At 41.4% G+C, this 72089-nt stretch overlaps 3 protein-coding genes and 1 non-coding gene across 10 annotated transcripts; 2 read left to right on the plus strand and 2 right to left on the minus strand.

The window, feature by feature from the left end:
• Positions 1-6296: 6296 nt before the first annotated feature.
• ago2 (argonaute RISC catalytic component 2) lies at positions 6297-24521 on the minus strand. 7 transcript variants are annotated; one of them, XM_021572624.2, is made up of 20 exons: positions 23737-24521; positions 22423-22470; positions 21246-21432; positions 21002-21122; positions 19264-19445; positions 18769-18905; positions 18279-18431; positions 17962-18049; positions 17568-17715; positions 16776-16895; positions 15971-16093; positions 15029-15165; positions 14630-14814; positions 13398-13557; positions 12806-12896; positions 12221-12427; positions 11720-11854; positions 11511-11612; positions 10016-10215; positions 6297-9822 (listed from the first exon to the last, which is right to left on the minus strand). In XM_021572624.2, exons 1-20 carry the CDS (start codon positions 23759-23761, stop codon positions 9714-9716), a joined length of 2658 nt encoding a protein of 885 aa, XP_021428299.1. In that variant the 5' UTR covers positions 23762-24521; the 3' UTR covers positions 6297-9713. The 7 variants fall into 7 exon arrangements, with proteins under 7 accessions (XP_021428299.1, XP_021428303.1, XP_021428302.1 ...); XM_021572628.2 differs by having other exon boundaries at positions 12233-12427; positions 15029-15162; positions 18297-18431; positions 21246-21441; XM_021572627.2 differs by having other exon boundaries at positions 18297-18431; positions 21246-21441.
• On the plus strand, positions 17290-17363 carry trnaa-ugc. Its single transcript has one exon. It is a non-coding gene; the product is annotated as a tRNA-Ala (tRNA).
• A 4644-nt stretch (positions 24522-29165) lies between the features above and the next one.
• On the plus strand, positions 29166-31700 carry dlx5a (distal-less homeobox 5a). The gene is made up of 3 exons (XM_021572630.2): positions 29166-29701; positions 30128-30312; positions 30608-31700. Exons 1-3 carry the CDS (start codon positions 29338-29340, stop codon positions 30917-30919), a joined length of 861 nt encoding a protein of 286 aa, XP_021428305.1. The 5' UTR covers positions 29166-29337; the 3' UTR covers positions 30920-31700.
• Positions 31701-34972: 3272 nt separating this feature from the next.
• Positions 34973-38160, minus strand: dlx6a (distal-less homeobox 6a). Its single transcript, XM_021572631.2, has 3 exons — positions 37551-38160; positions 36696-36889; positions 34973-35978 (listed from the first exon to the last, which is right to left on the minus strand). The coding sequence occupies exons 1-3, from the start codon at positions 37861-37863 to the stop codon at positions 35736-35738; spliced, it is 750 nt and encodes a 249-aa protein (XP_021428306.1). The 5' UTR covers positions 37864-38160; the 3' UTR covers positions 34973-35735.
• Between the last annotated feature and the right edge of the window lie 33929 nt (positions 38161-72089).

Below are 72089 nucleotides of genomic sequence, written 5' to 3' on the forward strand. Positions count from 1 at the left end.
AACTGACACTTTTGACAACGAGGAGCTGCTAGCAGTGGATCGAACCAATAAACCAGCACCAAAAAGATCTCTCCATGATAGATATGACAGCAAATTCAGTTTTAGCATGTGGTAGAGAAAACTCTGAAAATCTAAAATCACACACGAGGGAGGTTTGAGTTCACTGTACTGTGCAGGACTGCCTTTGCAAAAAGCATTTGGTCACTTTGCTCCTCAATGGCTTTACGTTGACATTTAAAGAAAAAAATCCTTGATGGGCTAAAACAGAAATGGATAGTGTTTACTGTGAAAAGTCAAGACATAAGGAAGTGTAGGGCTTTGCAAAAATATTTAAATTGTTAATTCAAGGATGATTGTCATAAAAATATTTTTAAAAAAGAGTAACAGGACAAATTAAAATCAGGTGACTGCATCTTCAGGGCACTTACATTCATAGGAGGTAGATATGTGGCAATGGCGCATGCATGACATGGTTTCTCAAGGTGTGGATTCTAGTGCATCATTTTGTACTTTTAAGGCCAAATATACTAGAAGGTACCCCATTTGAAGTCCTAAGGCCATCTTAAGACAAAGGTGTGGGAGAATAAGATAGGGAGGACAAACAGATACAGCCCTCTCATGGCAATACCGGAGTCAACGGTCACGTCGAACAGTATGGAGTCGCCATAGTTTTGTTGATGGAAAATTACATGAATTCCTGACTGAAACCATTTTTTTGGGGTTCTTTGGACACTCACAGCATCCTAACAAGCAAAACATGGAAAGTATGTGGCTACAATTTAGAATGATGATAAATGTATTTAAGAAAAGTACATACATGACACAATCTCACACAACCATTTATTTTGGCTTCAGGTTCAGAAAATAACATTTAAATGTTTGACAGTGAACTGGTTTTGCATGGCATATGCACAGCCTTGTGACAATCAAACCTCCCAAAGGGGAAATTTACATTTTATTGGACAATATGAAGACAAAATAAAAAATGAGAAAAGTCAATGCAGCATTTGTCAGGCTTATGAGGTACTTTGGGAATATATATATAGTTATATCTTTACCTTTTTAGAAAAGCTCTTCAGTCATATTATTCATGTTGATAGCATAAAATACCTTGTTTTATACATTTTTCTGTCTGCCCAGCCTTAAGCGGGCATTTTTTTAAACTGCTGTGAAAGTGCAAAACACAAATACTGATCACTCTATGCAGCGTCTTCACTCAAGGTTGCATGATAATGTGGAAATTATTTTGTGGTGCTGTAATTCAAATATGGGTGAGCAACTCAAATAGGATTGGTGGAAAATACATCTCTAAAAAGGCACACCATAAAAACATGTGATTTTTCAGATCAGATGACAATGACACGAGAATTGGAATTTAATTTCCATACCTTTGTTGTACCTTTCCATTGGGCTATCAGATTATCTTAAGTGACTGAAATATGCCAGTAGGCAACATCTGTATGTCAATGTACAAAACATTGAGGAAAGTGTAGTTCAAATGTATTCACTTCGTAGAATGTAGCATGCACAAATACATATTAGCCTTATCTAAAACATTACAAATGTGGATAATTAATAGTTTGATAGTTATTTTCCTTTTTCTGGGTGTAAGAACAGAATAAAACTGGTAAAGGGCAACAACAAAATGAAATAAGCCTTGGCGGTTTTATTGCGGTACTGGATAAAATCACTTAAAGATACAGATTGTGTCAGACCCTTAGTAAGCTTTAACTGTGGACCATTTGTTTTCTAAGCTACAAGTACATTCCATTTATCAGACATCCATCTCTTAAAGGCTGAATGAAAGACGCCACCGAGTCTGAGGCCTGCTGTAGTTGACTCTAGATCACAAGGCAGGGTTCATGTAGCTCACTAGGTGAGACTTGCATTACACCTAGTCAAGCAAATCACAACCGTAGCTTGGACTTCAGTAGTTATTGCTCTGCATACATCATCCCATTGACAAGCCTCCATCTGCAGCCCATTATTTAGATGTAATACTACCAAAAACTTATAGCAGGAATAGTAAGTGATTAGATGGACAAATAAATAGCCATTCGATTGGCACGTCAATATATCATCCAGTCATGACTACAGCTTATTGCTACGCGAACTCCTCCCAACTCAGTTTCTGCTAGCTAAGCGTTCATTGGTTATTTTTGTTATCACTACAGTTGTAAAAAAAAAATAAAGAGGACTCGCATGCATATATAATAACATTGAGACTTGAACTGCAATTACAAAATTTGGTCCTTTGAACTTTGTTTTTGTATGTAAAGTTAATCTGTAATACATTTTTGGGATGTAAAATAATGTCTATCTAATACACAGTATTGGCTTATGTTGTTTGGTCACTACAATTGATTTTTGTCTTCGTCATAAATTAGGGATAAACACTAGCACCCGAGACCGTTTTGAGGTAGTTTACTAAGTTGGTATATAAAAAGCCAAGTCATTCTGAAGCCCTCAATTCTTTCAGAAGGATATAACACGTCCATGTCAGTCCTGCATGTTAAATGCACATATATGGCATTAGTTTGGTGAAGCGCTATGAAGGCTCTGTTCTCTTTTTAAATAGGATCATAGGGGGTCAAGCTTGGCATAACGACAATCCTGGCCTAGTGCTTGTAATCAGCTCAACCGAAGAACACTAGAAAACAATCGTGCCGTTTACTCAAGGGGGAGAGAAGACTGAGATATGGGACGCTCATCACAGCAGGACATGCTGAAGCCATGGCACTGAGACAGCATCACATCATGTTAGAGATCATAAGCATCTTAAAAACTTGGACATTTACAGACATTCCAAGGTGTCAACACAAAATTAAAATGTTGGATTAGTTGCCTGAGACAGCATTAGTCATTTTCCATAAAACTATCTAGTGTGTACTGTAGTGGAATATCAGAACCAAGACGAGCATAAGCCAAAAATCACACACACACAGGAAAAAGATTAAACGGACCGATCTTTGCACCAGTGTGACACTATGTAGCAAAACTGTTTTATTTTATAGAAGTCTAAATGTTCCCGTGATAGCTTTCAAATGTAACTCAGAAATCAACTTTTAAATGATAACATTTAGCTTTCTGATGAACAAGATGTATGAGACTATAATCAGTTTCTTACTCATGTCTATTCAATGTGACGACAGAAGGGGAATTCATTATTTGACAATATGTGATGTTAGCCTATGCTAAGGTACTTAGGAAAACAAAGACTGAAGTTGGACTTTATCCCACTTTCAGGAGCCAATCAGTTTAAGGTTTGTGGACTGAAGCTAATGAGCATGCATAAAAAAAAGTTATGATACAAGCATAAATTACAGGTGGATACAACTTAATATTACAAATACACTGGCCATAAGTACATTCATTGTTACATTTGAGTTAAGAAAATAAGTTACTCTACTAAACAGGGATGTTATTTTAAATGTAGACCTTCAAGGGAAGATGGGTAAAGGAGAGCGGCCTTTCTGTACACACATCTGATTTTATATATTTTTTGTTTGCCCACAGTATAAAATAGTTTGAACACAGATAGCACCCGTTTTGTAATTTACGTTGTTTACTTTCACTTTCCTCTGTAATACAGGAGCCATTACCTTAGCTGGATAGGATAGAAAAGCCAGCCTATACTACTACTACTCAGCCCATCTAGACAATGTTTTGCCCAAATCAAAGCTATACAAGTGAAAACTACTACAGGGTAAAGCTAAGCAATGGAGAAGCTAAACCATCTCAAATACCTTTGAAAATGTCACGCAAACACACTCCAACGACTCAAATAAGCATGATAAAGATAAATATTGGATCTATTGTCATTTTATGTATAAGACAGACTATTATTATTATTATTCATAACCTTTAGTTATCGATATTTGTTCTCCACAAATACTCAGACCGACAGTACAAAATCAGGTGGCAAATGCTCAACATCGATTTAATCATAAATATTGATAATACAAAAGACCTTCTGATAGGACTTGGAGTCTCAGCCTTATATGAAGAGCACCTTTTCCTGCAAGGGCTTGGGACTAGAATGTAAAGCTACTGTTCAGTTCCAATGATCTATTAACATGATATGCCTTCTAATACAAGAAAACACCCCCATCAACATAGGTGTTATTCACGGCCCACGATGCATATGCATGTCTTGATTTCATGCACTAATTACTAACTTGAGATAGTCTGTGCATGATTTTAATGTTATTTTGTACAAGACCAAATACACATTCCATCTACGGATGACTTCCCTATGGCAACTGTATCTCACCTGCGTACATTCCTGATTTGACTGACAGACTAAATCGTTTAAAGCTGGGTGGTTCCAGCCCTGAATGCTGATTGGCTGAAAGCCACAGTATATCAGACCGTATACCATGGGTGTGCCAACAATTTATTTTTACTGCTCTAATTATGTTGGTTTTAAATGTAACCTGTAACTAGGCAAGTCAGTTAATGTCAAATTCTTATTAACAATGACGGCCTACTAGGGAACAGTGGGTTAACTGCCTTGTCCAAGGGCAGACAACAGATTTTTACCTTGTCAGCTCGGGGATTCGATCCAGCAACCTTTCGGGTTACTGGCCCAACGCTCTAACCACCTGCCGCCCCTTGGTAACCAGTAGCAATAAGGCACCTCGGGGTTTGTGGTATATGGCCAATATACCTTGGCTAAGAGCTGTGTCCAGGCACTCCGCAATGCATTGCGCCTAAGAACAGCCCTTAGCTGTGGTTTATTGGCCGTATACCACAAACCCCCAAGGTGCCTTTATGCTTAAATATAGCAAGGTGTTCTCCGATCAAAAAAGGTGTGCAGTCAACTCCTACATACGGATATGCTACTAATTCTGCCACATTCTTTGATGCCTCTGACTTCTCTAATTCTGGCAACCACAACAACGCAGGTAATACACATTTAACCAACAACTTGCTGGACCCTTTTTCCACACACACACTACTTTGGCATCAGACTATAGCTACACATTTACACAACCAATAAGATATACAATCAGAACGTTCCAACTACCAGACGTCTACCCATCATCCTAATACATGGTAAGATAAATGTCAGTTGACTATTGTTTTGCATATGGTTTTCCCCTCACAACCTTTTCATGGCCATAGAAATACAAAAGCTCAATAGAATAAATGATGAATAGCGCCCTCTTCTGGGAGGAGATTCAATGACAACCCAGTGGCAGTTATCTGACGATGACGTTAAAAAGGCATTATTTTCAGTGAATCCCCACCACATGCTGGCTGGGAGAAACCCTCTCGACAAACAGGCCTAGGTGTAAACATCTGAATGTCTGGCTTAGTGTGCCATCACTAGCACAGAGGCTTCTGCCTAAATACACAGACTTGAAATCACTGGCCACTTTATTAAAGTTTACATATGTTGCATTACTCATCTCATTTGTGTATACTGTATCATAGTCTATGCCGCTGACATTGCTCGTCTGTATATGTATACATTCTTAACCCCGTTCCTTACTTAGATGTGTGTATTGGGTATACGTTGGGAAATGGTTAGATATTACTGCACTGTTGGAGCTAGAAACAAGCATTTCCTACAACATCAGCTAAACACGTGTATGTGACCAATACAATTTGATTGTGTGTAATCTGGGACCAGTTGTCAATGCAATGACTTGGTATGGTCTCAGACAAACTAGCCTGGTATTGAGACTCATGATGCATCATATCACCAGCTGATCTGGTCTCATTTTCTCTCAGACAATAAACTAGTGACTATACTACAGCTCCAAAAGGGGTTTTATTTTAGTGCAAAATAACATCAAATGTTTTGGATATTTTCAGGAAAAGCAAAGCTGTACAGGTCTGGTATAATCCAAGGTGCTGTGTATAAGTAACTTAAAACACATAAGCCGTAACAAGACCACATCTCCCAAGAAACAAGTTTAGGGTGAACAAAAAGGCGAGGCAGACTTCGGGGAGGGAAAACGGATGAAAAAAGGTAGTATGAAAAGTTGCGCTTTAGCCATTTTGAAAGGAGAATGTTCACAAGTCAATGGACAAGCAAACATGCTGTTTTGACCAGTGCACCCTACAACAAGTCATGCTTGATTAGTTAACACAGCAACAACAACTTATGTTATCAACCATGTCTACTTGAACTGTATTAACTAAAACCTGCCATCTGTTGGGTTGACTGTAGCAAATATGAATCAAATGTGAGACAACAATGAGGGGAGCTAAGACGACGCATTCCAAAAACAACATTTCATTCAATGAACCCAATTAAAGCAACATGGGAGATGCCTTTCTATGTACCCCATGTGTATCTATGGGAGCAGAGCAGTACATGTCTATGTACCCCATGTGTATCTATGGGAGCAGAGCAGTACATGTCTATGTACCCCATGTGTATCTATGGGAGCAGAGCAGTACATGTCTATGTACCCCATGTGTATCTATGGGAGCAGAGCAGTACATGTCTATGTACCCCATGTGTATCTATGGGAGCAGAGCAGTACATGTCTATGTACCCCATGTGTATCTATGGGAGCAGAGCAGTACATGTCTATGTACCCCATGTGTATCTATGGGAGCAGAGCAGTACATGTCTATGTACCCCATGTGTATCTATGGGAACAGTACATGTCTATGTACCCCATGTGTATCTATGGGAGCAGAGCAGTACATGTCTATGTACCCCATGTGTATCTATGGGAGCAGAGCAGTACATGTCTATGTACCCCATGTGTATCTATGGGAGCAGAGCAGTACATGTTTATGTACCCCATGTGTATCTATGGGAGCAGAGCAGTACATGTCTATGTACCCCATGTGTATCTATGGGAGCAGAGCAGTACATGTCTATGTACCCCATGTGTATCTATGGGAACAGTACATGTTGCATATTCAAAAGTATTAAGCAAATAGCTAAAAAGAAAAATGTCAATGAACAATACTAATCATCAAATTGTGGGTGAGCAGCTAAATTGTTAGCCTTGGCTTTACCAACATGTTTACAACGCAGTCTGTTAGGCAACTCCATCTATCTCCAAAGATATGCAATGAGGTGCTAAACATTAATGCATTGGCGCAGAAAACAATTAAAATAAAAAGCTTGTTACGATCAAATAATTTGCTCTCAAATCACTTTGTTTGTTTGTTTTGGAAACATCTTGAACAAGATTTAAGATCCCACACAAGAACTGTGAAACTATGACTACAGAACGCAGGTTCACTGACTGTCATACATGACAACCAGATATAATATCCTGTGTAATTATGAAGAAATGACCATCAGTGTGACGTTACCATAACACTTGAACAGGTAACAAGAGGTAGAACACACAGCCATTTCAACACAATTGCACATAATGTATGTCCGGGTCTCCTGCTTGGCTTGACCAATCAATGGAATCTATGTTCACTACTATCAAAAATGCATTAAATTTACAAAATCACAAGACCAGCAAAGAAAAAGGAAAAAAACCAAGTAAATATCAAGTACTTGATTTCTAAGAATGCTCCACAAACAGTCAGTCGGACTTCGGATGACTTAAGGTAAATGAGAAATGTCATTAAGGTAGAGAGAGAAAAAAAAAGTATTCAAAACCACTTCAGCGTCTATTACCATACTTATGGCAAGTGAAGAGCATCTTGGACAAGTCCATTGAGATTTAAGGTGACATTAGTGAAAGAGAAAGTCGAGCACCTGGAATTAAAAATGGTCTCTTGTGCTTCAGTTTCTTTAGGACATGAATTTTGTATAAAATGTGTAATCTTGTTTGGCTAAGAAGAGTGATGTGTGTTCTACAAAGTATATACCGAATTTTTTGTGCTATCAAATATACAATACAACCCCCCATACCATTACAAAGGTCTAGGGAAGAAGCACTACAAATGCTATTAAAACACACCAAGCAACAAAAAACTACTACTCTACAAATGTCCTAAATTCATATTTGGGAAAGGTCACTGCTAAAATCTCTTGGTTAAAAACAATGCATAGTTAGAAAAGAGCGAGATAAAAGCCAGCCAATCTAAGCTATATGAAAAACCCCTGCTGAAATGTCATTACTAAGGAGAACAGAAAAGGGAAATAAAACATTTTGGAAGGCATTACCATTTCTTCATGCAAGCTCTGCATAAACTTTTTTTTACAAATATTTTTTTGTCGTTTTAATATTCTTTATAACTACATACCGGACAATCGTTTTTAAATTCCTTCTATCATTTTAGCATTCTCTTCTAAAAGCGTATTCAAAATATACCTTATATCCCATGAGGCTATGATACAAAGCCCACAATTAAACTACTTGCCTAAAAAAAAAAAGAGAAAAAAAGTACAACTTTGCTCGACTAGTAGAATAGCATAATTGCTCCCTTTTTTTTAAAGAGGAATAACAAAGAGAAAATATCTAGCAGTCTCAGGAATCTTTTCTCCCCCAATAGAACCCCACCCCATCTTCAGTCCAGTACCTACACGTGTGACATTGACATCACAGGCTTCACTCTACTATACCGATTCATACATCAACTGTACTACAAGATGACAGCATTACAACTACACCCCCCCCCCAGTCAGGAGAAAACCATTTCACTGCCATAAAACCATAAAGAAAACTAGATAGGGTTAACAATATCCAAATGCTTAAACGAACGTGTAAGTGATCTACGCACAAATTCGTAAAATAGATTGCATGAAAATAAGGGGGACACTAAAACGAGACAGATTTCATTTCAAGAGACTTGACCCCCCCAATGTAGATGTCTTCACATGTAATGTGGCTCAGAGAACACAAAAGGTGTCTGTTGGGAACCAGTCCCATTCTATTAGTAAATCTATTCGCTGGCCACACTGGCCATAGATTGAAAAAACAACCCAGTCCAAGTAAAAGGCAAGACAGCAAAAATTGCTGTCGTTACAATTTCATATTATTAATTTGTATAAGTCTTGATAAAAAATAAGTGTTAACAGTTTCAAAGTCTAATGAAAATCTAATACAAAAATTACTTGCTTAACGGTCATCAGATGCAGCATAAAAACGTGTTGGTCACCAGTGTTGGAGGACAAATACTCTTGAGGCTGGTACTGTATCCAAGCCTGTTAAATTCATAGTACATACAAATGAAAAGATAAGATGTTAAGTACTTGTGTACTTAAGTCCTGGTCAGTGCACTTTGCTTTGATTGGCTGATAAATAAAGTTGTGAAGAGTAAGAATGATTATAAACCAATCGGACCGTTCTCGTCTTTGATATCCCCACCTCCTTTCAACCCTGGAGACCCCTTCAGAAAACTGTATAGTGTCTAAACGCCACCAAAGTGTGATGATACCGCCCCTTAGTTTGATACAAGTATTTCCAACTGTCAGTGTAAAGAAAAGTAATACAAATCTCTCCCCCACATTTACAAATACAAACAAATGTACAACATGTAAAATAAAGGAGTCCACTCCACCACAACCCATTTCACATAGTACTCCTAATAACGACCAGGGTTAGGCCAGGAAGGGGGGGAGAAAGAGGTTTTGTATGCATGTTTGAAAATAATTGTGGACATTGGAGAAAAAAAACCTCCCTAATTTGTTTGGTATCATTCCCCCTTACTGGCAGGGAGAGACAAGACGACAAACCCACTTAACGCCCACACCTGATACAGTAAGGGGGTTAGGTGGGAGGAGAGAAGGCTTCTTCCCTGTTGGGTCTGTCTCACCAATGCCCGCCCCCGGTGCTTCAGGCGAAGTACATAGTGCGCAGTGTGTCCTGGTGGATCTGAACTGCCTTGGCCAAAGCCTGCTGGTCACGCCCATTGCTCTGTCCCGACGTGTGACTGCCCTCCGCACTAGAATGATTACAATGGGAAGAGCTTGAATTATTCAGTCCCAATTTTTTTTTTTTTAATTCTCCTTCATCACTTCCTGGTAATCACTAACCTGTCACAGTTTGAATGGTACAGCGATACGATGGAAATAAGGAAGTATTTTGAATAGGTTATCAGAACAGGGCCATGGTCAACATCAGACCTGGTCTCTTACCTGTCATGCTCCTTATCCACCAGGTGGTAACGGGCACGGAATGCCACCAGGTGGGCGTAGTAGGCTGGTGCTGGGATGGACACGGAGCGGGTGCAGCGCACATAGGTGTGGCACAGCTGGTAGGTTAGCACCTGCAGCTCGTCCGAGGTGAAATGGTTGTCGTCCCACAGCACGTGGTAATGGGACGGTCGGCTGGTCCCCTGGGGAAAGGTATTACCATTATTAAATCATGTTTAGTGGTAATGCATGTCATTTAGCTCTACTACAACCAAAGTATAACAGCCTATAAATGTTAAACATCCCAATTCTAAAAACATTTAGAGCAGTGAAACTACATCTAGGTCTCAGAAGCACATAAACTCAGCAAAAAAAAGAAACGTCCTCACTGTCAACTGCGTTTATTTTCAGCAAACTTAATTAACACGTGTAGATATGTGTGAACATAAGATTCAACAACTGAGACAAACTGAACAAGTTCCACAGACATGTGACTAACAGAAATTAAATAGTTTGTCCCTGAAAAAGGGGGGGATCAACAAAAAAAATAACAGATAATGCAGCTGGTGGCCACACCAGATACTAAGTACTGCAGTGCATCTCCTCCTCATGGACTGCACCAGATTTACCAGTTCTTGCTGTAGATGTTACCCCACTCTTCCACCAAAGCACCTGCAAGTTCCCAGACATTTCTGGGGGGAATGGCCCTAGCCCTCACCCTCCAATCCAACAGGTCCCAGACGTGCTTAATGGGATTGAGATCCGGGCTCTTTGCTGGCCAAGGCAGACCACTGAGGATGTCTTCCCTGTAACGCACAGCGTTGAGATTGCCTGCAAGGACAAGCTCAGTCCGATGATGCTGTGACACACTGCCCCAGACCATGACGGACCCTCCACCTTCAAATTAATCCCGCTCCAAAGTACAGGCCTCGGTGTAACGCCCATGCCTTCAACGATAAACACGAATCCAACCATCACCCCTGGTGAGACCAAATCGCAACTCATCAGTGAAGAGCACTTTTCGCCAGGCCTGTCTGGTCCAACGACGGTGGGTTTGTGCTCATACCTCCTTACAGCATGTCTAAGGCACGTTCACGCAGATGAGCAGGGACCCTGGGCATCTTTCTTTGTGTTTTTCCAGAGTCAGTAGAAAGGCCGTTTTAGTGTCCTAAGTTCTTAACTGTGACGTTAATTGCCTACCGTCTATAAGCTGTTAGTGTCTTAACGACCGTTCCACAGGTGCATGTTCATTAATTGTTTATGGTTCATTGAACAAGCATGGTGTTTACAGTGAAGATCTGTGAAGTTAATTTGATTTTTACAAATTATCTTTGAAAGACAGGGTCCTGAAAAAGGGATGTTTCTTTTTTTGCTGAGTTTAGTATTAGTAAAGCTGGAGGTAGGCTCTCTTCCAGAATAGTCCCTTCTCCACTTGCTAGCTCTACGGTGTCCTGGGTTGTGTCAGAAATTGTACCCTAGCCATTTGGCTGGTCCCTACCTGAATGCCAGCGTGGCTACACAGGTAGAAGTCAAACTCCGATGGGTGAGTGATTTTGGTGTCCACTGTGGTGCCTGCAGGGATGTTGCCACTCTTACCAACCTGAACAAAACACATTAGGAATCATATAATATCACAATGTAGGCATTTCATAGAAGTTTCTTTTACAGTAATAATAGTGGCCAGTATGAATTGGAGAGATGTCGAACCCTCTCGTTTCTGTCCATGCAGAACAGTCGAGTGTGGTGTCTCTTCTGCACCACCACGAAGGTGATACCGGGCTGGTAGTCCTTCTCCAGTTTGATGCAGGCCTCACGGATTGCCAGTAACTCATGTTGGAGCACCTGGATAAAACCCAAAACGACAGCTACAGTTTAAAAACAGTAACTCCCACACGTCACAATACAAATCAGGGGGGAAATGATAGAGAGGGCAATTCAGAATTGGAACGGTTACTAATAGAAACAGAAACACAGCTGGGATAAAAAAAAGAAACCTTTTAACTTTCTTTTTGGTTAAAAAGTTTTAAATCTGAAATACCTGATATGATCTCAGTAAAACAAAGACTAGGCATTCAGAAGTAAATTGGAACAGTAACCAATAGAAACAGAGAGAAAAAAAAAAAATAGCAGAAAATCCTTTACTCACAACCAGTACAGTACAATTACAGATCATGCAATTGAATTGAAATCCTATTTCCTCAAGTCTACCTCAAGTCTAACCTGGTTGAACTGGCCCTCAGATATGCCGTCGCGGTAGTAGATGATCCGGGTGGGCTTGAAGCGGGTGGACTTATAGAACTGGATGAGCAGCTCTCTGACCATTGTGGCCAGGTCCTGGATGATGTCCTGGCGATGCTGCTGCACCCGCACCGTGGCACAGTAGCGGCTGGGGTGGGCGTCCATGCTCCCCACCACCTAGAAAAGAGGAACAGGGATGTGATCAGGACAATATACAAACATTCACATCAGGATTTTCACTAGAGGGATAGGTCAGATGGAGATGGATAGGTCAGATGGAGATGGATAGGTCAGATGGAGATGGATAGGTCAGATGGAGTCATGTAGGGATTCATCAGGAGGAAGCGCAGAGCACTTCAGAGCACAGAGCACATTTATTTTTTGGCTGCAGAGCACAGAGCACATTTATTTTTTGGCTGTTTTGAAAGTCATTTCAGATGTTGGACACCACGGTAGACTATTGCACCTGGTTCTGTGGGTAAAATAAACTACTGTAGTCTATTGAGACTACAGTCCCTAGTAGGTCCTGTGGAGCGTCTGCTCTGTCTGACTTACTGCAGCGATGGAGGGTTTCTTCCCATCTCCAGCAGGAGGGTGAGTGACATCAGCACCCAGGAAGATGACTGGCTGCTGGAACACCAGGGGCCTGGGAAGAAAAGATTAACCAGAGCCATCATCACAGAGAAGACGAAGGTCGAAAGCCATGCGCCCTCCGAAACCCAACCAAGCCGCACTGCTTCTTAACAGCGCGCATCCAACCTGGAAGCCAGCCGTACGTACCAATGTGTCGGAGGAAACACTGTGCACCTGGCGACCTGGTTAGCGTGCACTGCGCCCAGGAGTCGCTAGTGCGCGATGAGACATGGATATCCCTACCGGCCAAACCCTCCCTAACCCGGACGACGCTAGGCCAATTGTGCGTCGCCCCACGGACCTCCCGGTCGCGGCCAGCTGTGACAGAGCCTGGGCGCGAACCCAGATTCTCTGGTGGCACAGCTAGCACTGCGATGCAGTGCCCTAGACCACTACACCACCAGGGAGGCCCAGGTTTATACATTTTAACCGAATGCAGAGTACAATACTGTTAGACATTGACAGTAAACCAGCAAGTATTCATAGCGATGACAATGAGAGGTTCTGCACTGACCTGCCCTGTGGGAGGAGGATGTTGTTGACCCCGCCCAGCTTGACGTTGATCTTCAGGCAGAGGTTAGAGAGGGTCTGGGGAGTGGTTTTCTGAACATTCTTGACCTGGACACACTGGGTGGCCATGCCCAGCACCGTGTCACCAACACGCTTCACCTCAGCTAGCCCACAGAGAAGCAGGGGAGGGAGGGAGAAAGGCTATGTCAGCACAACAGGAGAGATATACAGCTAGTTTGTGTTTTGCAATGAATTCTGAATTGGTTTATGAATGCACTAATTGAAGTCACTTTGGATAAGAGTGTCTGCTAAATGACTAAGATGTCAAAGTGTAAGGTAGAAAGATCATGTGAAATTTGCTTTCATACAGTTGAACATATAATCCACTAAATAATCCAGAACAGCATATAGAGCACAGCACTAACTAAACCAATAGGATTTAGAGGCAGAGTTATAAACAGGGACATTCATTAACTTAGGAATATACTGAACAAAAATATACAACACAACATGAGAAGTTTTGGCCCATGTCTCATGAGCTGAAATGATCCAAGAACAAAAAAGCTTGATCCCAGAACAAAAAGCTTATTTATCTCAAATTTTGGCCACAAATATTTTTACATCTCTGTTAATGATAATTTCTCCTTTGCCTAGATAATCCATCCACCTGACAGGTGTGGTATATCAATGTGATTAAACATGATCCTTACACAGGTGCAGCTTGTGCTGGGGACAATAGAATGCCATTAAAATGTGCAGTTGTGTCACGTAACAATGCCAGATGTCTCAAGTTGAGGGAGCATGCCATTGGCATGTTGACTGCAGGAATGTCCACCTGAGCTGTTGCCAGATAACTTCATGTGTATCTCTCTACCATAAGCCACCTCCGTTGTTTTTGAGAATTTGTCAGTACGTCCTCACAACCGCAGACCATGTGTGTGTGGGGGGGGACGACAATGAGCGTTTTGCTGATGTCAACATTGTGAACAAAGTGCCCCATGGTGGTAGTGGGGTTATGGTATGGGCAAGCATTAACTATAGACAATGAACACAATTGCATTTTAGAGATGCATTTTTTTTTTAAGGTATCTGTGACCAACATGTGCAAATCTGTATTCCCAGTCATGTGAAATCCATAGATTAGGGCCTAATTAATTTCAATTGACTGATTTCCTCATATGAACTGTACCGTGAAAATTGTTGCGTTTATATTTTTGTACAGTATAGTTTCCTCACCATAGACGGGTGTCTTTCCAGGCAGGATGACCACCACCAGCTGCAGGCCCTGGTAGGTGTACTTCAGGTGTTTGAACATGGGCTCCACGCTGTCCGCCCCCTGAGCGTACTTACAGAAACAGGGTTGGCCCTGGATGGGCATCCCCGCGTCGCGAGAGATCTTACGCAGCTGGTCTGTGAACGCCCTGAGAGAGAAACAGGTTAGAAGGTACAAAAACACAAGTGTCCTCTAACTCTTTATTGGATTCCAAAAATATTGTGTAGATTGAAATCATTAGCAGGCTAACACAGAAGTTTCAGAAATTGAAAAATACTTTAACTTAAAAAAAACATCCCCCCCCCCCCCCCCCACAATGGTTATTGAGGCTCCTAAGGGCTCCTGGTAGCAGCAGTTCTTACTTAAGCAGGAGTTCAGTACACTGTCTCTGTGGGGCGAAGCAGGCGATGGCCCACACCTTGATCTCTATGCCAGTGTGGAACTGCTTGTTCCTCATGTCCCACACTCCCTGGATGGGAGTTGCTATTGCTTTATTCTGCTTGAGTAAAAGGAAGAAGAGATAAGGGTCAGAGACAAATAGTTGTCTGAATGGGACAAATTAATCCGGGTGTACACTACATGAGTCAAAATCCAAACATTGCTGAGCCTTGCATTAAACAACTGGCATTCCTGTAGTTTTTGTTTGTGTTGCCAACATAGTGGTGCAATACTAAGCGATGTGGCACAGACTGAGGTCACCCTGCAAGACTTCACTTGGTCGGTGAGGATTTGATATCACGCCGTCTCGCCAAAACAATGTGATTAGATTAAACGTGCTGTGGCTCAAAGCAGCCTCAAACTTTTTGAGTCAGACATTCACACTTGCCATACAGAGTTGAAATGTCTCTAGTCATCATTTGAATTTAAATAACATTGCTTGTGCACTTCAGAGCTGTAACTGACACTTTGGCTAAAGGCAAGACTCATACTAGCGGTAGTCACATTAAATATGCGTTGGTGACACACCCTGAGTAGGCAAAGATATGGGGATGTCGTCGCTGGGGCAGCTAAAAATCAGGGCCAAAATTGGGTTGTGTACACCGGGCTTAAATGGGATGTTTCACATTAGAAGGCTGATTCAAAATACAAGTGACGTAACTTAGTTATTTGGAGTGATCTAAGTTTCCATAATATACGTAAAGAACTGTTGTTCATCAGTGCAGTTTTTATAATGCCAGGTTTTTGCCATAGCACTACACACCTGATTAAAAGCTTGGTGATTAGTTGATCATTTGAATCAGTTGTGTTCTTGTTAGTACAAAGACCAGGATTAACCCAACCCATCTTAAATAAGAGAAACCTACCCGCCCTCCATAGAGTATGGATGGGGCCTGGAGGACTCTGCCGTTCACCTCGGTCATCTCATCCCTCACCATCACCCCAAACTCACGCACGTAAGGATCATTGTTAAAGTTGGCACTTCTCATCTGAAAAGAGAGAAAAAGGTTTAGTGGTAATAATACAGTGTGTTTATATACAGTTGTGGAGAAAGTACTCAAATAGAAAATGACTCATGTAAAAGTCATCCAGTAAAATACTACTTGAGTAAAAGCCTAAAAGTATTTGGTTTTAAATATACCTAAGTATCAAAAGTAAATGGAATTGCTAAAATCCACAATTTATTTTTTTTACATTTATTGGCGGATAGCTAGGGGCACACCAACACTCAGACATAATTTACAAATGAAGCACGTGTTTAGTGAGTCCTCCAGTTCAGAGGCAGTAGATGACAAAGGATCTTCTCTTGATAAGTGTGTGAATTGGACCGTTTTCCTGTCAAAGTGTGAGTACTTTTGGGTGTCAGGGAAAATGTATGGAGTATTTTCTTTAGGAATGTAGTGAAGTAAAAGTCTGCAAAAATATAATAAATAATGAAGTGCTTTTACATCACTGTTTATATATACACACACACACACACACACACACACATTAGGACTTTGGAAAGACAGCCCAAATGAAAACATTCACATATGGTCAGGCCATCAATAGTTAAATCACAGCCGTTCAGAGTCAATGTACATCCTAATAGATCATTTCAAGTTCATAAAAGTAGCTTTCAAGACACACTGTGCTTGAGTTCTCTCTCCCAAGTCAGTTAAGTCTCTTTACCAGTTTGCTGATCTCTTCCTGACGGTCAGGTGCCGATCGGGCTGTGGCACGGATCATAGTGGATGTTTGATTGTCGGTCAGCTTCTTGATGCACCGCTGGCCAGCCACTATGTTACAGACCTAGACACATACATTACAACACAACTTTATTACTAACCCCAGGGACACATCACAAAGGCTTCAGCCGGAGAATAGTCTTGCATATGGAGAATGTCAATTGGTTAAGCTAAATCCTCAGTTCTCTCCTTGCCTCCTTTTGAAAAGGGCCAAAGATAATAAAGGAGAGGAAACACATGCGCTTGTATGAAATGAGACTCCTCCACTCACGCGTCAGGCAAATTACATTTATAAATGTGTAAAGTGGTTGAAAATGCATTGAACAAATAGGTTTTCTAGATAAAAGGATGAGAAGCATATAATGTTTAAATGTGTGCATGTCTTTTCTCCTAGGAAAAAACAGCTGATTCAAAGGAAGTGTGGCAGGTTTTAAAACACTTGAGCTACCTGACACGATGTCCCGTGTGGCTCAGTTGGTAGAGCATGGCGCTTGCAACGCCAGGGTCGTGGGTTCGATTCTCACGGGGGACCAATACGAAAACATACACACTCACTACTGTAAGTTGCTCTGGATAAGAGGGTCTGCTAAATTACTAAAGCATACTCTTGTGCATCGTCTGTCGAAGTAATGGTAAAACAGGGATTCTGTAATACCGCCCGGATCCTCATTCTTTGTAACAACTTAAACCCAGCAGTAAACCATCAACAAGTTGTAAGGGGAGACTGCCGACTGACCTCGAGGGGGAGGTAGGTGTGTTTCTGCTCCTGTCCGACCTGTAGACAGGGAAGGTGGGGGTAGCGCAGTATGAGTTTGTACTTGTCTTTGAAGTACTGCGCTACTGTGCATTCTATGGTCTGGCCATTCTCCTGCTGCAGTGGAAACCTGAGGTCAAACAGATGAGCGAACCAAAAATAAATAAAGTTTAAATGGATTTTCAAAGAAATCCAAGACCAAGTGGGGATTTCTGTTTGATTGGGATCTGCTCCTAACCTGCACATTAATGATGTGTAAAACATGTTCATATTAGGTTTGTTTCTATCACATCCCTAAACAAACCAGTCATGTTTACATCACAGGAAACTAAAGGAATTGAGGCTGTTGTGAATATTTTAGGGTGTTCTTTCTTACGTCTGGTGGCTGGCCGGTCTTCTGGTAACATTACATACTCTGTACTTCCGTTTCATCTGACCACAGTGAGTGATCTCAACCTTCAGACCTGAGAATCACAACAAGACAATAGTCAGATTCACATATTCTGTGGACAACAACAGTTTCCTATTTTATCACATTCTACTCTGATTTCAAGTCAGATTAAGATTTTAAGTCAATACACAAAGATACATGCATCATCTATATGTTATAGTACAGAATTTTGGGATATAAGTATTTTCAAATATTTCCACTCAGACAGACAAAACAACCAACCCAACGCAACTATTGATTACCTGGTAATGAATGATTACCTTTGATTTCCTTGGTAAACTTTACTCTCTGGGAGTCGGTTAAGGGTTTCTGTTGTTCTTCGATACTTTTGAAATCCAAAACCTCACACATGAACTCAATCACAGGCTGGGCCTTGTAGAAGGCGGTGGCTGACACTGCAAAAACAAAACACCAAGCACAGCACAGATTCAGGCCTATCCTCCTTCCAGATACATACTGTAACTTGCCATTATGGTAGGTTGCACTCATTTTAGCAGTGGGTTTACACTTTTAGGACCAATGGCATCACCACAAAAGTACAAGCTCCACCCAAATCAGCACTTTAGGGAGAGCTTAATCAACGCCACTTATTTACTGACTGAAACCTACCATGGAATGAGATTCCCAGTACTATCCTCTTTCCAGTCACACACAGAGACATACTCTAGTCTGACACTTTGGCTGTGTTCCAAATGGTACATTCCTTACAGCCATTTGCAGAGTGAAACCTACCGTCAATGTTTAGCATCATCTTCCACAGGGAAGGCCTAACCGATTGGTGGAACCCAAACCAGACCTCCCTGCCCCCGCCCAGGGGGTTGGAGCATCCCTCTGAAGGGGTGAAGAAAGAACGTCCGACGGGGGTGTACCTGTTGGATGAGGGTGGGAGGAAAATGTGATTAATATCTCAACTGAAATTGGCTTTACAAATAGACAAGGAGAGAGGAATTTGCATAACCCACAGGGAGAAATATACTAGAAGTGAATGGGGATTGTAAGGCTTTGGTGGGTACAAAGAAAACTGTTATTTGTGAATTTGTGACCATGTTTGAAGGAAAGATAGAGGGACATATTAGGTGTGTGGACCCATTTACTGGTTTGATCAAGTCCATTTGCACGAGAACATTTGTTTGATAACTATGTATGTGCTGTAACTAAATACCACCATTAAATACCAATATTACATAGCAAAAATATACTGATTGTTCTAAAGGGGAAAACACTGACCTCATAGAGGGCAAATGTCTCATGACCACGTCCAGGGCCTGGATGGTCTCAAAGGGGATGTTTGGCAGTCGTCCCGACAGGGCTTCTTGAAGAGCTTGCAGACTGACGCAGGACACCCACTTTATGGCCACTTTGAAGTTCCGGTCTTTCCCCTCGCCTGGGATGGTCACCTCCAGCTCCACCTGTTTGGGGACACAGGTGTTTTGGTGCGTTTAAAATAGGCTGCATCCGAAAACTCTACAGGAGAAAGTTAGGCCGTCCATCTGTGAGCTGAAGTGCAGCTGGGTTATGCAGCAATACAAATCATCCAACACACAATCATCTCAATATGAAAATGATTCAAAAGCAACAAATTTGAAATGTTGAAATGTTATAGTCAAAGTCCAGACCTAATCCCAATTGAGATGTGGCATAACTTGAAACGAGCATTTCATGCTTGAAAACCCACGAAGGTTGTGGAGTTAAAGCAGTTCTGCATACAAGACTGGGCCAAAATTCCTCCAGTGATGTGAGAGACTGATTAACAACTACAGGAAGCATTTGGCTGGAGTCATTGCAACTAAAGGTGGCACAACCAGTTATTGAGTGTAAGGGGTCCATTCGTTTTTTTACACCGGGGCATTGCGTGTTGCATAACTTTATTTATGAAATAAACATGTAATTGTGTTATTTGTTCACTCAGATTCCCTTTATCTGATATTTAGGTTTCAGTTGAAGATCTGATAACATTCAGTATCAAAAATAGAGAACATCAGGAAGGGGGCAAATACTTTGACGTTACTGTATACCCCAAGACGTGTGAAAAGTAGTCTATACACAAGATAGAAACCAATATTATGGATGTAATTTACACTCAGAGGCCTGTTTATTTAGGTACACCACCAAGTTCACGAAAACGGTTCGCTTCTACAGACAAGTCACGTGGCCGTGGCTTGCTATATAAAGCCAGCAAACAGGCATCCTTTTACTGTACGATTAAATGTTAGAATGGGCAAATCGAGTGACCTAAGCGACTGAGCGTGGTATGATCATTGGTACCAGGTACGCCAGTTTGGGTCGCAGAAGCTGGCCGGGCCCCTTTTTGCGCACTATAGTGTCTGGAGTTTAAAGATGGTGCGACAAACAAAAAAACATCCAGTCAGCAGCAGTCCAGCGGGCGCAAACAGCTAACTGATGAGAGGTTGAAGAATGGCAAGAATCATACAGGCGGGCCACAAACAGACAAATAACGGCACCGTACAACAGTGGAGTGCAGAGCAGCATCTCAAAGCACACAACTCGTCGGTCCTTGTCATGGATGGGCTATTGCAGCAGACAACCACACCGGGTTCTACTCCTATCAGTTAAAAACAAGGAGAAGTGGCTCCAGTTGGCACGCGATAGCCAACACTGGACAATTGAGTGAATAAACATTGCCTGATCCGATGAATCCCGATTCCTGTTACGTTATGCTGATGGCAGAGTCAGGATTTGGCATAAGCAGCATGAATCCATGGCCCCATCCTGCCTGGTGTCAATGGTACAGGCTGGTGGTGTAATGTGTGGGGAATGGTTTCCATGCCCCGAAGAATTTGTACTGTTCTGGAGGCAAAAAGGGGTTCTGGCACAGTACTAGATAGGTTTGCCTAATAATCTGGCCACTGAGTGTACATAATATCACATTGCGTGTAATCACGGCTGTCCCAAAACATAGGGGCCTTCACATAACAGACACCTCTGGTCAGACGGGGAGACGTACTTTTTCCCTGCCTATAGGTAAGGGCATGGCTGTGTAGAGATTCTTCCTCCCGTCATACACTGGCTTTCGATCCCCAAAGATCTGCGTTTTAAAGTGCTGTACCATGTGCTCCACAATTTCCCTGAGAACACAAATGGGGCGTTAGACTTTATCAATACAGTACAAAACGTCATTAACTAGACAATAGCCTACTAGTTATTTCGCTCAGGTGAAAGCCTGTAAACCAATTAAAACGGCTCCATACCGGTTGACCCTTCTGGGGCATTTCTCTGGCTTGATGTCAATGTCGTAGTGGTAGACCTCCAGTTTGGGGATCTCCATCTCAAAGAAGTTGGCCTGCAGTTTGATTGTCCTGCCCATGGTGCCAAAGTCTGGCCGCGAGGGGGGTTTGAACACATACTCTGGCACTGGGGGAGACGGGGGATCTGGATCTGAGGGGTCAGGGGTAGGAAGCAAACAAAGAAACAAGTTAATAACTGCACATACAAAACAGGTTGTTTAGCCTGGTCCCAGAACTTTGAGAAGTTTTACCAACTCCTATGATCATGGTCATGGGTTGGAAAGACAACAAACAGACCTGGGACCAGGCTATATTAGGGTAACTCACAAGATTGTTCTTTCACACTTGAAAGTGAAATATTATTTTCTAGAATGTGAATAGATGCTCAATACATTTTGCTGCCATGCTTGAACTATTTGGTTGGTGAGCCCTGGCCGAGTTTGACTGTTCGTTCGGTCTGGGGCCTTGAGGTCATGGAGGAACATGTTTGAACATACTCCCTTTAGACATCTTATCTCTGTTCTCCAGCTCTTTGAATCCCCATAACTCCCTTTTCACTTTAACAATGCACACTAGCTAGCTATACAGTACAAACTGTCATGTCCAATAAGTCACTGAAGAGAACAAGTGGAATGTCCTTGTGAGTCTTAACGCATGATTAAGACATTGTTAATGTGGCAGGAAAAAATACCAGGAAAGTTTCAGAAAAATGCAGTCTTTCCTTGAGCTGACTTTTCCCGGTGGACATTTGTTCTCTCAGCTAGTTAAGCCTCTATGAAGAGTGAACTATTATAGGATTTCTCTCCATTTCAAATCAGAATGTCTGAATATCTGCTGTAATATTTAGTAGAAGAGGGGATTTCAGGGGTCTGATATTCAGGACATATTGTAAGATGCAAATCTGTTCATTGGAAAATATATGCCTAGTGCTTCAGTGCAGTCTACTGTTCTTTCTTGCTGGTAAACACTTTTCATCCAATTGATTCCTACAATTATACTTGCCGTATTTGAATGGCAGAATCAAGACATTTAAATTACAGCAGTCCGAGGGACAGAAGAAAACAAAATGTATACTGTGGGGTATAGTAGGCTGGCAGTACAAATATAGTGCTAGACTTATACTGGTGTGAAAGAAGCTTACCAGAGCCAATTGACCCCGAGGAGTGAGGTGGTTCAAGCATCTCAGCAGCTAGAGAAGAAGAAAAGGCTGGTCAATTGGCATGTCTCACAATGAGTCAAATGAAGGCTGAATGGATCAAAATGTTGTGTAATATTCTTAGATATTTCTCCTTTTGAAAATGCCCAAAGGAAACCATGTTACGTCATTCTTCATGTACATTTTTATTCCCTATACTTTATTCCTGCATAGTTAGCTAACTATTTCTAAATGCCTTGCTCTCTTATCAGCCTTAGAACAGGGTCATGTACAACTGCTGGGCGATTTTTCTGCTCCCTTATCAACAAGCACACACAAGCAATCTGGAAGTCTGACCACTCCTAAACCACTCATCTTCTTGAAACTTGTCACTATCATTCTCAATAAGTGGAGGGTAGGACATAATCAACCAAAAAATAGTTAGTCAACAGGCATATCAGTGGTGCAATTTTATTTTCTAGCTAATTTTAAATTCACCCAAACTTGCTCCACTTTGAAAAAACTAGGAGGAATGAACAATTATATGCTACTACTAGGATAATCTATTAGCAACTCACTAATAGCTAGTTTCAACTCATTTGCAATTTCAACTCACTAACAATAACTTAGCAAAGGATGCATAACTAAATGATCGATGTTTGCTCAATTCATAGCAAGTTGACTGGTCCCCATAATAGTAACGTTAACTAGTTAAACAAGAGGGTAGAGAATAACTTTTTATCAAACAGCCTCGAAAAGATAACTAGTCACAACAAGCAATGGCTAAAAAGTAGCTAAATAGTGTTAGCTGGTCAGCATGCAAACCAGCTAGCTAACATTTGAAAAGGCTAACAAGCCGCGGTTGGCTAAGGGAAGATGACTAACCTAGCTAGCTAGCAAACAATGTGTCCATCTGAGCTAGCTAACGTTAGCTAGCAAGATGGCTACTTAAGACCAACTACTTGATGGTCGAATTCTTTCTAGAACTAGTTTAAAGTAATTGTTCGCTAATTTGCCCAAATTAATCTTACTTTAGGATTGGACTTGAACAACAAGTTAATCGACTTCCAGCTATCATTAGCCAGGTCAACGTGCATAAGCTAAAAGCTACAGTAACAACAGGCCGGGAAAACCGTGGCAATGATTGCTAACAAGATCTAGCTAACTAGGACGAAATGTTATTCTGAAATTATATTGAGGTTGGCGAACAATGTTACAAAATGAAAACAAACCATCATGTAAATAATTGAAGATACCAACGACATACAAATCAGCACCCTTATAGTTAGCCGTTTTGCTAACTAGCAATGCACAATTTACCTCCAGCAGCTCCACTGGAATACATTTTGTAGTTTTTCAGCGTGCACCGTGGTCGTACGGATACTCCACTTTTCTCCGGTCAAACGTCGCCAAAATACATACGTGAATGGGTACTATATATAAAACAATGTGGGTGGCTCGGTTAGGAAGTGGAAGGATTTAGCCAAAAAGTAAAGAACAACACCATGAGAGCTCTATCATCCTCTGCACGGCCCCATCCCCCTAAATACAAACCCGAGCAATGCCGAGAAGAGCTAGTAATGGATATGTGTGATGTCACACGCACAGCCCGCAATTATCCGCGCGCGCTCTTTCCAAGGCCGTCTTTATTTTACAACTTGTCGAAATCCAGGGGAAGATGGATCAACCAAAATGCATTAAATGTATTTAATTCAAGCCATGTTAACACCGTGCGACAACAAATGAGTTGTAACGTTACCAACCAAATGTACATTTCTGTTTACTCAATTTGACCACTGACGAATGCAATTCACAGGAAGAAGAAACAGCTGTCATTTCCGGGTATGTTGTATTTGGGAAAAAAAGATCACTGATAAACCAATCTCGTGCATTATACAAAATACCTGCAAACTACCATGAAGATCCACAGTCACCGAATGGCTGCCATTTAGTTAAAAAAAACTTATTCAGGAGTTGGTCCCCTGCGTGACGGTTGAGCTAACGTAGGCTATTGCGATTAGCATGAGGTTGTAAGTAACAAGAACATTTCCCAGGACTTCGACATATCAGATTTTGTCAGAAAGCTTAAATTCTTGTTAATCTAACTGCACTGTCCAATTTACAGTAGCTATTACAGTGAAAGAATACCATGCTCTTGTTTGAGGAAAGTGCACAGTTTTGAACATGAAAAGTTATTAATAAACAAATTAGGCACATTTGGGCAGTCTTGATACAAAAGTTTGAACAGAAATACAATGGTTCATTGTATCAGTCTAAAACTTTGCACATACACTGCTGCCATCCAGTGGCCAAAATCTAAATTGTAACTGCACTGGAATAATAAATTATGGCCTTTCTCAAAGATGATGGGACAAAAGAAAATGTAAATGTTTGATTTTTTTCTTTGTATTACCTTTTTCCAGATCTAATGCGTTATATTCTCCTACATTCCTTTCACATTTCCACAAACTTCAGAGTGTTTCCTTTCAAATGGTACCAAGAATATGCATATCCTTTCTTCAGGGCCTGAGCTACAGGCAGTTAGACTTGGGTATGTCATTTTAGTCGAAAATTGGGGGAAAAAGGGGGAAGATCCTTAAGAGGTTTTAATACATTAATTATTCATATTGGATGGATGATTTTGTATTGATGTTTGTAGCTAGTAGGCTGGCCTACTGTACACACAGATTGGCAGGGCAGGTAGGTAGACAAGGAAGGCAGGCTAGGTATGCAAGGTAGGTAAGGCAGCCAGGCAGTTAGGTAGGCAAGCAGGTAGGTACAGTAGGGTGAGTAGATCCAGTAGGTGGATGCGGTAGGTATAGTAGGTCAATACAGTAGGGAAAGTAGGTACAGTAAGTAGATAGATACAGTAGGTAGGTACAGTGGGTAGAGACAGTAGGTGTAGTAAATAAATGAAGTAGGTAGATACAATAGGTACAGTAGATAAATACAGTAGGTACGGCAGGTACATTATTACAGTAGGTAGGTACAGCAGGTACAGTAAGAGAAGTACAGTCGCAGCCAAAAGTTTTGAGAATGACATAAATATTAATTTTCACAAAGTCTGCTGCCTCAGTTTGTATGATGGCAATTTGCATATACTCCAGAATGTTATGAAGAGTGATCAGGTTAATTGCAATTATTTGCAAAGTACCTTTTTGCCATGCAATTGAATCCCCAAAAAACATTTCCACTGCATTTCAGCCCTGCCACAAAAGGACGAGCTGACATCATGTCAGTGATTCTCTTGTTAACACAGGTGTGAGTGTTGACTAGGACAAGGCTGGAGATCACTCTGTCATGCTGATTGAGTTCAAATAACAGACTGGAAGCTTCAAAAGGAGGGTGGTGATTTGAATCATTGTTCTTCCTCTGTCAACCACGGTTACCTGCAAGGAAACACTTGCCATCATCATTGCGTTGCACAAAAAGGGCTTCACAGGCAAGGATATTGCTGCCAGTAAGATTGCACCTAAATCAACCATTTATCGGATCATCAAGAACTTCAAGGAGAGCGGTTAAATTGTTGTGAAGAAGGATTCAGGGCGCCCCAGAAAGTCCAGCAATCGCCAGGACCATCTCCTAAAGTTGATTCAGCTGCTGGATCAGGGCACCACCAGTACAGAGCTTGCTCAGGAATGGCAGCAGGCAGGTGTGAGTGCATCTGCACGCACAGTGAGGTGAAGACTTTTGGACAACAGTAGATAGATACACTAGATAGATAGATACACTAGGTACAGTAGGTAGATACAATAGGTTTAGTAAGTAGGTACAGCCGGTACACTAGGTACAGTAGGTTAAGTAGGCACAGTAGGGGAAAGTAGGTAGATACATTTGGTACAGGATATGCAGTAGATACAGTAGGTACAGTAAGTAGATAGTAGGTGAAGTAGATGCAGTAGGTAGGGTGGGTAGGTACGGTAGGTAGATACAATTGGTAGGTACAGTGGGTAGATACAGTAGGTACATTAGTTTAAGTAGGTACGGTAAGGAATGTAGGTAGATACAGTAGGTACAGTAGATACAGTACATAGATACAGTAGGTGAAGTAGATACAGTAGGTACAGTAGATGCAGTAGGTTAAGTAGATACAGTATGTTAAGTAGATACAGTTGGTACAGTAGGGGAGGTAGATACAGTAGATGTAGTACGTACAGTAGATACAGTAGGTACAGTAGGATGCTAAAGTAGGTAGATACAGTAGGTGAGTAGGTACAGTAGATGTAGTAGGTAAAGTAGACACAGTAGGTAGATAAAGTAGGAAGGTACAGTAGATACAGTAGGTAGATAAAGTAGGTACAGTAGGTGCGGTAGATACAGTAGGTAGCTAAAGTAGTTAGATACAGTAGATTCAGTAGGTAAAGTAGGTTGTATTGCAATAATTTATAATGTCAAAATATTTTCGTTTATATAACCAAATATGGAGTGTCGTTGAGCAACTATCTTCATTTACTGCCATCTAGCCCGGTATGTACTTCCAAAAAAATGTTCAAGCAACTGAAAAAATATATTGTTTGGAAATAATGTGCATTTTTTTGCATGCTCCAAATCCGCTTCTTCAAAAAGATCACTCTAAAAACGTAATTCAAAAAATGTTTGTAGTTCTGTCCTTGAGCTGTTCTTGCCTATTAATGTTCTGTATTATGTAATGTTTCATGTTTTGTGTGGACCCCAGGAAGAGTAGGTGCTGCTTTTGCAACAGCTAGTGGGGATCCTAATAAAATACCAAATACCAAAAATACCCTATATGGTCTACTTAATCTACTTACAAAAAATAATATATATTATTGCAATATTATTACGCTCCGTGTAGCGTGTGTGAAACAACAGGTTGACATCACATTCATACACTGTTGTAAGCGATAAAATCAATGATGTTTCGGGATACTGTACTGCTGCTGGATCAGCCGACCTGTGGGTGGCAGTAATGAGTGGTTTTATTGGAGGTGCCTAAGAGGTGGATTTGGGAATGCACAACAATACAGATTATTTCCAGACAATTTCTTCGGTTGTTTGTGAATTTTTATTTAGACCTATTTTGGAAGTACATACTAGACGTGACCGCAGAACATTAATATCGTTGCTCAGCGAAACTCCATATGTGGTGGGCAACTAATCTATTTTGACATTATAATGCTTGCAAAGCTGTCTAATGGGAAAATGATTTGCAAACTGGCATCGAGAAGAGACTTGTCATATGCATCTTTCTCCTCCTCTGCCCAGATTCTGGTTCGACTAACATGCTATACTGAGTTTATGGACCCAGCCAACTCCCTATTAAAAATGTACTTCCACTTGAATTCCGCTTGTAGGTCGACCTGAAATAGGAAAGATGTGGCCAGAGGTTAGAGAGGCAGACCAGTATCCGGACCAAACTCGGAACTGCTGAGGGCTGCTGTGTCCGATCCTGGGAACCATCTCCTGCCATTGTGCCCTTGAGCAAGTCACTTTACCCCTAAAAACTGCTCTCGATCCAGGAGTGCTGCTACCTGGTGGCTAACCCTGTGCCTCTCCAAGTGTGTGTGTATTTGTTGGGGTAGAGATAGACGCATTTCTGTTTCTCACAAAAGTTATTCTAGTCTATTCAGAGGACTCATCCCATTCACTTCTTAGGTAATATGCACAAAATAATTAAATCGTTAGACTATACCTCATGGTAATATAGGCCTAGAGGTATCCAATGAATAGACCTATAACAATTAAATAAACCTTCATTATTTTGGATTGATTGATTACTTACGGTATGCAACAATAGCCTACCTACACTTTAAGTATCCGGCTACAAATTATATCCGGCCCCCACATTGATAGGAATGAATGTCTTGTTGCGTGTGGCGGTGCTGATTCTACTGCAAGCATCAAGGGAATCGTACATTCCCTCATTCACCACAGAGCGGCGCCATTTTACCACAATACGCGCGTTGTTCAAGTGCGTGCACCATCCACAAACCCTACAGAGCTTAGTCGTTTTATTAAGTAAATGCATGTTGTATTGTTTCAATGCGTTTTGGTGAGGTTTAACGTGCCTGTTGTTGACGAACAAATCATCGAGTTTAATAAAGTACTTTCCATAGAGTTTCACCGTGGTAAGAGACGTGTCTAATAATGAATTTGATGCAGAAATGTTAATCGTTATGATGTAGACCTTGCTGTAATTTTAAAATGAACATAGGCCTACAAATGAATGATCTAAGGACTCTTCTGAACATATATATTTTATACATTGGACATATAGGCCTGTCGACTCACAATATGGAGTAAAAACAAACAAAAACACTTTGTTTTATGGCACATGTGAGTGACTGGTTATTTATTTATAAATATGCTAGTAAAACAGAAATCTAGTTTGATATTTTCGTTGCATTACCTGCATTTTATTTGGAGGCAATCGAAACAGTTTCATTTCTGAATGTGCATTAAGTCCAATCAACATTAAGATAAATACTGTAGTCATTTCTTTATTTTGTTTCGTTTGTCAAAGGCAGATAATACAACCAACAGTCGTAATGTTTTAATACTGAAGCTCATGATAGACTAATATATCCATGTGGACGTTTTGGAAACTATAATTTCCCCCCCCTAAATTGTCCACCGATGACATGACACACAGTTTAATTGCCCATTTTGATTGATAGTAAAAACACAACAAAGTATAGCTTGAGTCGTATATCGCCTATGGCAAACTGGTCGAGCGAGTTGGGGTGTATGCTGCCTGCTCGCCTTGGCCAATGGAACCAGATCCTCCCTGCAGTGCGTAAGAGCGCAATTTAGGATTTAACCAGGTCTTTGCTGTGGAGCTGGCAGCAGTTCGAGAGAGCCCGTCGGCGAAAGCACACATCACACAATGCAAGTGTAGTCTTCACTCAGTCTTCATACGTCTCAGTGGAAACAGACTTCCCTTTAACGTTGCTGCTTCGCACTATGACTGGAGTATTCGACCGAAGGATTCCGAGTATCAAACCTGCCGACTTCCAGAACCCTTTTCAGCTTTCCACCACAATGCATCACCCGTCTCAGGAATCTCCTACGCTGCCCGAGTCTACGGCCACGGATTCTGGCTACTACAGCCCTGCTGGAGCAGTGCACCATGGCTATTGTTCGCCTAACTCCACCTCATATGGGAAACCGCTCAATGCCTATCAGTACCAGTACCACGGCGTAAACGGATCTGCGGGAAATTACCCTGCAAAAACATACCCAGACTACAGCGCATACACAGCCTCTGCTTACCACCAATATGCTGGAACTTATAGCAGAGTACAACCACAACCATTAAGTCCGCAAGGTAATTAGCCTACATTATTATTCTTGTTGTTGTTGTTGTTGTTATTATTTAATCAAGTGTGTGCTTTGTTCGAGCTCTCACACTATTGTTTACATGCGAATAGCCTATTTCAAGCAAAGATATTTTCCTTCATGGGAACATTTTTGAAATTAAATTGGTAAAGGGGCACACATTTTTCTGAAAAGTAATTCTGTAAAAATGACAAACTTTTCCTTTACCGGTTAGACTATTTGCTATACGCATTTGCTTGTCTATACATCGACAGAGAGCCCTCCCTAAGAGACATTTGTCCACGGGATGTCCTTTTGATTTGATCTCTCTGAAATAGATGGTATAACCAGGAAATATGACTGCATTATGTAAATACTTTATACTGAGTTCGTTTATACACCACATATAAAGTAATTTCTTTCTTTCTTTCTTTAGAAAAAGAGGTAGCAGAACCTGAAGTGAGGATGGTAAACGGAAAGCCCAAGAAAATCAGAAAACCAAGAACAATCTACTCCAGTTTTCAGCTCGCCGCCCTGCAGCGGAGATTTCAGAACACACAGTACCTCGCGCTGCCTGAGAGAGCAGAGCTTGCGGCTTCGTTGGGACTCACGCAAACGCAGGTAAATAGCTTACTATTCTTCAACTTTATTGTCTGTTCAAAGTTGCATTCTATTTTGTTTATTTTTTAAAATCAAAATTATCACTTGTTCTATGTTGTTATCCTTCACTGGAATTGTCCGTTCAAAATTGCATTACGTTTACAATATACATTTCATGCGTAATGTGTGCGTAATTAACGAAAACACATCGCCCCAATGCTTACATCATATGAATACTTTAGTATTATGGAATTTGTGGGTTTTAATATGCTTTTATTTATGAACTCGTTTTAACATCGTTCTCATCCATCCCCAGGTCAAAATATGGTTCCAGAACAAAAGGTCGAAACTGAAGAAAATCATGAAGAATGGCGAACTCCCACCGGAACACAGCCCGAGCTCCAGCGATCCCATGGCTTGCAACTCTCCTCATTCACCCGCCGTCTGGGACACGCAGGGCCCGTCCAGGCCTCACAGCCACCAGGCACAGAACAACAACTCCGCGGCATCAACCTTTTTGGAAAACTCCGCCTCTTGGTACTCCGCGGCTGGTTCCATGAATTCTCACCTCCAGACCCCCAACTCGATACAGCACTCTTTGGTTCTCGGATCGGGGACGTTATACTGAAACCCAGTTCAACAAATATTTCATTGTATGGGACTCGTGTTTAAAAGATTCAGAGGAATATGCAATGTATTGATGACAGTCATAGAAGAACGTGTATAATGTGTAAATGTGTGCATGTAATTTATTGCATTTTGGAAGACTAATTAAACGTTTTAAATGGACAATGGAACCCAGACACTTTCAATGGCGCCCTCCTGAATTAACACTTTAAGGCAATTGTTTTGCTGATACCCACAAATCCCTCATAATTACTGATATAGCATGTAGGCCTAGATAGGCTATTCGCACTGAATATCAAGGACTCCATAACATAACAACATAAGCCTACTTTCTGTGAGACACTTTAAATCCATGTACAGCTCAAACTCGAGTTTAATTGCCTGGACTGCCTGTGTGCCCATATTTGGTCAGTGGTGCAAAGTAGTGATTCACTTTAAATAATAATTTGGCCACACATCTATCAACAAGGAGATGGGTCTAATGACCTTGGGCTAAACAGTTAGGCTGTTTCATTTTCAACAACCACGGAATTCTCAGGGGGAGTTACCTTCAGGTATCTCAAAAGATTAGGCTAGATTTATTTCGTGTCATGTCAAGTTATTCATTTGAAAACTACAACCTGTTTTATGGTTATGTGCATATAAACATGCCCATAGTAAATAGTTTTCAGCGGATCCATAACCGACTAAACAGAACCTATATCGAAGAGATCATTGAGTGTATAATAATTAACATTTTTGAAGAGTGTGTTTTGAATTACAATTGAATTTGGAATGATTGATTGCAGGTATCATGTCGTATTCATCGTTTTGAAATATTTATTTCTGAAAGACAAATACCCAAGGAATGGCATTATATTGTTAACTCTATTAAACAGTCATAAGAAAACATATAATTTAGTTTTTTCTTGTTGTTCGTGTAAACCAAACAATGAAATGTTGTGAAGATACACACAACATTGATTATATTTTCTTCCAGGTTAATTCTAGTTTTAGGTTTATGTTAAGACAAACAAATCAAATAGATTAGGTCGTATTATTATTAGGCTATTATTATTAATTCAATCGTGTTAGAGTGAAGCACATTTCAGTCTTGTGTTTTGGAGTTGCATCTGGATTCTGAACTTCCCCAAAGAATATGGGTGTCGGTCTGGCAGACAGTCTGCAGCAGTGCTCTCTTTGTGTCCCCTACAATTAGCTGCTTTGAATGGCAGAGAGGAGGCGAAGGGGCGGCATGTAGATCTGAGACAATCCGCATTCCTGTGGGGGCAGATCGGCTCCAGAGCTCTGCCACTCCCGCGGCCACAGCCCACCTCCGTCAGACGTTCCGGGTAAAATAAAATCTTCAGCATTTGAACATATCATTAGGCCTACTACCAGTGTTGCCACTGCAAACCACTAAACAAATAGGCCTACTGCGCTGAAGCGAACATCTTGTTCCAGACTTTACATAAAGCATGTTATCATTATGCATCAATAGCCTGTTTAAACGAATCAACCAAGAAACAATCACACTACAACACACACACACACACACACACACACACACACACACACACACACACACACACACACACACACACACACACAGGGAGAGGACACGTTTAACACCGGTTTAAGATAGCCTGGACACATTATAATGTTGTTAAGCGTCTGACCTAAGGATTCACAATACATAATACACCAATGTTGACATGGTTGTGCATATAACTGAATACTCGTCTCATCTCTCTGGTTTTCCCAAGGGCCTGGCTGGCCTGGCTGAATATAGCCTTAGCAAGCAAGCGATGCACTTGGACATGTTCAGCTGAAATAATTGTGCAAAAAATAAAACGTTTTGCTGAACGCTAATCCAAAACATGAACGTGGTTTATATCAACCTAATTTCTACATGTCACGTGCTTCCGTAATTACATTGCCAGTAGGCTACTCGAGAAATCTACGTTTGATTTTCATATTACTGTTTATTCTCCCTCCACACCCGTCCCCCAACACACACGTACAGGCACACACTCACACGCACACACACGCCATTATATCGAGAGCCCCGTTAAATTCCAACTGAACATTTTCCACTCAGCCAGTTCCCTTGCAAATCGAGTCTAAATAATGACAGTTAGCTTTACTAGCTTCAACTATAACACTCAACAATAATTATACTCCAGGATTAGGCCTCCATTATCATAATCTGGACATTGACAATTACCTATAATTTGCAAAGATGCGCTTGCTTCTTGATTGCAGAAGGCTTTTTTCTAGCTCACCATCACTAAACAGTGACAGTAATAACAGCTAATTTTGCAGGCAATATATAAGAGGTACCGCGGTGTAAATACACTTTCACACCTGGATGTGCTTACTCAACCACGAGCAGTAGAACCGTGTTCTGTCGGAGACAGTGTTCCCATTCGAAGCCCAAGCTTGTTGATCATTGCTAACACTATTGTAGGCTAAAGAATCGTTTGAAGGTAAGGCTATATATTTTTTATTTATCATGATGAAGCTACCTCAGTAGCCTAGCTAGGTCGTTGCGCTCTATGAATCCCTATGAAGGATTGTTACACACTTTTGTTTAAGAATGTTATAACCTACCTTATTTTAGGTGACACTATTGATCGTGTTTTACTAGGCTTTTGGAAGTTATGTGATAAATAGCAGTATGCATTCAACACTAGCCTATACTAGCAGCCTGAATTACCTTTTTATTCTACCCTATCTATTTGTCAGGTGTTTTTATTTGTCCGACGGGACAATTTTATTTATTTCTAAAGACCACCTTTGCCAATTCGGATTTTAGAATCAATTGCAATCATGACGCCAAACTGATAAAATACTAGGGATAGACTGAAACCTATAGTGATATCCGGCAGTTATAATGTACCCTGGATATATGGTCTGTCTCCTAACCTACAGCAGAGTAACATACTGCATCAATCTATCTTAGCCGGAAAACCACAAAGATCTGGGAGTGTTGACATCTCCCTCCCTTACCATATCTCTCTCTCTCCATCTCTCTCTCTCGATGTAAATATTCAATTCATCGTGGCCTCCCAAGAGCTCTTGTCCTCGTGTTTTCATTTGTTCTCTTCTGTTCCCTCTCCCTGTCTCATCAAGTCGCTATATCTATTTTTGTTCATTTGAATCAATTACATGAAATAATATGAAACATTTGCATTGTTTGGGTCTTTTCACAACTTGGATGCCTCCACCAATGAGAAATAGCATTCTTGCTATTGCAACTATTTGCATATCCTATAAAATTCAGTTTTTATGACGATATAGGCTTATTGTAAAAAATGATATGATTTGCCCAAGTCCTTCGAGTGTGAAAAGACCACACCGCGCACTTTCTGCTTTACGAGTTACGCTCGGACAATTTAGGAAAGTTATTAAGCGAAACGTTATTTACGGGGGTTTGGGGAATAACTATATATACAAATATAGGCCTATAGCTATAGTCGTGATAGGGCCTGTTTTGGTCAAATGGGGCCCATGCAGGTATACTGTGCCAGTGGGGCATTCACGACTTGACAGCTGCAGACACTTTCTCTTTTATTTTTACATTGTAATTTCTGATAATATCCCAACTGTTCACTGCTCTCAGCAATTTGTATATGAATAACCGAATAATTTTCCTCTTTTGTTCCGCGTCTGTGCTACCTCAAATCCAAATAAAGATGCCTTTTAGTATTAAAAGTGGTAGAAAATTACAGGTAATTATCTTTGACGGTAAAAACGCTGTAATCAGCGGGCTACATCAAAAATTACCCTAATTATGCCTGCATTTATGAGAATGGAAAAAAGCCTCACTTGGATAAAACCCATAAATTGTCCCAAATATCTCCTTCATATTGAACGGAACTGCAGCTGGATGCTTTGTTCAAGATCGATCCCGTGGAGCTTGGCATTTAGCGTCTTGCATTAGGACGGGCAGAGGGGAGAAAAACATTGTGTCAATACTTCTAATAATTGAGGCAGAAATGACAAGATTAACAGGACAAGGAGCTACCATCTTTTTCGTGATAAATTGAGAGAGGGGAGCAGGGTAAGTTCATTTCCTCTGGTGTTGTTTAATATATATTGACAATTTTGTTCGTTTGCAGTGCATTGACAATGTCTATTTTATAAAGAGGAAACATAATGTTATGACGAATAGCCTGTAACTTTTTCATGAAAAACCATATGGGACCTACATTTTAGAACGTCCATATGACATCTTGACAAGGGACGATTCATCAGTCATTTTTACACATATCAACCATCTTCATATTGCAGTACAAAACACGATACTTTGTTTTAAGTCATGGATTAATCCATTTATGAAAGACAAAAAATAAAAGTGAATGTACAACTAAAATCGAAGAATATATTTACAGACAGACAGATTGCTTTGTTTTGCATGAAAAAAAAACACAGTCAAAGAGCAGTTAAGATTTCAACAATATATCATGGCATCATGTTGAACCCGCAAAAAACTCGTGAGTGTTGTCCATTCTGTGCCCAAGTGACGGGCTGAATGTCAGTGATATTTTTGGTATATTGACAGTCAAATGTTTACATGAATGAAAGCAACAAAGGCAATCCCACTGAACAGTCATTGGTAAATTAATACGTTTCGTTCCTTTAGGGTGTGTCATATCACAGTCTTTGCCCTCAAGTATCCATCAAAAGCAGCCGACCCTGTCTCCAATGAATCTCTCTGTTCGAACGGGGCACCCCTTTTGTCTCGAGGCTGACGGAAATCAATTGTGCAGGTAAAACTATGAAGGTTCGAACGTCTTGAGTCAGACCTCGGGCCTTCCCGCCCTTTACGCAGTCTATCTCTGCATTGTCTCTTGATGTGGGGAGGAGTACCAGTGAGAATACCCGGGCATGTAGCCGTTGGCCGCCATGTTAACCCCTTTGCTGGACGCTGACACGTCCCATATTGGAGGAATTGCTGGAGAGCGGGGAGACAGGCCGATGGAACCAGGCATAGTAGGGTCGCTCTCGTGCGGGTTGCCACCTGCCTTCAGCAGCTTCTTGAACTTTGACCTTTTATTCTGGAACCATATCTTTACCTGCACAAGATGGCAGGAAGGAATTGAAGACCAGATGACAGATAACGATTATATCATTAATGTATTTATTCATCTATTAACATTTTTATAAATAGGCTTATAGACCAACTGATATGTTGAATATGAGTTAGGAGGCCTACATAACATTACTACAATACATTCGCGCAGGCCTACATTCAAACCTGCACCTTAGATGCTGCTGCCCTGTATACATAGGCATGGAATCACTGGTCACTTTAATAATGTTGACATATTGCTTAACTTATTTCATATGTATATACTGTATTCCATTCTACTGTATTTTAGTCAATGCCATTCCGACATTGCTCGTCCTAAAATGTATGTATTTGTTAATTGCATTATTTTATTTTTAGATTTGTGTGAATTGTTAGATATTACTGCACTGTTGGAGCTAGGAACACAAGCATTTCGCTACACCCAAAATAACATCTGCTAAATATTTATATTTGATTTGATTTGATTTGATAGGTTAAAAAAAAAGTAAATATTATGAAGGAATCCTAAATTGGTCAACAACAAAAACACAATACCCAGACCAATTTTAGCGTATAGGGTAGTAATAACAATAATAACAATATTAATAGGCCTACTAATAACACTAATAAATAATAATAATACATGATAATAAAGCGCCAACAACAATATAATAATGTATACCCTTTTGTATAATAGTTCATGTTTTGAGAATAGGCCTACCTGTGTCTGTGTTAGTCCGAGAGAAGCAGCCAGCTCAGCGCGTTCTGGCAGGGCGAGGTATTGTGTTTGCTGAAAACGGTGATTTAAAGCTTGAAGCTGCAAACTAGAATAAATCGTCCGAGGTTTGCGAATCTTCTTGCCTTTCCCGTTGAAACGAATTTCTCCGTTTTCAATCACTGTGGTTTTCTGCTGCTCTGCAACAAAAAAGGGCAATGTTAGTCCATTAAGGACAAACATATTCCACAACAAATAGGCCTAGTTTATAATTCCCCTAGTATAATTAATTTAATAGAATATAATAGTTCCAAATCTATTTAAATGTCTAAATATCTAATAAGGAAAATATATGAGAAAACCAATGATAGGCCTTCTCTATTAAATTCAGACCACTAATACATATTCACGTCTCACATTCGCTTAATCCAGTCCACCCTTATTGTAATCATCATCGAATCTTCTGTCATATTTAGGATATTGCTCGTAATGACATGCCAATTAAATGTTAATTATAACTTTCAAAGCGAATAGACCGTTTAATTCCTAGAATAATTCGTGAGGATTCCTCGCTTGTCATTATCATTATACCCTGTGCAAAGAATGGCCATAGAATAGGATCTATAACAAAAAGAGACAACATGAACTAAATATAATATAGAAAAAATAGGCAACATATAAATTGTCATTCAGATACAATTTGAAATTAGTTTTCCATTCAACCGTCTGCTGGACGTTTATTGTGCTTTATCTTTTACTTGGCCGATTTTAGAAAAATATATATGTAACTTGCTTTGTTATCGCTGCACGATGAAAACGACATTGAGCATATTTCTTGTCATGAATGGGAAAGCATCTTACCTGTGCCGTCTAACCTTGTCTGACCGCCAGTGGTGTTATTGTGGTAGGACGGCAGGTACGGGCTGTGGTGGGGGTGGCTCACGTAGGAGTACGGTAGCGACCTGTTGTAAGAATTGTTGCCGGAGTACGGAGAGTTATCGTGCTGATGGTGAGCTGGGTGCGACCCGGAATGGAGACAGTGCAGCGGGTAGTGGCTGGCAGCCATCGACGGAGAGCTCTGTTGTGAGTGAGACTGCTGACCAAACTCCATGAAAGCCGACTTGGACGAGTCCTGAGCCTCCAGACCGTTAGCCATCGTAGTCATGGTCATCATCAAATGTTCTGCCTTGAGAGCACTCGCCCCCTCTCTCAAGTCCAAATGGATTCTCTCGCTGTGTTGTTGTCTCTCTCTTCAGCGAACAGATATTGTCCTATTAAGACCCGAATTACTCAGTTACTTCGATTTTTTTTCTCCTCTGGTATTCTTACTTGGTATGGCGCAAGTTGGGCATAAGTTAATGCAGAGATTTAAGGTGGATTCTGTTAAAATTGAATCCTTGCTTCCAGACTTGATGCAGACACTACAAGTAAAATGGTTTGTCTCCAAAGGGCAACGCCTTCCGATTGGTCATTCAACCCAACGTCATCAGTTGTGTGCTTCACTATTCTTCAGTGTGAGTTAACCCACCTTACCAGCTCCCACTACAGCCACAACTATGGTGGGAGAACCTCATAATTCATACGGAGAATATAGTCAAACGCAAGGTATAATAATTATGCCAGCCCTTTGGAATAGTCCATTTGTTTAAGGATTAATCCTCAACCTCAAATTACGCAAAACGTATCCCACACCAATTTGATTTAGCCTCAGGAACTAATATCATTTGAACACACCATATCATCACCCTGGAAATATACTTACACCATTTCTATACCGTCGTAATCATTAGGTTATTGGAAGAACAATTGCATGCGACGAATCAACAAGATGACAAAAACACTCTATTGCAGATAGGAAGGATGGATGTCGTGGTAAACTGACAGTATCATTTATCCCTTTTGAAATAAGATGCGTGATAGCCTACAGTCGGAAATATATGCAAATTATACAGTGCGGTTTGGCAAATTCTGTTGCAATATAAACTATCAATGCAAATGCAATAATACATCTCCCAATTCTACTTTCATAAAACCTGTCGTTAAAAAAACATTGTCAACGCGTTTTTTTTCTTCATAGTGTGCGATTAATTTATTTCAAAATGGTGATGAAAAAGCAATTATGGTCGCAATCAGTTATAACTAAAACCTCTTTGATTAACCACCACACTTTATTTAAATTGGAGCTATAAAATTAAGAACATTTCGCCTGTAATGATTATGGACTGGGTTTGTTTTGGGAAGGTGGAATAAAACTGAATATAGCATAAATTATCCCCTAATTATACGCCAGTATCGCCTCAATTATCCTCTTATCAAAAATGGTTGTCTAAATGCAGCGTTTAGTTTCAATGTTCTCCCTTTCTATAACAAGAACTTGGTACCTTGCTATTATTGCCAGGCTTGTTATTTACTTTGGGGGATTTAAAAAGTGCACAACCCAGCCGGATAATCATTTTCCAGCAGTGGACCAAGAGAGAAGCACAGAGACAGTTGGTAGATGTGAAATATATAAAATGCCTTTTAATATTGGATTTTAAACCAAGGCTTTCATATGAAAACGAAATATTTTAAGGTTACTTCTATATGGACATCAGTAATGTAGGTAAGATACCATGTCTTCTGCATGATGGATTTTACACATTTTTGTTTGTTAAGGCTACATAGGGATTTATGTATTTGTTTCGATACATTAAATAAGGTAGGAATCAATGCAATTCTTAGTAACCTTATGGGACTTAGAACAGGTATATTAGCCTAGACGTCGTCATCCCTGAATGATCTAACAAAGAATGTCTCATCCCGAGTTCCACCTCAACACGCAGGAGAGAAACCAGATCCATACCTTTTTATAATCGGCTTCGAATGGCACAAGGCAAACGTTGATGGGCTTTTCTGTGCTGTTACTTGCATGCTTTACTATCTCGGTACTTGATTAGTTGAGACATCATAGTTTATTACCTTTTGGAGACCGCAGCATAATCACCTACCGTGACAGTTTAATGACCTCCGAACATGGTTTCTGTGTAATGTGGAAGTGTAGCCTAGCGTGTCCCGCAGGCGCGAAAGGAAGCTGTACACCAATGGAGATTAATTGAAGTGGTGAAAATAATGAAGATCACTGTTTTTTTGTTTGTTTTAAATGGTCTGAAGACACAGTGTTATGATGGACGTAGGCTATCCCCCCTCCCCATAAACATAACATTTCGCATTTTGAAAGAGTCTTGAGGCGATTTATATTTCTTAGTAGTAGGCTGCACATGCAATCAATGTATACAATTGTTATTACCATCATGTATTATTTTGAGAGGAAACATATTTGCTTATATTGATGCTGTGCAATTTTATAAAGCATACATACATACATACATACATACATACATACATACATACATACATACATACATACATACATACATAGACCTGGTTACATATATTGCTCTCTGTTCAAGGCCTAAAAGGCTATAGTTCAATTTTTTTGGCCTGATTCAGAGGAGATTATGCCGCAAATGTACCAAAAGTTAATGGGAAATGTTCAAATGAACAAATGGCAGCTATGAAAAAGTATTTTAGTTTTCCTGAGTAGGCGATTGACCTCCACCGTCAAATCAATGGTTGTGATGATTTACAGAAGTGGTATTTAATTCAAGCTGTGAAAGACGACTCTAAAATAACTCGAACATCAAACCACTGGGAATAGGCATGGGATTCCTAAACTGGAACTGCATGAGCTATGAGTTACTTAGTCTACGCAAAAATAGGCTGCATGTTGGAGCAACATAACACACAATATGGATATAACATAATAATAATAATAATAATAATAACAACAACAACAACGGTGGTTACTGTCAATAATGATTAGTAAAGGCATATTGTCTTATAAGTCTCTTCTAAAAGGAACTATGTGTATGTACATGTACCTGCGCGCGCGCGTGTGTGTGTGTATATCTGTGTGACTGTGTCGGTCTTTGTGTCACGTGTATTTGTGGCGTTTTGCGTCTCGGTGTTTAAAATGGATACACATGTTAATCATATTTGAACGTTAACATGTAGCCCGCACTAAAAACATTCATATTTCTGCCAAGTGCTGGGACTTTGCGGTAGCTCGCTCTAACAGCTATTGGCAAGCCACCTCATTGAGCTCTGCTTGTAGAGAGCTCTGCTTTCAGGAGCATTTGGGGCGTGGGGACTTGCCAGTCTAGCAGAAGCAGTTAAAAGTGTCTCTCTTCTCCAGAACTCAAACCCAACAGACTTAAAGACGTCGATGCTTTTCCATAGCTGCAGTGTGTGGGAAGTGGCGTGGGGAAAGCGAACGTAGATGGATGCCACACGCAGCTGTCTAACTGTAACAGTGCAATACAAATCAGACGGGTAGCATCTGAGTTTACCGTTCCCCATACATCACCAGACCGCGTTCCTTGTTTGCTCATAGCAGCGCTACCCCTTCTAACACTTTTACGAGCTTTTAAGCAAAACGAATGTGCGTAAAAGTGTGGAATGTAAATCATCTAGGCATCCACACCACAGGAGGCTGGTGAGGGGAGGACTGCTCATAATAATGTATGGTATGGAATGGAATTGAATGGTATCAAACACATGGAAAACTAGTGTTTGATACCATTCAATTTATTCCGTTCCAGCCATTACGTTGAGCCCGTCCTCCCCAATTAAGGTGTCTCCAGCCACCTGTGGTCCACACGTAATATCACGGTCATATTAACAAAACAACAGTGATTGCTGGTTATTTGCATGTTGAAATGAATAGACTACACTGATCTGACCTCATTTCAACGGAAGTCAATGGTTATTTCTCAGTCATCAGAATCAAATCAAAATCAATCAAAATGTATTGGTCACATCCACGTGTTTAGCAGATGTTAATGCGAGTGTAGCGAAATGCTTGTGTTTCTAACTCCGACAACATATACCCAATACACACACATCTAAGTGAAGGAATGGAATTAAGAATATATAAATATTTGGACGAGCAATGTCAGAATCATATAGGCATAATGCAGCAAGTGCAACTCAACCCATACATGACCATTTCTAAGAGCATACCACAGCAAGATAGGTGAAGGCCTATAGGCTACAACTAGACCGACTGGCGATGAGTGATGTCGAAAAAAAGTAACTCGTTTTGGCCTCAATTATGACAAATAAACAAGGAACTGCACCATTAGCCTCCATAGTCAAATGGATTTCATTCAAAACAGTCGAAACTACTGCACTAAAAAGGTGACTCATACACAACATTTTAATTAATCTCGCCTGTTTTCTTTTTCTCGCATTTTGTGGAAACACTCGATGTTTACTTTTTTAAAATGATTACTACGTTGACTAAGACAGTTTGAAGCTGAAATATAGACTGAGCATTGGAAATGAACGAACGAACAACTGAAAGCACCAATAAATCGATTTTCTGATCATTTTCTCCTAATTGTGAATAAGCGAAACACTCAGAATGCATTGTTTTATTGTGGGGATTAATGTTCACTGACAAAGATACTAGAGCTATTGTACCTGCAAAAACAAACCTAAAAAAAATCGCATTTTTTATCAAATTAATTTATGATGAGGTTGACTTTCTCTAATGGTTTATAGGTGGATTTCAATTGAATGTCTTGCTAATATTGAAAACATACTGATGATAACATGTCATTTTATGTCATGGCCTTTCTTATTGGTTATGCGAATACAAAATTAATCTCAAACAATATGGCCTAATGTTATCTCAGAGACGTATATACAAGTGCACAGTGTTTTTACAGAAAGTCTAATGAGTCAGGCCTATCACTAATTTACAAATTGGACGATTTATTTCCAACAAGATGTCTACGCCGCAATTAATCGAAATGAAGCTGCTGGCAATGCCGAACACCTTTTATCTTCGACTGGGACAAATAAGAACGCCGTGGCTTCCTTACCCTTTAGTGCTTGTTCTCTCTCTCGACTTAATACGCAACATTATTAGATCTGACAGCACACAGCTCGGGTTTGAAGGAGAGGATTTCGCAGAGAGATGACAGACAGGAAGGCCAGCAATCATGGGCTTTTTTATCAGAATATACTGTTCGATGCCGTTTATCCCTGATGATAGAAAATTGCTCTGTTGCCAGGACGCTGCTGCCGAAATAGAGGGCAAGAGCAATTTCCATTTTCCAGTTTGAAAGGCATTGAAATGAATTAGTAAAATGGAGAAAAAAAATCGTCCTGGTAAACAAAGGGGGGCAAACAAAGATACCCTTTTTCTTCCCGTGATCCCTTTTTTCATTTAGTAATTTTTTCGTTTGCAGCCACATCGAGTGAGGCCTTCGGTTCAACACTTGCAAATCACACAGCCTTCTAATGTACTTCAAAGGCAATAATTAATTTCCAAACCTCCTGAAATATAATTGGAGAGGTAGGCTTCGTGTGTTAATCATAGCCGTCGTTTTTGTTGTATTTACGATGTCGTATGGGATGTCTTTCATCCTCGATATCCATACTGTAAATAGTCATTTTTTGCCATTCTTGAAGATAGTATGTATTCACAGCCTATTATGTGCAACTGAAAAACTAAAACAAAAAACAAAAAGTAAAAAATGGACACAAACACGTATAGGCATGGACAACAACTTTTTACAATAGATAAATCATATAAGAATTAAGAATTCAGCTGAACGAATGAGAAGCAACACCTCAGAATTGCAGCTTCTAGCTTTGGTCTGCATTGGCACAATTTGTCAGATGAGAAATGTAATGGAGTCGAATGATGGGTTTGCATGTCATCTTGTACACAGAGGCCACTGTTGTTAGGCATGACATATTTAGGATAAACAAATTCCCATGTGTGCGTATATCTTAGAACTGTCAATGGTGCCCAAAAAGTAACTGCTAAATGTATATTTTCTCCGCTGTTGCAGTCTACATCACAAAACAATATGTTACAATTTCACATATATATTCACATAAGATTCCTTTTGAATAAATTATTTGTAGTCTATTATTATTGTGGTTAATATTATTATTTTATAGACCTACATAAATAGTATCATCATCATTATTACGTTGTTTTATTACAAATGATTACATTAGCCGTTATTTGACACACACACAGGTGGGTGATATAAAACAGAAACCATGTGGCAATAACAGGCCTATTTCCCATGTAGGCTCCCCGCGTAAACGTTTTCCTGGGTTGAGTGTTGGCTAATATGGTGCTGCAACTGATTAGAAGAACCCTTTAATCCGCGAAGACTATGATAATGCGCCTTTGATCTTCTACTATAAAACAAAAACATCTACATATTCATTTTGGAGATCCCGTGGCGGGGCCTTCCACTGAAGAGCAATTAGGCTATTGTGCATTGAGTCTGAATAAGCAGGTGGCTATAACTCCCAACAGGGTATTCCTATAAAGTTGTCCATAATGCTCTGCCTATTCTACCCCATACTGCGATGTAAATTACAATCACTGGAATGTATCAGTAGTTACGATGCAAGAGACAATACTTCTCTGACAAATCATGGGAGGCTAAATTGGGGTCATGAGCTGGTAATTCACGAGATAGATAGATCAGTGCACACGTTCGTGCAGAGCAAAGTCTGCTGACCTTATCTCAGAAAATAGATTGTTTTGTATTTACAAAAAATTAAATACAAACGAATGAGTGACAAAAGTTGGGATGAGGGATATGGAAAACTAACACAAATCGTTTTTTTTATGTCGTTTTTACATTTTTCTTTAGTTGATAGGGAGTGGGACAGTGCACATTGCTGTTTCCCATCACATACCGTTTTATTTGACAGTTCCTGAGCAGGTAAAAGAAGACAAAAAAATGAAAATTCTCACCAGAAAGTTCTAAAAAATATCCTAAATGTTTTTAAATCTTCCATTATAACCAACATTTGGCGAAATTCTGATATGACCAAGTTGCTTGTGCATGCATGTGTCCTGCTGAAAGACCTAAAGACATCTATCTACACACGAACGGAATACAGGTTAGTTAGCCTGTAGATCCTACCCTCTGGAAGGGATAAGTGAACAGATGTGGTGTAAAAAAACTTCAGACCTAATCATATATGTGACATACAGTCTAGAACATTAACACTATACACAGACCCTTATGAAAATACTACGAGAATCGCATTTCTTTATTATTTTCAGAAAAAAATATGCAATGCATTTCTAAAAAACAAAATGACGAATATAAGGCATGAAAACAAAACAATTTACAGTTTTCATTTCCTAGGGTTGGGGAAGCCCTACATTATTACCTCCAAAATCTAAAATAGTTATACAAAATTGAGAGAAATTAAATTCCCTGATACAGCAGAACCAACTGGACATTGCAGTTGGACAGATCAGAACCAACTGCACATTGCACATAATCTGCAAAAATAAAATTAATAATAAACGTAGGAGCAAATTGACCTACATTTGACTAAAGTGGGAACGATGGAGGAAGTGGCACACACAATGCATTAATGGCTATAACAAAAGGAGCATGTCATTTAAGAGCACCGAGTGAGCTGAGGCAGAAGAAAAAAAATCACACCTGGTCAAATACCCTGTGACTGACAACCCAACTCATTCACTGGGCTGCCAAGGTTCTCATGAAAACGACACTGCAGGAGTTGTCAGATGATATATCCTAACTATTGTCTACTATGCCCCCATAAACACCTACCTGAAACTGAATTTTGAACAAGGGTTTTTCTCATGGCCAATGTTTTGAAACCTGAATCAATAGTTATAAGTCAACTAGATCATTCTCACTCTGAAAAAGGTATTTGTTGTTTTCATGCACATTCAAGGAGTTGTCTCCTTTGTCCATAACATCCTTATCCCAATGTTTCAGTAAAATGCAAAACAGGCTATACATTTTCCATAAAGAGATAGAGAGATCAGCCCCAACTAAGTGTATGGAGAGGACAAAACATTCATATTGTCATTATTCCTCTTAGTAGAGATGTGTTAACTGGATTAAACACTAATCTGAGGATAATACATGTTGACTTTCTGAGCTCTGGATCACAGAACAATAAGAGCATTAGTTTAATGGTCACTCTAGACTAGAGCATTGGCATTGCTAGTCATATCATTTCCTAGAAAGTCCATAAGATCTTATTTTCATTTGTTCCAACTGCCATTTTTGATCCAAACTATAGCCTGTAGCCATCAGTGGCCCTTGGAAATGCAACAAACCTCACCAAAGGCCTTATTCAATCAAACTCAAAGAGACTGAATGAGGGCTTAACTAATGACTTACCTTATCTTAAATTATGAGTATACAATTACCCAAAAGTCAACGATGCTATCTAATACAACCAAAAATGTCTCATTCACCTTCCTCATGTTCAGTTCTTCTAGTTTGGTTTCTTGATAGATGTACAGTAGCATTGGATTAACCTGCAAACCAGACTCTATCTTGATTTATGAAGGCTGGATGTTTTTCCTGTCACGTGAGTATTGTCATCACCATGGCAATCACATCCAATTGCAGATTCAATCACGAAATCTTTAGAAGCCAGAGTTTTTTTCACATTTTCTTAAATTAATTGACCATTTTACAAAATAAACTACACTTGAATTTGAACAAGAACAACAAGGGGTGAAATCGTTAAGGGAAACACAATGATTGTCTCAATATCATGACATAAGAAGATAAATGGCAAATACTTCAATAAAATGTTATGATTAACAATTTTTATTCAATTTCCCTGTCCTCGTTTTGATTTCACCATCTCTCCACTCTCCACTCCGTTTTAACTCTTGAGTGTTATTAGCTATTTCTACCCACCACTGTCTGTCACCCTCTACTCCCAACCTTTTATTCTCTTCACTGTCTGTCACCCTCCATCCCAACCTTTTATTCTCTTCACTGTCTGTCACCCTCCATCCCAACCTTTTATTCTCTTCACTGTCGATCTCCCTCCACTCCCAACCCTTTATTCTCTTCACTGTCTGTCACCCTCCACTCCCAACCTTTTATTCTCTTCACTGTCTGTCACCCTCCATCCCAACCTTTTATTCTCTTCACTGTCGATCTCCCTCCACTCCCAACCCTTTATTCTCTTCAATGTCTGTCACCCTCCACTCCCAACCTTTTATTCTCTTCACTGTCTGTCACCCTCCATCCCAACCTTTTATTCTCTTCACTGTCGGTCACCCTCCACTCCCAACCCTTTATTCTCTTCACTGTCTGTCACCCTCCACTCCCAACCCTTTATTCTCTTCACTGTCTGTCACCCTCCACTCCCAACCCTTTATTCTCTTCACTGTCTGTCACCCTCCACTCCCAACACTTTATTCTCTTCACTGTCTGTCACCCTCCACTCCCAACCTTTTATTCTCTTCACTGTCTGTCACCCTCCACTCCCAACCCTTTATTCTCTTCACTGTCGGTCACCCTCCACTCCCAACCCTTTATTCTCTTCACTGTCACCCTCCACTCCCAACCCTTTATTCTCTTCACTGTCTGTCACCCTCCACTCCCAACCTTTTATTCTCTTCACTGTCTGTCACCCTCCACTCCCAACCCTTTATTCTCTTCACTGTCTGTCACCCTCCACTCCCAACCCTTTATTCTCTTCACTGTCTGTCACCCTCCACTCCCAACCTTTTATTCTCTTCACTGTCTGTCACCCTCCACTCCCAACCTTTTATTCTCTTCACTGTCTGTCACCCTCCACTCCCAACCCTTTATTCTCTTCACTGTCTGTCACCCTCCACTCCCAACCCTTTATTCTCTTCACTGTCTGTCACCCTCCACTCCCAACCCTTTATTCCCTTCACTGTCTGTCACCCTTCACTCCCAACCCTTTATTCTCTTCACTGTCGGTCACCCTCCACTCCCAACGCTTTATTCTCTTCACTGTCTCCCTCCACTCCCAACCCTTTATTCTCTTCACTGTCTGTCACCCTCCACTCCCAACCCTTTATTCTCTTCACTGTCTGTCACCCTCCACTCCCAACCCTTTATTCCCTTCACTGTCTGTCACCCTCCACTCCCAACCCTTTATTATCTTCACTGTCTGTCACCCTCCACTCCCAACCCTTTATTCTCTTCACTGTCTGTCACCCTCCACTCCCAACCCTTTATTCTCTTCATCACCATATCCCCTTCTTCTCTCCTCCGAATCTCCATCTTCTTCAAACCACCCCCTCCTCCCCCTTGCCCTTGCCCTCCCCTCACCCAACCCTCTGGCCCCTCTATCCTCACCCTATAACCGTGCCCCCTCCACCCACCCACTCTCCCTTGTTGGTTTCCACAGCTGCGGAGAGTGAAGGAAGAGATGACCGACCGGAGAATTGGCCCCTGGGAGAGCAGCGGGACATCCTGGTGCTATTAGGCTCGTGGCTAATAATAGGTGTTTCAGTCCAGGGAGGAGATCAATCAGTGGGAATCATGGGGAATGTTCGGCGCAGCGCTTTTACACATCAGCCCAGATGGATGAAATTACACTTGTCTGTTTTTAGTTGCATTACTCCCAAATTGGTTGTCTACTTTTTTTCTCCCTCTCCCTCACTCTTTCAGTATTTGCCTCTCCGTCCTTTCTCTCTCCCCTCATTCATGTGTCACTGGCCTACTAAAAGGATTTGGCCGCTTAGCCGCACTCTGCTCGATTCTCTGTCACTTGCATATGGACTCAGATAGGATGACGTGAGGTCTTGTCTTGGGTTGTTCTGGTTCCAAAGATTGGGCTGGGTTATGTGAATTTTGTTCTTTGTAAAAATTTCAATTTTAAATTGTAAAAAATCTTTATTTCAGTACACATTTGAATGCAACATTGCATCTATTCTACCACCTATAGGAGGACTAAAACAAGGTGCTTTCTAGGAATAATATCACAGCTCCTGAAATACATTGAATGTAAAGTCAGTATTTCAATCTGATTGTATCAAATCTAAATAAAGAGTTGTGAAAATAATGTGATACTGAGTTGCCTTTACTAAGGAATGTTGTGGTGTAGTGTTCTGTGGTTCTATATGTAAACAAAGACAACAGTGGTGCATTGGAACCACTGGCACTCCAATGGAACTGAAGACTCTGATGACACCCCAATGGAGCAGAGGACAGCTCCAAAGACACTATACATACCAATGGTAGATCCACAATAATGAAGATATACCAATATCAGGGACACACAAAGACACAAAGACAGACTGACCAGGTGAATCCAGGTGAAAGCTATGATCCCTTATTGATGTATCTTGTTAAATCCACTTCAAATCAGTGTAGATGAAGAGGAAGAGACTGGTTAAATAAGGATTTTTAATCCTTTTTGACAACTGAGACATAGATTGCGTATGTGTGCCATGCAGAAGGTTAATGGAAAATACAAAATATTTAAGTGCCTTTGAATGAGGTATGGTAGTAGGTGCCAAAAGCACTGGTTTGAGTGTGTCAAGAACTGCAATGCTGCTGGGTTTTTCATGCTCAACAGTTTCCCCATGTCTATCAATAATGGTCCACCACCCAATGGACATTCAGCCAACTTGACACAACTGTGGGAAGCATTGGAGTCAACATGGGCCAGTATCCCTGCTTTCGACACCCTGTACCTGCCCCGACGAATTCAGGCTATTCTGAGGGCAAAAGGGGGTGCAACTCAGTATTAGGAAGGTGATCTTAATGTTTTCTACATGCAGTGTAGACTGTATACATCGTTTCTCCCACCACTACAAAGGGAGAACTAGCCTACTCTGGAGATTCATGACAGTGAATATATACGTGCTATGCCATGTATCATTTCCAGTCCCCCATGCGCCGACCTTTACAGCATGTTCAGTGACAGCGCATGTCAGTCAGAGAGGTGAAGTACGGAGGCTGAGAGGGCTCATTTGAAGGCAGTACATAACAGCTATTTGTGTCACTGATTTCCACCTTTGAAGATTTGACAGCCTAAAATGTTTAGTGTTTACAATAGCTCCCCTGGCAACTTGTCTCGAAGTTTGCCATTTCCCCGCTGATGTGTCTCTCGCTGCCAGCATTTTGATACTGATAACTTAAAGAGACAGAGCCATTGCTTATGTGTGAGTATAGGCTACGTAAGGGGAGCCCAATGATAACTATCGGCTACCATCGTCACACTGGCAATCACGGCGAGAAGGCACTCTGTAAAGTAACTACTCTGAATAGGATTGCAGGGGGGACGTTTTCCACCATTAAGAATCAATAGCGGCATTCTTTGTCAGGTCTCAATGCCTGCAGAGAGAACCCCTGATTTGGAGATGTTCCTCTGTATCTGATTGCGCAACATGGAGAGAGAGAGATGTCAGCAGCACTAAGAATACTGTCCACAGAAAGAGTCCTTTGACTGAAAGCTTCGGTGTCCGGGGGGAGGAAATCAGGGCCCTCTCAGAGAGTGTCTCCTTAGCAACGAGGAGAAAATTAACATTGAAATCCTGAGTTCCAAGCGAAACTAAGCTGGTTGAGATTTCCGCGGAGAGCAAAAGTGATGTTCAAAAACAGACACTGCTCCCATCCCATTTATATTGAAATTAGTATTTTCTTTATCTCGGTTGTGTGCTGGGGTGAATACAAAGAGTCTTAATGTATTTTGTTCATTTTTCTGTGTCTCACATTTCTACGACTCTCCTCTGTGACTCCGTGTTTGCATCCCACTGTGGTAAACACAACGTCGCTATGACAGAGAATGCAATTCAGAGAGCTGAAAACACCACCGCTGAAGAGACAGCACACACACACACACACACACACACACACACACACACACACACACACACACACACACACACACACACACACACACACACACACACACACACACACACGCACACACACACACACACACCTGTCTCACATCCAGCCAAGCTATTCAGCTCCATCCCATGATTGCAAACATCCCATAGGGCCTAATGACAGCAGCATCTCCCAGGGCCTCTGAGGCATCCTGCTCTCCTACTGATGTAGGGGCTCATTCTGTCATCACCAAACATGAAATTCAGAGGATGGCTGTCTGCCTGGAGAGAGCTTGGCAACAACGACCAGAAGCGAGTAGTTTTGGTTAATAAAAATGAGAGGCAAATTGTGTGCTGCTTTTAGGCCCTACGAAATGGAAGAACCGTGAGGTGCTTCCTCCCATTACGAGCTAGACAGCTAGGCAATGCGAATAGTGTGGAAGGCAGCTAATGTAAGCATGGATACATTAAAAAGTCATGAGGAAACATGGAGAAGAGGGTCAGAGGGGCCATCGCTTGGCTCCAGAGGCCTGGTGACGGAGAGCTTTCAGCAGAGTTATGTGATGGGCTTGTCATCCCTATTTAAAGAGCAAGGGAGAGGTAGAGGTCAACAATGTTACACATAGCAACAGTTGCTAAGACTAGCCATAAGAGGCTTATTCCGTTTTTGTAATATGTACAGTTACTGCTATGTCTACCTGAGGTAGCTAGTATGAATAGGTGGATAGAAACGCTTTGCATATCAACGATAATCACATTTGTAACAATGTCACATGATATGAAATTATCATAATATACTCAAATACTTCAAGACTACGGAGACCCTATTGTTGACTAAGGGTTAGATAATCTGAATCTGGATAATGTATTATCATATCATGAATGATGATGGAATGATTAAAACAAAATGAAACTAACATTTTGAATTTGAGGCATAGGACTATGCCAAATATACACCAAATTCTGCCAAACATGTAATAAAGCATCACCGATGTGACACAAAACAAATGATCTGACATTCACCATAAAAAATGAAATCCATACAGTCTGGCACATTGATGACCTTGGCTCCATACATCTAGAACATCTTACCCACAATCCATCACACCATTAATCTAATTCAGATGATCAAACCCAATCAAACACAAGCATCATTCAGCAGCACATCATCTTCAGCATATGGAGAATCGACAGTGACACACCTAACATCAGTGAGAAGCCAACCCTCCAGTGGCTGCTGTCTCCTCGCCGTCAATCAGCCATCACAGTTCATGCAGCATTGCTTCTAGAAGACGAGGATGAACGTTCTAGTCCCTCCTCAGAACCCTCCATCTGGCAGTCAGCTACTGATGAGGCGCTATGCAGTCGCCTAATGGAATGCCATGGCAACGACACCTGGCAAGAGTTCATCCAACCAACCCCTTCTCTTCCCCTCCTCCACCCCCATACTACCCCTCCCCCACAGAGCTAGCTGAAAATGCTGGAACATATTTCCCTGAGACAGAAAGCTTTCCCTGTGAACAAATAATGGGTACGAGCCAATCTAAATAAAGTGTGGTTTATGAGTTGTGGTCAGAAATGTCTCCCTCTCTCTTTCTCTCTACTCTCTCTCTCTTTTTTTATGTTCTGCACAAAATGGCTGCCAACTGTTTTTTTTCCGCCATAGGGTTTGTTGGTTATTATACAAAGCCATTTTTCCCCCCTCGTACAGTGAGACACAGCTTCAATAAAAGGCAGCCGGTAGACCAGTAGTCTACAACTCTCTGGTGAATGGTACAAGCGCCATCTAGGCCAAAACAAACCTGATGTCTCTTTGCCATTTTTCAACCCTGGCTTCTCAGTAATATGTTTATTAGGCTTCTGTGCTGAATAAATCTACTAAAGCGTGGCCTACCACACTTGTGGTATTAATTAATCAACAAAAGACCCATAGGAGGGCAAGGGTTCAGCCGGATCCTATCAGATTCAGATGTTTCATAAACCTTCAAACTGAACCGTTGTCTGAGAGTTGACCATCAATCAAATCCATTGATGAAATACAGGAGTTCGGTCGTGCTTAGTTTTGGAGGCGGACCATAATCATTCCTTGGAAGCTGCTGCCAGGCAAGAACAGCATTAATAGTTATAGAACAGAACTACAGTAGCTACATATTCCACTGTACTTATTTTAGGGTATTTCCTGCTTTGAAAACAAGCACTTCATAACTGGGTCAACTGGTGTCAGCTAGCCTCCTGAGGGACTAATCAGCAACCAGTGGGAGTCCAAGGACCAGGGGTTGAAGGTCACTGCACTAGAGTCCTCCTGTCAGTGCTTCTGGTCAGACTACTGATGATGATATCTGAGGTTCCGGCTGCTCCTTTGAGGTTCCTGTCCTTCTCCTCAGTCCCTCTCCTTACTTATTTTTCTCTCTGGATGGCATAGTTATGTCTGAGCTCCAACCAGGTAAGTGTAGAGCACAGGAGGTTGGTGGCACCTTAATTGGGGAGAACGGGTTTGTGGTAATAACTTGGGTGGAATAAGTGGAATGGTATCAAATACATCAAACACATAGTTTCAAGGTGTTTAATGCCATTCCATTTGCTCCGTTCCGGACATTATTATGAGCCAGCCTCCTGTGGTGTGGAGAAGGCTGAAGTTGCCCTTAAACACTGATGTTGGGTCAGTTTAGCATTTCCCTCACTAATGGTTAAGGTTAGGATTGGGGAGGGGAAGCTGATCTTAATTCTGTACCTAAGGGGACATTTCACCCCAAAGCGGTGAGTGCTACTTGGGGAGGAGTCGTTTGGGTAGCGGTCTAGTCTGGTCTGAAAATGTGTGTAAAGAAAGAGACAGTAGCCAGCCAAAAGAATGTTGAACAGTTGTTTCCAGGCCTGGAGCGGCTGAGTGGACTAATAGAGTGCAAAGTGCTGTGAGAGAAAGCTCTGTGTTAATGCACCAGTATCAGTTTCATCTGGATTTAATGCAAGAGACATTTAAAGTTTATTTACTGCACACCAATTAACCCATGGTAGACAATAGAGTGGAGAAATAAAGGGTTTCACCTGTAATCTGACCAATGAGAACGAATAGGGGTCTGAGTATTTCCTGGCCACTTGATCTGACCATCAACAACTCCAGTTAAAGGCTATAACAGCAGCCAAGATTCTTTCCTGGTCTGATGGTCAGACCATCAGGAAAAACATCAGACTCTGAGAGTGACATATCTTAATGCAACTTCCAAAAACAAGAAACAGAAAAAACCCATAATCGTCGTGTTAACCAAGGGAAGCACAAGAGGCACGAGGCCCTTAGTTGGTAGCAGACTATTTTCTAAGTCCCCTGCTGATTCGGCTTCATGAATACAGCAGCTATCAAGAACTGGTTTAGCAGCCCGTCATTAGTGGGCAGGCCCATGTTATGGTTTGGTCCAGCCTTTCTTCTCCATGTCTCTGGGTATGGCACCAACAGCAACACTCTTTTTGTCGCTCAAAACCAATAGATGGAGTGTAAGGCCACAAGCCTGCCATTTCTGCTGAGCAGAGAGTTTTCAAGCTACCAGCTCTTGTTAATTCAATTTAAGGGGAAAGGCTCTAAGGCTTTAGGGGCGAAGTGTCGTAAATCATATGTGTGAGGAATTCTGTTTTTATGGATCTCTGTTAGGATTATTGACCAACACGGACTGAGCCCTTTAATAATAATTAATTTTTCCATTGCTCAAACGTCTCCAGTGAAGTATGGAACAGCAAGCAGCAACTGATTCATTGTAAACGAAGAGAGGTTAAGGACGTAAAGCCGGGTGGAGATTTAAATTGAGCTGTGGCTGCATTATACTATGACTCATAAAAAGCTGAGAAAAGCCATACATTGAATAACATAATAGAGCTACTTCTAATTTGTATATAGGTGATCCTGCTGCTTTTACCATGATGACATTTCTGCATTTACGCTCATTTACACCGGGTGGAAAATACCTGTTTATAGTTATTTGAAGGCCACGGCAATGTGCTGATGACAACAATGTTACTAATACTAAAACATGATGTCATAGAAGCTTCAAATAAAGTTGAAATTAAAGTAGAAGGGGCTATTTATATGGTATTGATGCACAGTAACTTGGACTCAAGGGCCATGGCTTGTCTGAAGACTACGTGACCCATCTTGGTACATTGACATCTAATATAATATGGAGGCTTATAAAGCAATAAAACACATTTACAGCTGAAGTACCGAAGTCAAGCTTCAGCGCTTGATCAAGACGGGGGGAAGGATAATTGGTATAGATCAAGAATCAGCCACCAACCTGTACACAAAACTCATCCTCCTAAAACTTGAAAGTATTTTACAGGACAGTATTCATCACCTTCACTCAAAATTCAGTCACAGCAGCAGCAGCTGGACAAACGGAAAAAGACTTCTTCAATAGAAAATTAAAACAGATAGATATGGGGACTCTTTTACTCCAACAGCCATTAGGCTGTATAATAGATAGTCTGTTGGTCCCTCCAGTATACAGCATATTGCACTTTCACTTTACATGTGTAGCTATAGCACTTTGAATGAATTATATTGTGTAGTTTCTGTGTTTTCATGTTTTATGTACCGTCTTTTTAAGCACATGACCAAATGAATTTCCTCCTGGTGGGATAATAAAGTTCATCTGAATCTGAAACTGATTCATGACAAATTGTACATCATGTGTAATGTGTTGTTAATTTAAGTGGTCTTATATAAACACAAGTAGCAGCTTTTCTAAGTCTAGATTTATGGAGGCTTTAGAGTGTCTGGATAATATCTGGGCATTGTGGCACTTACTCAAAGACCACTCATACGGGACCCAAATTATATACGCTCATGGATTCATGAGTTCTGGAAACCATGCTCTATATAGCATCACATTTGCTTATAAATGATTTGTGCATCTATGAAGTCCTTATGAAGGGTTTTGAAGGCTTCATAAAGACTAAGTTGTTTTAAGTTTAAAGAGTTACCAATACATAAAGCCTTAAAAGGGGCGTGAGGACTAGGTAACCATTAGTAACCCATCAATAAATCACTAGACAGTTACACTGTGTAGCCAAATGTCTCCCTTCATGTGTTGGTCTTCTTCATGTCTGGGAGGTGTCAGATTTAGGTGGGGGAATATTCACCTATATTCATATTCATAATAACCAATATTCAATGAGCACATGTATGTGTATCAAATAACATTTTATTGGTCGCGTACACATATTTTGCAGACGCTATCCCGGGTGTAGCAAAATGCTTATGCTCCCAGCTCCAACAGTGCAGTAATACTTAACAATACAAGACATGCAAATCCCCAAATAAAAAGAAAGGAATTCAGAAACATAGACATATATAAATATAGAGTCCGGAATATAAATACACTATATATGCAAAACCCTTCAAATTAGTGGATTCGGCTATTTCAGCCACACCAGCTGCTGACACTTGAGCACACCGCCATGCAGTCTCCATAGACAAACATTGGCAGTAGAATGGCCTTACTGAAGAGCTCAGTGACTTTCAACGTGATACCGTCATAGGATGCCATCTTTCCAACAAGTTAGTTCGTAACATTTTTGCCCTGCTAGAGCTGCCCTGGTCAACTATAAGTGCTGTTATTGTGAAGTGGAAACGTCAAGGAGCAATAAAGGCTCAGCCGCGAAGTGGTAGGCCACACAAGGTCACAGAATGGGACTGCCGAGTGCTGATGTGCATAGAAATCGTCTGTCCTTGGTTGTAACATTCACCACCGAGTTTCAAACTGCCTCTAGAAGCAACATCAGCACAATAACTGTTTGTTGGGAGCTTCGTGAAATGAGTTTCCATGGCCGAGCAGCTGCACACAAGCCTAAGATCACCAAGCGCAATGCCAAGTGTCGGCTGGAGTGGTGTAAAGCTTGCCGCCATTGGACTCTGGAGCAGTGGAAACACGTTTTCTGGAGTGATGAATCACGCTTCATCATCTGGCAATCAGACGGACATCTGGGTTTGGCGGATGCCAGGAGAACTCTACCTGCCTGAATGCATAGTGCCAACTGTAAAGTTTGGTGGAGTAGGAATAATGGTCTGGGGTTGTTTGTCATTGTTCAGGCTAGGCCCCTTAGTTCCAGTGAAGGGAAATGTTAACGCTACAGCATACAATGACATTCTAGGTGATTCTGTGCTTCCAACTTTGTTTTCCTGTTCCAGCATGACAATGCCCCATGCACAAGGCGAGATCAATACAGAAATGGTTTGTCGAAATCGGTGTGGAAGAACTTGACTGGCCTGCACAGAGCCCTGACCTCAACCACATCGAATACCTTTGGGATTAATTGGAATGCCGACTGCGAGGCAGGACTAATCGCATAAAATCAGGGACCGACCTCACTAATGCTCGTGGCTGAACGGAAGCAAGTCCTCACATGAATTTTCCAACATCTACTGGAAGCATTACCAGAAGAGTGGAGGCTGTTATACCAGCAAAGCGGAGACCAACTCCATATTAATGCCCATGATTTTGGAATGAGATGTTCGACAACCAGGTGTCCATATACTTTTGGTCATGTAGTGTATATAAGAAAATTACGGTATGTATAGACATTATGGACAGCATATGCATAGAAAAGGTGTGTACAGCAGTAGTTATATAGGATGAGCCATGCCTAGAATACAATATATACATATGAAGTGGGTAAAACAGTTTGTAAACCTGATTAAAGTGACAAGTGTTCAATGACTACGGACATAGTTCAGCAGTCTCTATGATGCAGAATTGAGTACCAGGTGGTAGCCGGCTAGTAACAGTGACTAAAGTTCAGGGCATGTGTGTGTCTGTGTGTGTGCGTGATCGCGCGCATGTCTGTGGTTTCTAAGTGTAGTGGGAGCTCTGCCATGGGGTCTGCAGCAGCCAGGAGTAAAAAAAACACCATGCAGTCACTCTGAAGGAGCCAGAACTGTTAATGAGCATTTAAAACCTAGAATCATCTTGACCAAACTAGCACCACCTTTACCTTAGCCTCTGTCGAGTCCCCAACAAGCGGATGCTCCAGTTTTCAGGAGAAATAGAAAGAGAGCCTGTGACACGACTTCCGCTTTTGGACGTTAGCAAGACGACACTCCATCTTAACTCTGCCTATAAATGCGACATGTAAAGTGTTGGTCCCATGAAATGTTTAATATGCACAAAAAAAATCTTATTTCTCTCAAATTTCTTGCACAAATCTGTTTACATCCCTGTTAGTGAGTATTTATCTTCTGCCAAGATAATCTATCCACCTGACAGGTGTGGCATATCAAGAAGCTGATTAAACAGCATGATCATTACACAGGTGCACCTTGTGCTGGGGACAATAAAAGGCCACTCTAAAATGTGCCGTTTTGGCACACAACAGAATGCAACAGATGTCTCAAGTTGAGGTAGCGTGCAATTGGCATGCTGACTGCAGGAATGTCCACCAGAGCTGTTGCCAGAGAACTGAATGTTAATTTCTCTACCAAAAGCTGCCTCCAATGTCGTTTTGGGGCCATGCATTATCATGCTGAAACATGATGGCGGCGGATGAATGGGCTTCAGGATCTCGTCATGGCATCACTGTGCATTCAAATTGCCATCAATAAAAAATGCAATTGTGTTCATTGTCCGTAGCTTATGCCTGCCCATACCATAACCCCACCGCCATCATGGGGCACGCTGTTGACAATGTTGAGATCAGCAAACCCCTCGCCCACACAACGCCATACATGTGGTCAGCCGGTGGACGTACTGAGTACATCCACCGGCGAAGGAGATGTGTCGAACTGCAAAAGGAAAATGGTGGTCACACCAGACACTGACTGGTTTTCTGATTCACCCCCTACCTTTTTTTTTTACGGTATCTGTGACCAACAGATGCATATCTGTATTCCCAGCAGTGGAGGCTGCTGTTGGGAGGACATCTCATAATAATGGCTGGAATGGAGTAAATGGAATGGCATCAAAGATGTGGTTTCCATGTGGTTGATACCACTCCATTGACTCCATTACAGACATTATTATGAGCCGACATCCCTTCAGTAGCCTCCACTGATTCCCAGTCATGTGAAATCTATAGATTAGGGACTAATTCATTTATGTCATATGACTGATTTCCATTTATGAACTGTAACTCAGTAAAATGTTAGAAATTGTAGCATGTTGCGTTGATATTTTTGTTCAGTTTCAGGCATTTCTTTCACTTGTGCTATGTTAGTTTACCTACACCATAACCACAGCCCAGCCAGTCACACTCTCACACAGACCAGGGAAGACAAGCCCTTTGAGGACCTTCCTTCCTCCTTTCCCTTGAACGAATCACTGATCCAATATGGTTGGATGATGGAAGCAAGGGTTTCTACAGGTTATGTAGGGATTCTATAACAGGCAAGAGGATGGAAGTATGAATATTATAACATGTGTAGAGGGAAGGTGAGGAGAGGAAGTTAGGATGGAAGACGAAGGAGAGAATGGAGGAAGAAAAAAAAGAAAAGGCAGGGATCATCTCTGAAAATGAGCAGCACAAAGACTTAAGTAAGAGGGCTAAACCACATATTTACACGTCACATTATGAGACAATTCAAACTGCTTACACGATTGGCCAATATGTACAAAGGGGCAAATGGCTGAAGGGGAGAGCTGATCTCAGTCACAATGACAGGTACTACATGCACACGGTCAGTCGCTCACACTAACCTGAGATTGGGATTTATTAGCTTTCAGCACAAATTTAAACAAAATGTTTCATACTATAACCACCTCAGAAAGACCTTCATAAATTATCAGGCATTAGCAGACGCTTCTGGTGTACACAAACTCACTCCATTTGTGTGTCCCAAATGGCACCCTATTCCCTATGTAGTGCACTACTTTTGACCAAGGCTCATAAGACTCTGGTCAAAAGTAATGCACGATATAGGGAATAGTGTGCAATACCTATTAGAGGAGGCGTGGACGGCAAGCACCAGGGGACAAACATCACTCTGTCCACTTGATTACAACAAATAAATACCTCGCTATGCACGAGACGGCAGAACGAGAAACACTTTGTCACAATTTATTTATACAATAAATGAATCAGACCAAATCAAGTAGATCTTTGTGAGTGAATGATTTCCACATCTCTGCTGAAGCACCAACGGCAACAACAGTAGTTACACTACCACATTTTCTGACTTTTTCAATCAAACTTTGTTTTACAGGCCTGACACGCACTAACGACAAGCAGTTAAAGTATTGCCTAATAAATATCTCCCAATTTTTTATGCCCGCTTTGAGGTAGCCTTAATTATCCAGCCACTGCACACACTCCTCAATGACATACTGTATGTCCAGAGGAGAGCCAAAAATAACACAGTCACGAAAGAAGATGGAGAGGGGAAGAAGGGGGTGTGGGGAATGGTAGAGAGGGCCACAGGTTTTTCTCAGATATTCAATTCAAGTGAGCATGAAGAGTGGAGCAGCAGGCAGGCCTGGTTCTTTGGTCTCTGGGCCTCTGGACTCTGCTGGGGTCCCAGAGGAGTGCATTAGAGGCCAGGGCCTGAGGCAATGGTGAGAGGGAGGTGGGTGCAACAGAGTGAGGAACGCTGGGCAGAGCCACCTGTGAAGACAGATCGAGAAAGTGGGAGGGAGAGAGAAAGAGAGAAGATCATTTGTAGTGTTCGTTGTGACAGGGGGCATTTGTCAGCTGGTATTGGAGGCCTGGTAGGTCAATGGTGGAGGAGGAGGTGGAGGTTCAAGTTCATTAGAGCCTCAAAAATTGCAGCCCAAATAAATGCTTTACAGAGTTCAAGTAACAAAGACATCTCAACATCAACTATTCAGAGGAGACTACATGAATCAGTCCTTCACGGTCGATTGCTGCAAAGAAAACACTACTAAAGGACACCAGTAATAAGAAGAGATGTGCTTGGGCCAAGAAACATGAGTAATGGACATTGGACCGGTGGAAATCTGTCCATTGGTCTTTGTGAGATGCAGAGTAGGTGAACGGATGATCTCTACATGTGTGGTTCCCACCATGAAGCATGGAGGAGGTGTGATGGTGTGGGGCTGCTTTGCTGGTGACACTGTCTGTGATTTATTTAGAATTCAAGGCACACTTAATCAGCATGGCTACCACAGCATTCTGCAGCGATACGCCATCCCATCTGGTTTGCGCTTAGTGGGACTATCATTTGTTTTTCAACAGGACAATGACCCAACACACCTTCAGGCTGTGTAAGGGCTATTTGACCAAGAAGGAGAGTGATGGAGTGCTGTTTCAGATGACCTGGCCCCTACAATCACCCAACCTCAACTCAATTGAGATGGTTTAGGATGACTTGGACCGCAGAGTGAAGGTAAAGCAGCCAACAAGTGCTCAGCATATGTGAGAACTCCTTCAAGATTGTTGGAAAAGCATTGCAGGTGAAGCTGGTTGAGAGAATGCCAAGAGTGTGCTAAGCTGTCATCAAGGCAAAGGGTGGCTAATTTGAAGTATCTAAAATACAAAATATATTTTGATTTGTTTAACACATTTGGCTTCCACATGACTCCATTTGTGTTATTTCATAGTTTTGATGTCTTCACTATTATTCTACAATGTAGAAAATAGTCAAAATAAAGAAAAACCTTTGAATGAGTAGGTGTGTCCAAACTTTTGACTGGTACTGTACATGCAACATCGTATATTCCTCCATTGGTATTTGCACATCCAAAGAGACATTCAAAATCCATCATCAACTCACATTTTCAGGCCTACCACAGTGTTGACTCTTCCAGACTCCAAAAGCTTGTCAAACAATATCTACTGTATACCCTCACAATATTCTAGAATGTTACTCTAATTGACAAAATCACTCCAGTTGGTCTAGACTAGACATGACATCACTCAGCAAGACTGCAGGTAGTTCTAATCATTACAAATAACCATGGTAAAGGTTTGGTCCATGATTGGTTCACACAACGGCATCTGTAAGAGATTTAGTCTGAGAGAAGAATATCCTATCATGAATACACAGTGATTTCAACCAGGGATAAGATCAGATCATATCAGACAATTCAGAAGCTGATCTGAAACTCTAATCCTCCAACTGAAAAGTCTTGATTGAAAATAAAATGGACGTTTTTGTATCTCAATTCCAGTGGTGGAAAAAGTACTCAATTGTCATACTTGAGTAAGAGTAAAGATACATTATTAGAAAACGACTCATCAAGAAAACGTGAAAGTCACCCAGTAAAATACTACTTGATTAAAAGTCTTAAAGTATCTGGTATTAAATGCACTTACAGTGCCTTTGAGAAGTTACAGCCTTAATCTAAAATGGATATAATAGTTTTTTTCCCTCATCAATCTACACACAATACCCCATTATGACAAAGCAAACACAGGTTTTTCGATTTTTTTGCTCATTTATAATTATTATTTTTTTAAAATTAAATATCACATTTACATACAGTTGAAGTCAGAAGTTTACATACACCTTAGCCAAATACATTTAAACTCAGTTTTTCACAATTCCTGACATTTAATCCTAGTAAAAATAGTCCCTGTTTTATGTCAGTTAGGATCACCACTTTATTTTAAGAATGTGAATTTTTTTATTTTATTTATTTATTTTATTTCACCTTTATTTAACCAGGTAGGCAAGTTGAGAACAAGTTCTCATTTACAATTGCGACCTGGCCAAGATAAAGCAAAGCAGTTCGACACATACAACGACACAGAGTTACACATGGAGTAAAACAAACATACAGTCAATAATACAGTATAAACAAGTCTATATACGATGTGAGCAAATGAGGTGAGATAAGGGAGGTAAAGGCAAAAAGGCCATGGTGGCAAAGTAAATACAATATAGCAAGTAAAACACTGGAATGGTAGATTTGCAATGGGAGAATGTGAAAGTAGAAATAAAAATAATGGGGGTGCAAAGGAGCAAAATAAATAAATAAATAAAATACAGTAGGGAAAGAGGTAGTTGTTTGGGCTAAATTATAGGTGGGCTATGTACAGGTGCAGTAATCTATGAGCTACTCTGACAGTTGGTGCTTAAAGCTAGTGAGGGAGATAAGTGTTTCCAGTTTCAGAGATTTTTGTAGTTCGTTCCAGTCATTGGCAGCAGAGAACTGGAAGGAGAGGCGGCCAAAGAAAGAATTGGTTTTGGGGGTGACTAGAGAGATATACCTGCTGGAGCGTGTGCTACAGGTGGGAGATGCAATGGTGACCAGCGAGCTGAGATAAGGGGGGACTTTACCTAGCAGGGTCTTGTAGATGACATGGAGCCAGTGGGTTTGGCGACGAGTATGAAGCGAGGGCCAGCCAACGAGAGCGATTTATTTCAGCTTGAATATCTTTCATCACATTCCCATTGGGTCAGATGTTCACATACACTCAATTAGTATTTGGTAGCATTGCCTTTAAATTGTTTAACTTGGGTCAAATGTTTTGGGTAGCCTTCCACAAGCTTCCCACAATAAGTTGGGTGAATTTTGGCCCATTCCTCCTGACAGAGCTGGTGTAACTGAGTCAGGTTTGTAGGCCTCCTTACTCGAACACGCTTTTTCAGTTCTACCCACACATTTTCTATAGGATTGAGGTCAAGGATTTGTGATGGCCACTCCAATACCTTGACTTTGTTGTCCTTAAGCCATTTTGCCACAACTTTGGAAGTATGCTTGGGGTCATTGTCCATTTGGAAGACCCATTTGCGACCAAGCTTTAACTTCCTGACTGATGTCTTGAGATGTTGTTTCAATATATCTACAAAATATTCCATCCTCATGATGCCAGCTATTTTGTGAAGTGCACCAGTCCCTCCTGCAGAAAGCACCCCCACTACATGATGCTGCCACCCCCGTGCTTCACGGTTGGGATGGTGTTCTTCGGCTTGCAAGCCTCCCCCTTTTTCCTCCGAACATAACGATGGTCATTATGGCCAAACAGTTCTATTTTTGTTTCATCAGAACAGAGGACATTTGCCCAAAAAGTACGATCTTAGTCCCCAAGTGCAGTTGCAAACCGTAGTCTGGCTTTTTTATGGCGGTTTTGGAGCAGTGGCTTATTCCTTGCTGAGCGGCCTTTCAGGTTATGTCGATGTAGGACTTGTTTTACTGTGGATATAGATACTTTTGTACCCATTTCCTCCAGCATCTTCACAAGGTCCTTTGCTGTTGTTCTGGGATTGATTCACACTTTTTGCACCAAAGTATGTCCATCTCTAGTAGACAGAATGCGTCTCCTTCCTGAGCGGTAGGACGGCTGCGTGGTCCCATGGTGTTTATACTGGCATACTATTGTTTGTACAGATGAACATGGTACCTTCAGGCGTTTGGAAATTGCTCCCAAGGATTAACCAGACTTGTGGAGGTCTACAATTATTTTTCTGAGGTCTTGGCTGATTTCTTTTGATTTTCCCATGATGTCAAGCAAAGAGGCACTGAGTTTGAAGGAAGGCCTTGAAATACATCCACAGGTACACCTCCAATTGACTCAAATATTCGGGAATTTTCCAAGCTGTTTAAAGGCACAGTCAACTTAGTGTATGTAAACTTCCAACCCACTGGAATTGTGATACAGTGAATTATAAGTGAAATAGTCTGTCTGTAAACAATTGTTGGAAAAATTACTTGTGTCATGCACAAAGTAGATGTCCTAACCGACTTGCAAAAACTATAGTTTGTTAAAAAGAAATATGTGGAGTGGTTGAAAAACAAGTTTTAATGACTCCAACCTAAATGTATGTATCCTCCGACTTCAACTGTACAGTGCCTTGCGAAAGTATTCGGCCCCCTTGAACTTTGCGACCTTTTGCCACATTTCAGGCTTCAAACATAAAGATATAAAACTTTATTTTTTTGTGAAGAATCAACAACAAGTGGGACACAATCATGAAGTGGAACGACATTTATTGGATATTTAAAACTTTTTTAACAAATCAAAAACTGAAAAATTGGGCGTGCAAAATTATTCAGCCCCCTTAAGTTAATACTTTGTAGCGCCACCTTTTGCTGCGATTACAGCTGTAAGTCGCTTGGGGTATGTCTCTATCAGTTTTGCACATCGAGAGACTGACATTTTTTCCCATTCCTCCTTGCAAAACAGCTCGAGCTCAGTGAGGTTGGATGGAGAGCATTTGTGAACAGCAGTTTTCAGTTCTTTCCACAGATTCTCGATTGGATTCAGGTCTGGACTTTGACTTGGCCATTCTAACACCTGGATATGTTTATTTTTGAACCATTCCATTGTAGATTTTGCTTTATGTTTTGGATCATTGTCTTGTTGGAAGACAAATCTCCGTCCCAGTCTCAGGTCTTTTGCAGACTCCATCAGGTTTTCTTCCAGAATGGTCCTGTATTTGGCTCCATCCATCTTCCCATCAATTTTAACCATCTTCCCTGTCCCTGCTGAAGAAAAGCAGGCCCAAACCATGATGCTGCCATCACCATGTTTGACAGTGGGGATGGTGTGTTCAGCTGTGTTGATTTTACGCCAAACATAACATCTTGCATTGTTGCCAAAAAGTTCAATTTTGGTTTCATCTGACCAGAGCACCTTCTTCCACATGTTTGGTGTGTCTCCCAGGTGGCTTGTGGCAAACTTTAAATGACACTTTTTATGGATATCTTTAAGAAATGGCTTTCTTCTTGCCACTCTTCCATAAGGGCCAGATTTGTGCAATATATGACTGATTGTTGTCCTATGGACAGAGTCTCCCACCTCAGCTGTAGATCTCTGCAGTTCATCCAGAGTGATCATGGGCCTCTTGGCTGCATCTCTGATCAGTCTTCTCCTTGTATGAGCTGAAAGTTTAGAGGGACGGCCAGGTCTTGGTAGATTTACAGTGGTCTGATACTCCTTCCATTTCAATATTATTGCTTGCACAGTGCTCCTTGGGATGTTTAAAGTTTGGGAAATCTTTTTGTATCCAAATCCGGCTTTAAACTTCTTCACAACAGTATCTCGGACCTGCCTGGTGTGTTCCTTGTTCTTCATGATGCTCTCTGCGCTTTTAACAGACCTCTGAGACTATCACAGTGCAGGTGCATTTATACGGAGACTTGATTACACACAGGTGGATTGTATTTATCATCATTAGTCATTTAGGTCAACATTGGATCATTCAGAGATCCTCACTGAACTTCTGGAGAGAGTTTGTTGCACTGAAAGTAAAGGGGCTGAATAATTTTGCACGCCCAATTTTTCAGTTTTTGATTTGTTAAAAAAGTTTGAAATATCCAATAAATGTCGTTCCACTTCATGATTGTGTCCCACTTGTTGTTGATTCTTCACAAAAAAATACAGTTTTATATCTTTATGTTTGAAGCCTGAAATGTGGCAAAAGGTCGCAAAGTTCAAGGGGGCCGAATACCTTCGCAAGGCACTGTAAGTATTCAGACCCTTTACTCAGTACTTTGTTGAAGCACTTTTAGCAGTGATTACAGCCTCAAGTCTTCTTGGGTATGATGCTACAAGCTTGGTTCACCTTTATTTGGGGATTTCTCCCATTATTCTCTGCAGATCCTTTCAAGCTCTATCAAGTTGGATGGGGAGTATTGCTGTACAGCTATTTTCAGGTCTCTCACTGTTGTGAACATCTCTGATGTTCTATCGGGTTCAAGTCCGGGCTCTGGCTGGGCCACTCAAGGACATTCAGAGACCTGTCCCAAAGCCACTCCTGCATTGTCTTGGCTGTGTGCTTAAGGTCGTTATCCTGTTGACAGGTATAAACCCTCGCCCCAGTCTGGGGTCCTGAGTTCTCTGGAGCAGGTTTTCATCAAGGATCTCGCTGTACTTTTCTCTGTTGATCTTTACCTCGATCCTGACTAGTCTCCCAGTCCCTGCCGCTGAAAAATTGACAGTACATGTCAGATGTGTCGCTTGGCATTCAGGCCAAATAGTTCAATCTTGGTTTCATCAGACCAAATAATCTTGTTTCTCATGGTCTGAGAGTCTTTAGGTGCCTTTTGGCAAACTCCAAGTGGGCTTTCATGTGCTTATTAAATGAGGAGCGGCTTCCGTTTGGCAACTCTAACATAAAGGCCTGATTGGTGGAGTGCTGCAGAGATGGTTGTCTTTCTGGAAGGTTCTCCCATCTCCACAGAGGAACTGTAGAGCTCTGTCAGATTGACCATTGGGTTCCTGGGCACCTCCCTGACCAAGGCCCTTCTCCCACGGCTGCTCAGTTTGGCAGGGCGGCCAGCTCTAGGAAGATTCTTAGTGGTTCCAAACTTCTTCCATTCAAGAAAGATGGAGGCCACTGTGTTCTTGGGGACATTAAATGCTGCAGACATTTTCTGGTACCCTTCCCCTCGACACAATCGTGTCTCGGACCTCTACGGACAAATCCTTCGACCTCATTTCTTGGTTTTTGCTCTGACATGTACTGTCAACTGTGGGACCTTATATAGACAGGTGTGTGCCTTTTCAAATCATGTCCAATTAATTGAATTTAAGTGGACTCCAATCAAGTTGTAGCAACATCTCAAGGATGATCATTGGAAACAGGATGCACCTGAGCTCAATTTTGATTCTCATTGCAAAGGGTCTGAATACTTATGTAAATAAAGTATTTTTTAACATTTGTAATACATTTTCCAAAATTTCTAAAAACATGTTTTCGCTTTGTCATTCTTTGATATTGTGTGTAAATTGCTTAGGAATTTGTATTATTTAATCAATTTTAGAATAAGGCTGTAACGTAACAAAATGTGGAAAGAGGCAAGGGGTCTGAATACTTTCCCGAAGGCATTGTAAGTACAGTGGTACAAAAGTAATACATTGTCATACTTGAGTAATCAAATGACTTAAATTAAGCAAACCAGCTGGCACAATTTACTGACGGTCAGGGGCACACACCAACACACAGACATCATTTACAAATACAGTATGTGTTTAGTGATAATGATAATGATAATAATGATAATAAATATAATTGTAAGTGCTATTCACGACACCCAGTCACTTTACATACACAATCAAATCAGCAGGATAAAAAGCCATACAATCACGTTAAATAAGTAAGTACATAAAAGTACACTAAACATGACAGACTGACATTGGAGAACATTAAACATGATGACAGACTGACCATGGAGAAACTAAACATGATGACAGACTGACCATGGAGAAACTAAACATGATGACAGACTGACCATGGAGAACACTAAACATGATGACAGACTGACCATGGAGAACACTAAACATGACAGACTGACCATGGAGAAACTAAACATGATGACAGACTGACCATGGAGAAACTAAACATGATGACAGACTGACCATGGAGAACACTAAACATGATGACAGACTGACCATGGAGAATACTAAACATGACAGACTGACCATGGAGAACACTAAACATGATGACAGACTGACCATGGAGAACACTAAACATGACAGACTGACCATGGAGAACACTCAACATGATGACAGACTGACCATGGAGAACACTAAACATGATGCCAGACTGACCATGGAGAACACTAAACATGATGACAGACTGACCATGGAGAAACTAAACATGATGACAGACTGACCATGGAGAACACTAAACATGATGACAGACTGACCATGGAGAACACTAAACATGATGACAGACTGACCATGGAGAACACTAAACATGACAGAATGACGATGGAGAACACTAAACATGATGCCAGACTGACCATGGAGAACACTAAACATGATACCAGACTGACCATGGAGAACACTAAACTTGCCAGACTGACCATGGAGAACACTAAACATGACAGACTGACCATGGAGAACACTAAACATGACAGACTGACCACGGAGAACACTAAACATGACAGACTGACCATGGAGAACACTAAACATGTCAGACTGACCATGGAGAACACTAAACATGACAGACTGACCATGGAGAACACTAAACATGACAGACTGACCATGGAGAACACTAAACATGATGCCAGACTTACCATGGAGAACACTAAACATGATACCAGACTGACCATGGAGAACACTAAACATGACAGACTGACCACGGAGAACACTAAACATGATGACAGACTAATCATGGAGAACACTAAACATGATGACAGACTGACCATGGAGAACACTAAACATGATGACAGACTAATCATGGAGAACACTAAACATGACAGACTGACCACGGAGAACACTAAACATGACAGACTGACCATGGAGAACACTAAACATGATGCCAGACTGACCATGGAGAACACTAAACATGATACCAGACTGACCATGGAGAACACTAAACATGACAGACTGACCATGGAGAACACTAAACATGATGACAGACTAACCATGGAGAACACTAAACATGACAGACTGACCATGGAGAACACTAAACATGACAGACTGACCATGGAGAACACTAAACATGATGACAGACTAACCATGGAGAACACTAAACATGATGACAGACTGACCATGGAGAACACTCAACATGATGACAGATTAACCACGAAAGTGAACTAGACAGGGGATAAAGGCTAAGAAAGCAGAGAATCAAATCAAATCAAATCTTATTTATTTGTCACATACACATGGTTAGCAGATGTTAATGCGAGTGTAGCGAAATGCTTGTGCTTCTAGTTCCGACAATGCAGTAATAACCAACGAGTAATCTAACTAACAATTCCAAAACTACTACCTTATACACACAAGTGTAAAGGGATAAAGAATATGTACATAAAGATATGTGAATGAGTGATGGTACAGAACGGCATAGGCAAGATGCAGTAGATGGTATCGAGTACAGTATATACGTAGACATATGAGATGAATAATGTAGGGTATGTAAACATTATATTAAGTAGCATTGTTTAAAGTGGCTAGTGATATATTTTACATCAATTCCCATTATTAAAGTGGCTGGAGTTGAGTCAGTGTGTTGGCAGCAGCCACTCAATGTTAGTGGTGGCTGTTTAACAGTCTGATGGCCTTGAGATAGAAGCTGTTTTTCAGTCTCTCGGTCCCAGCTTTGATGCACCTGTACTGACCTCGCCTTCTGGATGATAGCGGGGTGAACAGGCAGTGGCTCGGGTGGTTGTTGTCCTTGATGATATTTATGGCCTTCCTGTGACATCGGGTGGTGTAGGTGTCCTGGAGGGCAGGTAGTTTGCCCCCGGTGATGCGTCGTGCGGACCTCACTACCCTCTGGAGAGCCTTACGGTTGTGGGCGGAGCAGTTGCCGTACCTGGCGGTGATACAGCCCGACAGGATGCTCTCGATTGTGCATCTGTAGAAGTTTGTGAGTGCTTTTGGTGACAAGCCGAATTTCTTCAGCCTCCTGAGGTTGAAGAGGCGCTGCTGCGCCTTCTTCACGATGCTGTCTGTGTGGGTGGACCAATTCAGTTTGTCTGTGATGTGTACGTCGAGGAACTTAAAACTTACTACCCTCTCCACTGCTGTTCCATCGATGTGGATAGGGGGGTGTTCCCTCTGCTGTTTCCTGAAGTCCACAATCATCTCCTTAGTTTTGTTGACGTTGAGTGTGAGGTTATTTTCCTGACACCACACTATGAGGGCCCTCACCTCCTCCCTGTAGGCCGTCTCGTCGTTGTTGGTAATCAAGCCTACCACTGTTGTGTCGTCCGCAAACTTGATGATTGAGTTGGAGGCGTGCGTGGCCACGCAGTCGTGGGTGAACAGGGAGTACAGGAGAGGGCTCAGAACGCTCCCTTGTGGGGCCCCAGTGTTGAGGATCAGCGGGGTGGAGATGTTGTTACCTACCCTCACCACCTGGGGGCAGCCCGTCAGGAAGTCCAGTACCCAGTTGCACAGGGCGGGGTCGAGACCCAGGGTCTTGAGCTTGATGACGAGTTTGGAGGGTACTGTGGTGTTAAATGCTGAGCTGTAGTCGATGAACAGCATTCTCACATAGGTATTCCTCTTGTCCAGATGGGTTAGGGCAGTGTGCAGTGTGGTTGAGATTGCATCGTCTGTGGACCTATTTGGGCGGTAAGCAAATTGGAGTGGGTCTAGGGTGTCAGGTAGGGTGGAGGTGATATGGTCCTTGACTAGTCTCTCAAAGCACTTCATGATGACGGAAGTGAGTGCTACGGGGCGGTAGTCGTTTAGCTCAGTTACCTTAGCTTTCTTGGGAACAGGAACAATGGTGGCCCTCTTGAAGCATGTGGGAACAGCAGACTGGGATAGGGATTGATTGAATATGTCCGTAAACACACCAGCCAGCTGGTCTGCGCATGCTCTGAGGGCGCAGCTGGGGATGCCGTCTGGGCCTGCAGCCTTGCGAGGGTTAACACGTTTAAATGTTTTCCTCACCTCGGCTGCAGTGAAGGAGAGTCCGCATGTTTTGGTTGCGGGCCGTGTCAGTGGCACTGTATTGTCCTCAAAGCGGGCAAAAAAGTTATTTAGTCTGCCTGGGAGCAAGGCATCCTGGTCCGTGACTGGGCCGGTTTTCTTTTTGTAATCTGTGATTGACTGTAGACCCTGCCACATACCTCTTGTGTCTGAGCTGTTGAATTGCGATTCTACTTTGTCTCTATATTGACGCTTAGGGTTTAGGGCAGATAGTTTGCCCCCGGTGATGCGTTGTGCGGACCTCACTACCCTCTGGAGAGCCTTACGGTTGTGGGCGGAGCAGTTGCCGTACCAGGCGGTGATACAGCCCGACAGGATGCTCTCGATTGTGCATCTGTAGAAGTTTGTGAGTGCTTTTGGTGACAAGCCAAATTTCTTCAGCCTCCTGAGCTTTGTTTGATTGCCTTGCGGACGGAATAGCTACACTGTTTGTATTCGGTCATGTTTCCGGTCACCTTGCCCTGATTAAAAGCAGTGGTTCGCGCTTTCAGTTTCACGCGAATGCTGCCATCAATTCACGGTTTCTGGTTTGGGAATGTTTTAATCGTTGCTATGGGAACGACATCTTCAACGCACGTTCTAATGAACTCGCTCACCGAATCAGCGTATTCGTCAATGTTGTTGTCTGACGCAATACGAAACATATCCCAGTCCACGTGATGGAAGCAGTCTTGGAGTGTGGAATTAGATTGGTCGGACCAGCGTTGAACAGACCTCAGCGCGGAGCTTCTTGTTTTAGTTTCTGTTTGTAGGCAGGGAGCAACAAAATGGAGTCGTGGTCAGCTTTTCCGAAAGGAGAGCGGGAGAGGGCCTTATATGCGTCGTGGAAGTTAGAATAGCAATGATCCAAGGTTTTGCCAGCCCTGGTTGCGCAATCGATATGCTGATACAATTTAGGGAGTCTTGTTTTCAGATTAGCCTTGTTAAAATCCCCAGCTACAATGAATGCAGCCTCAGGATATGTGGATTCCAGTTTGCAAAGAGTCAAATAAAGTTTGTTCAGAGCCATCGATGTGTCTGCTTGGGGGGTAATATATACGGCTGTGATTATAATCGAAGAGAATTCCCTTGGTCGATAATGCGGTCGACATTTGATTGTGAGGAATTCTAAATCAGGTGAACAGAAGGACTTGAGTTCCTGTATGTTGTTGTGACCACACCACGTCTCGTTAACCATAAAGCATACGCCCCTGCCCCTCTTCTTACCAGAAAGATGTTTGTTTCTGTCGGCGCGATGCGTGGAGAAACCAGCTGGCTGCACCGACTCCGATAGCGTCTCTCCAGTGAGCCATGTTTCCGTGAAGCAAAGAACGTTACAGTCTCTTATGTCCCTCTGGAATGCTACCCTTGCTCGGATTTCATCAACCTCGTTGTCAAGAGACTGGACATTGGCAAGAAGTATGCTAGGGAGTGGTGCGCGATGTGCCCGTCTC

This window comes from Oncorhynchus mykiss, chromosome 18 (genome assembly GCF_013265735.2).
Source record: "Oncorhynchus mykiss isolate Arlee chromosome 18, USDA_OmykA_1.1, whole genome shotgun sequence".
NCBI lineage: Eukaryota > Metazoa > Chordata > Actinopteri > Salmoniformes > Salmonidae > Oncorhynchus > Oncorhynchus mykiss.

Coding starts and splice junctions, on each gene's coding strand:
- ago2 (XM_021572622.2), bottom strand. CDS start 23,761: ATGTATTCCAGTGGAGCTGCTGGAG. Junction 13,558..14,629: donor TGGAAAGACACCCGTCTATG/GTGAGGAAACTA, acceptor TCTGTGGGCTAG/CTGAGGTGAAGCGTGTTGGT. Junction 12,897..13,397: donor ATCCTCCTCCCACAGGGCAG/GTCAGTGCAGAA, acceptor TTTTCTTCCCAG/GCCCCTGGTGTTCCAGCAGC.
- dlx5a (XM_021572630.2), top strand. CDS start 29,338: ATGACTGGAGTATTCGACCGAAGGATTCCGAGTATCAAACCTGCCGAC. Junction 29,702..30,127: donor ACAACCATTAAGTCCGCAAG/GTAATTAGCCTA, acceptor TTCTTTCTTTAG/AAAAAGAGGTAGCAGAACCT. Junction 30,313..30,607: donor TGGGACTCACGCAAACGCAG/GTAAATAGCTTA, acceptor ATCCATCCCCAG/GTCAAAATATGGTTCCAGAA.
- dlx6a (XM_021572631.2), bottom strand. CDS start 37,863: ATGATGACCATGACTACGATGGCTAACGGTCTGGAGGCTCAGGACTCG. Junction 36,890..37,550: donor GACAAGGTTAGACGGCACAG/GTAAGATGCTTT, acceptor TTTTTGTTGCAG/AGCAGCAGAAAACCACAGTG. Junction 35,979..36,695: donor TCGGACTAACACAGACACAG/GTAGGCCTATTC, acceptor CATCTTGTGCAG/GTAAAGATATGGTTCCAGAA.